The following is a 60,948-nucleotide window of genomic DNA, read 5'->3' as shown; positions in this document are numbered from 1 at the left end:
ACAGAGACCCAATACACCTTCTTTTCAGCAGCCCTTGGAACATATTCCAAAATAGACCACGTCATAGCCCACACAAAGAACCTCAGCAAATACAAAAGTATTGACGTCATCCCATTTATTATATCTGATCACAGTGGATTAAAGGTAACCCTCAACAACAAAGGATACCACAGAGCCTATACACACTCTTGGAGGCTAAACCCCACGCTGCTATCCAACACTTGGGCCACAGATCAAATTAAAGATGAAATCAACGAATTCATAAGCCACAATGACAAAGAAAACACATCACAAAGAAACCTATGGGACACAGCTAAGGCAGTGCTGAGGGGCAAGATCATTTCACTCAGCACCCACATTAAAAGAATGGAAGCAGAGCAGGTGAATACCCTCACGATGAAACTAAAACAACTGGAGAAACAAGAAATGACAGAATCTAAAACGACTAGGAGGGGAGAGATCACAAAGATTAAAGAAGAGATAAATCTGATTGAAAATAGAAAGACCATTCAACAAATAAATAAGACTAAAAGCTGGTTCTTTGAGAAAATAAACAAAATTGACAGACCCCTTGCAAGACTTACAAAAAAAAGAAGAGAAGAGACTCATATTCGTAAAATCAGGGACTCCACCGGAAAAATTACAACAAGTACACACGATATTCAAACAATCATAAGGAGCTATTTCCAAAACCTCTACTCAGCAAAAAACAATAATTTTACAGAAATGGATCAATTCTTAGAGAAGTACAAACTGCCCAAACTGAACCAAGAAGAAATAAATCAACTAAATAAACCAATAACTTACGGTGAGATACAGGAGGTAATCAAGAACCTCCCTACTAAGAAAAGCCCAGGCCCAGATGGATTCACCAACGAATTCTACAAAACCTTTAGTGAGGAGCTAATTCCAATACTCCTCAAACTCTTCCGCGAAATAGAAACGGAGGGAGAAATCCCAAACTCATTCTACGAAGCTAATATCATACTCATTCCCAAACCAGGCAAAGATCCAACAAAAAAAGAGAACTACAGACCAATATCACTAATGAACACAGATGCAAAGCTCCTCAATAAAATATTAGCTAATAGGATCCAGAAACTGATCAAGAATATCATACATCATGACCAAGTAGGCTTCATCCCTCAGTCACAAGGATGGTTCAACATCCGTAAATCAATCAACGTAATTCACCACATAAACAGAACTAAAATCAAGAATCACATTGTTATCTCAGTCGATGCCCAAAAAGCCTTTGACAAAATAGAACATCCATACCTATTAAAAGCTTTGGAGAGAACAGGAATAGATGGAACATTCCTCAAAACAATAAAAGCCATATACAACAGACCAACTGCTAATATCATATTAAATGGAGAGAAACTTAAATCATTCCCTCTAAACTCAGGAACAAGACAAGGATGCCCACTCTCCCCACTTCTGTTCAACATAGTGCTGGAATCCCTAGCCATAGCAATAAGGCAAGAGGAGGACATCAAAGGGATCCACATCAGCAAGGAAGAAATCAAGTTATCCCTATTCGCAGACGACATGATCTTATATCTGATAGACCCAAAAAACTCAGTACCCAAACTCCTACACCTAATAAACCAATTTGGCAAAGTAGCAGGATACAAAATCAACCCACAAAAGTCAGCATCTTTTCTGTACACCAGCAATAGACAAACAGAAAAGGAAATTATGGAAACAATTCCATTTACAGTAGCCAAAAAAAGAATAAAGTACCTAGGGATCAACTTAACCAAGGACGTGACAGAACTATTCAATGAAAACTACAAAAATTTAATAAGGGAAATCAAAGAAGACACAAGGAGATGGAAAGACCTCCCATGCTCATGGGTAGGCAGAATCAATATAGTGAAAATGGCCATATTGCCCAAACTGTTATATAAATTCAATGCAATACCTATCAAAATCCCAGCCACATTCTTCACTGAAATAGAGAAACCAATCCATAAATTCATATGGAACAGCAAAAAACCTAGAATAGCCAAAGCAATTCTAGGCAAAAAAAGCAGTGCAGGAGGTATCACAATACCTGACTTCAAGCTCTACTACAAGGCCATCATAACAAAAACAGCATGGTATTGGTATAAAAACAGATTGGAAGACCAATGGATTAGAACTGAAGACCCAGAAATAAAACCGCACTCTTACAGCCAACTGATATTCGACAAAGGAGCTAAAGACATACAATGGAATAAACATAGCCTCTTCAACTACTGGTGCTGGGAGAACTGGGCAGCCATATGCAGAAAACTCTAAGTAGACCCAAGCCTATCACCATGCACCAAGATAAACTCAAAATGGATCAAGGACCTCAACATCAGACCTGAATCCTTGAAACTACTGAAGGACAGAGTAAGAAAGATACTAGAACTTATAGGCACAGGAAGGAACTTCCTGAATAGAGTCCCAGGGGCACAACAAATAGGAGAAAGACTCGACAAATGGGACTACTACAAATTAAAAAGTTTCTGCACAGCTAAGGACATAGCCACCAAAATAGAAAGACAGCCAACCATATGGGAAAGGATCTTTACCAGCACAGCAACAGACAAAGGCCTGATATCGGTCATCTACAGAGAACTCAAAAACCTAAGCCCCTCCAAGCCCAGTAAACCTATTAGGAAATGGGCAAAAGAGCTAAAGAGAGACTTCACAAGAGAAGAGATAAAAATGGCAAAGAAACATATGAGGAAATGCTCAACATCCCTGCTAGTAAAGGAAATGCAAATAAAAACAACCCTGAGATACCACCTCACCCCAGTTAGAATGGCCTATACTCTGAACTCAGGAAACAACAAATGCTGGAGGGGCTGTGGGGAAAGAGGAACCCTTCTCCATTGTTGGTGGGAGTGCAAATTAGTACAACCACTTTGGAGAACAGTATGGAGGTTTCTCAAAAAGCTCAATATAGACCTACCCTATGACCCAGCCATACCACTCCTAGGCATCTATCCTAAACAGCAAAATCCAAGATATCAAAAAGGCATTTGTACTTCCATGTTTATCGCGGCACAATTCACAATAGCCAAAATATGGAAACAACCCAGATGCCCCTCCACAGACGAATGGATCCAAAATATATGGTACTTACACACAATGGAATACTACATAGCGATTAGGAATGGTGAAATACTGTTATTCGCAGGGAAATGGACAGAACTCGAACAAATAATGTTGAGTGAGACAAGCCTAGAACACAGAAAACAAAGGGGCATGATCTCCCTGATATATGACTGTTAAGAAAGAGACGGAGAGACAGTAGAGACCAAGTCTGTGAATACTGTATATATTCTTGATACATTGTATATTGCATATATGTCAACCTGACCTAGACAAGGGATAGAAAAACAGGTTGTAAGATATCATAAGAAGTGTACACACTGCCCTACTATGTAACTGCACCCTCTTTGCACAACACTTTGTAAAAAAATTTATGTCCAATTAATAAAAAAATAAAAAAAAAAGAAAGCAGAAGCTGACTCCATCTTCACTAAGATCTCCCCTACACCCCCAACCCAGGGAAGTTCCCCTTTGCTGTGATAAGACTGTATAAACTGTTTGACCATCTGAGGTGTGGAAGGTTCAAGGAACATTCAAGATTAAACCTGTGTCCTCCCATGAGTAGGTGTATCTGCCTTCATCATGTGAGCCCCACCAAATCCATGCACCAAGTCTAACTAGAATGATAGGTTGGTTCAAACAGATACTGTGAGACAGACTGTAACTCCATTGGCCACCTGTGTGTTTGACCTAGCATGCTCTGAAGTGTTGTAACCCCATGTAGGATGGAGCAGCCAGATCCCCATGGTTACAAGTGGAACCCTAGCCACACAGGAGGCTGAGATCTGAGGATCAAGTTTCAAAGCCAGCCTGGAGAGGAAATCCCCTGACACTCTTATCCTGCATGTGGCAGGTTTGACTATATGATGTTTGCCTTTATAACCAGGCCTGAAAGGCCGCACATGGTCGCAGTTTCAGCTCCCAAGTCTGGGCTGCAACCCTGGCCGGTCAGTTCGCTTTTTACTTCCCCAATACATCCATCCTTTTATCGTCTTTTTGCTGGAGACTGAGTGGTAGACTCTAGGAGGAACCAGGAATCCCCTCCCTTGTGTGGGGTGTGTGTGTGTGTGTGTGTGTGTGTGTGTGTGTGTGTGTGTGTGTGTGTGTGTGACTCCATTACACTGACAAGGCAGCCAATCAGAAGCCTAAGGTTCTTGGGAAGATGGAAATCACATTTCCAGTGACTCGAAAAAAATTCTCTTTGTTCAAATGAGGCTTCAAGGACAGACACACATATACTAAAAATCAGAAGAAATGAGATGATAACACTTCTATTCAGAAAGAAAAGCAATCTTTGCCCAGAAAAACTCCTTTTATAGCTCGTCTTTCTGTCTCAGTCTCTTGTATCTGTCTCTCTTTTTGTGTATTTCTCTAAATCTACCTCTCAGTGCCTGTCTCTCTTATTTATTTATCTATCTATTTATTTATTCATTCACTCATTCATTTACTAGTCCTGGAGCATGAGGTTTGAACTCAGTGTCTGGGCACTGTCCCTGGGCTTTTCTATTTAAGACTGATGCTCTACCATTTGAACCATAGCTCCACTTCCTAGTTTTTGCTGTACTTAGAGATAAGAGTGTCAGGGGATTTCCTCTCCAGGCTGGCTTTGAAACTTGATCCTCAGATCTCAGCCTCCTGTGTGGCTGTAACCACAGGAACCTGGCTGCCATCCTACACTGGGCCTAAACATGATGGGCAAGGCTCACAGAGCACCAGTTGTTTCAGTAGGGGGTCTTACCCTTGCTCCTGATCTCACCCCTCTGTGGACATGGGGACACCCCTGGAAGAGGAGGCTGTGGCAGGGAGACGACAATGTGTCCCCTTTCGGGGCCTCTCCAATCTCCTCCCTGGACTTCCTGTTGGCCCCAGAAGTGGGAAGGAAGGTGGGGTGAGAGGGCCAAGGGACTTATTAGCCAAGACAGGAAGGTCCCTGCCCTGGGGCCTCAAAGACACAGATGTGGCACAAGAATTGGAGTCCTAGGTGTTGGCTGTGGTGGGGTGGTGCTGTGACGGCTGATAGTCTGTCTGCTCCAGTTCCACCTGGCTTCCTGTAACTCATGTTTCCCTACCTGGTCTGACCACCTGGTGTGACCACAAATGCCAATGACCACTCTCACAAAACAGTTTCCACTCCCATGTGTTTGCAGGCCTGCTTCCTTATAATCACCCTCCCAGCCTTAATGACAGCTGCTATGCTCCCTCCTAGTGAAGGCAGCCTGTCAGTCCATCTGACATTGAACTTTTCTTCCCCTCTTGCCCCTGCATGGTGTGTTTTATCTGGCCAGGACATAGAACACTAGGTTTGATTTGTGTCCTTCCAAGTCCGACCGGGTAAGTAATCTTCCCTTTATAGTCCCATTTTAAGGGGCCAGGGACCCACCTGGGCTTCTGTCTGCCTTTTCCACAGGAGACCCAGGATTGCAGGTCCCAGAGTTCTGGTGCAGCAAGCAAAAATCCTCCCATGCTTGTAAGGACCTGGGTCTCTTGGTTCCTTCCTACAGCAACAGGATGAAGGCTCTGTCTCTCCTCCTCTTCCTTCTCTCTGTCATAGGTCTGTTGGTGTTCAGCAACTCTCTGTGCCCAGTGGAAGAAGCCATCAATCAGAAGATGAAGAATGAAGTCACATCTCTAAGTGAGGACCCCCTGTCCCCTCCCCCCCCCCATCCAGAGAACTAGAGGCCTGTGGTCTCAGACACAGATGTGACCCAGCCCAGCCCCAATTCTAAGCAAATGTCAACTGTAAAGCCACCACGGCCACAACTTCTGCCCATGGCCAGCTCCCAACCATGCCTAGCCCTGCCTTGCACCACAGCTCCAAACTCAACCCCAGCTCCCACGCTCACCCCAAACTTTGTCTTACTCAGAAATATCCAACTTCAGACAAAATGGAACCCATGGCCTGGTGCTGTCCCTCAGTTTTTTCATTCCAGGCTGGTGCTCTATCACTTGAGCCACAGCTCTACTGGTAGCCTTTTGCTGGTTAGTGGGAAATAAAGAGTCTCACAGATTTTCCTGCCCAGGCTGGCCTTGATCTCCTCAGATCTCAGCCTCCTGAGTAGCTAGGATTACAAGCATGAGCCATGGGCACTTGGCTGTGTGGCAAGGTCTCATTCAATAGCTCAGGCCAGTCTTGAATTTTCAATCCTCCTGTCTCCGTCTCCCCAGGGCTGTGATTCCAGGCAAGTGTTGCCATCCTAGCGCTGGGGAACTTTTTGATTGAATTTGGAAGAGCTCCCAGTATGAGGACTGAGGCCGGGCAGCTGGTCTAAAAACCTTTCCTATTGTCCCCCTTGCAGCTTTAGAGGCACTCAAGGACATTGAACTGGATTGTAAGACCATCACATCCAGGGGGACCCTGGCTTCCTGTCCTGCAGGTGAGTACAAAAGTCTGTCATGCAGCCTCTCCACTCTGTCCCAAGATCCTGTTTGTAGCTCTGCACTGGCGCATGCCTCTAATCCTAGCTATTCAAGAGGTTGTGGTCTGAGTATCGTGGTTTGAAGCTAGGCTGGCCAGGAAAGTCTGAGACTCTTATCTCCAATAAACTACTCGGAAAAAGAAAAGCTGGGAATGGCCCCGTGGCTCAAGTGGTAGGGCGCTAGCCTTGAACACAAAGAGACTTTGGGACAGTGCCCAAGCCCAGAGTTTAAGCCCCAGGAACAAAGGGAAAAAAATCTTGTATCTCCTTCCTCCCACTTCCTGCCTCTGGAGCCCCAGCTTGCTGCTTGCTGCAGGAAGTCCCCAGTTCCTAGCATCCATTTCTTCATGATACTGCAGTCCCCAAATGCACCCCCTCCAACCTCCTCACCCCATTCTGCTCTTATTCTTGGGATGGAGCCTCCAGCCACCTTGAGTCTTTCCACATCCCTGTTTGGAGTCCCAGTTTGGTGGGCTCAGCTCCCCTTCTCCTCCCATCCCTGCAGGTCACTCTGTCACCGGGTGCGCAGGTGGCTACGGCTGCGGCTCATGGGATGTGCGCAACGAGAACATGTGCCACTGTCAGTGCGAGGGCATGGACTGGACCACTGCCCGCTGCTGCCGCCTGGGACATAAAGCTTGAGATTGTTTGAGGGGAAAGGAGTGCTGGGATGTGGGTGAGCTTGGAGGCTAGAAATAAACCAAATGATGATGATGATGGTGGTGGTGGTGATTATAAGAGTGAGGGTGATGATGAGGGCGAGGAGCCAGGTGCCTGTGTCCCAGCTACTTAGGAGGCTGAGATCTGAGGACCATAGTTCAAAGCCAGGTGGAGCCAGTAAAGTCCATGAGACTCTTATTTCCAATGAATCCTCGAAAAGCTGCCATTGAGCTGCTGCTCAGTTGGTACAGCACTAGCCTTGGGCAAAAATACTCAAGGACAGGGGCTGGGGATATAGCCTAGAGGTAGAGTGTTTGCCTTGTACACATGAAGCCCTGGGTTTGATTCCTCAGCACCACATATATAGAAAAAAGACAGACTGGCCCTATGGCTCAAGTGGTAGAGTGCTAGGCTTGAGCAAAAAGAAGCCAGGGATAGTGCTCAAGCCCTGAGTTCAAGCCCAGGACTGGCAAGAAAAAAAATACTCAAGGACAGAGCCCAGGCCCTGAGTTCAGGCCCCACAACTGACAGACAGACAGACAGACAGACAGACAGACAGACAGACACACACACACACACACACACACACAAATGATGATGGTGATGGAGATAGTGAGGATGATGATGATACAGATAATGAGGAGGAAGAGGATGGTGCCTGTACAGACTCTTTACTGGGATGAAGAATGAAGGGGAGGGGATATTGATTAAAGAGCTGAACATGCAGGTTCTGGGTCTCTGCCCCAGAATGTCAGCAGGGGAGGGTGAGGAGTTCTAGACTCTTCTGCCCCATGCCCTCTCCTCCCATGACATCTCCCAACTCTTTCTTTGAGCATGGAGCCTCAGTTTCTTCTGAGGAGCCCCCTTTCTGCCCAGGCTCATGGCTGCCTTCAGGAGAATGTGCACACCCCTCTCCCCTGGGTCTCATGTCACCCAAGAAGCTGGCATGTCTTCTCACATATCACAGTGAGGCTACACTGAGCTTTATCTCCAGCCTTGTGGGCCTCCACTTTAATAGTATTTTCTCAAAAGAGGTTCAGAGACTTGAACACATACTTTCAAGCAAGAACTATGCCCTATGGAACCCCTGCCCCCACCCCTGTCAATCAGAGCGAGCCAGCTTCTAATTGGTCCATCTCCCCTGGCACTGTTCCATCTGTAAGCAATCCTATTGATTAAAGGCTGACTTCTAAAATGTGACATTAAGTCAACTGATCTCTCTTGAGGAGATAGGATTTGGCAATCTTTTGGATACAGAATGTTATTCTTATTAGATTGAGGGAGCCATTTTAACATTATTTGGAATTTAATCATGTCCTAGGGCTTGACCTCATGGCCTGGGTGCTGTCCTTTAGCCATGATCCTCAGATCTCAGCCTCCAGAGTATCTAGGAATGCAGATATGAGCCACCAGCGCACCTTATACCTTTTTCGATATGACTGGTGTGTGTGTGTGTGTGTGTGTGTGTGTGTGTGTGTGTGTGTGTGTGTGTATGTCAGAACTGGGACTTGAACTCAGAGCCTCATACTTGCTAGGCTGACACTTAATCACTGAGGCATGCCTCTAGTCCATGCTAGAAAGTTTTACATTAAACATTTATGGGGCTGAGCTGGAGCATCTAACAGCCCAAGACCAACACCCAGCATGGGAAAAGTAAGTACATTAAGTAAAAATGTGGCTCACAGATGTGTTTTGAGATGGGTGCTTTTTGGCCAGGAGTCAGTGGCTTATGCCTGTAATCCTTGATACTTAGGAAGTTGAGGTCTGAGGATTGCAGTTCAAAGCCAGTTCAGGGAAGGGAAGTCCATGAGACTCTTATCTCCAATGAACCATAAAGAGCCAGAAGTAGAGGTGTGGCTTAAGTGGCAGAGCACCAACTTTGAATGAAAAAGCTCAGAAACAGTGCCCAGGCCCTGAGTTCAAATCCCTGCACCAATACACACACTAAAACAGTGCATCTGTTGTATCCAGCATGGCATGATTAGGCTCAGATAAACACAAAAAGAAGTTTAAGACTCTGGAAGATGATTGGCCATGTGAGATATGCAAATATGCAGATGTACATTTGTGGGTGTCATGCATTCAGGAAAAATAAGTGTGTATCCACAAGCAGACTTGTGACTAAGGGGATTTGGAGTTGCATGTTGCACATGGACCTGTGTGTGTATGTTGCACACAGAGGGCACAAACAGTCATCTGCACCCATGCACAGTACATGCATCAATGCACAACACACATGTAGTACACACACTGATGCACACATGCTTGCATCTGCACATTTGCTTATGCATACATGCTCTCACTGCATAGGCCTGTGCACAAAGATGCACACACACAAGTGTAAGTGCACATGCACATGCTTATACATCTGTATGTATATATGCATTTGCTGTGGATGTGCGTGCAGGTATGCAATACATGTGTAGGCAAATATATGCATGTGTGAAACGTAGAGAAGCGATGAACTGTGGACATGCAGGTATCTCTGTCTGGGGTCCTCAGGCCACAGACAGGACCTGGTTGGACCCCAGTCTCGGCAGGGGCATGGAACCCAGTGCTCAGGCCTCCTTGCCACACATTTGTTCCTCTTCTCTTTGGGGCCTTAGAGAAGTTGATTCTTTGAGGCCAGCAAAGCTGTGGGGTAACCTTGGGGCAGAAGCAGTGGTGAACCCAAGGTCTACCTTCAAGCCTGACCACCTATACCCTTAAAATGTGAGGCTCTGAGGTGCCTCTCCACATCTCTATTGAAACAAAGGACAGAAAAGAGGATGAGCCACATTCAGGTACATTGTCTATCTGTCCTCTGTCTGTCTGTCTGTCTGTCTATCTGTGTCTCTCAGCCATACCCCCTCCACCCACAGCTTCCTGAAAAAGACCCTCTTCTAGCTCCAGGTCTAGCATCCTCTTGGCCATTCCCGAGGTACCTCCAGTCCATCTTAAGAGCTTTCTTCATCTTGAAGGTAAGCCTGTCCCCAGGATGGAGTGTTGTAACTCTCCCCCAAAAGAGGAGACAACTCTCCTTTCCACCTCCACTCTCCACCCCCACCTTTAGGTTTCCCCATCTGCTCTGGAACCTTCCAGTGGGTTGGGGACATGTGGGGGCAGACCAGCCAGCCAGGAATTGTGGAGGTTACAGAAATTTATGTGAACCAACAGAACAAGATGCAGACAGAGGCATCCAAAGACAAGACGAGGAGAAGACCAGGCCATGAGAAAGGTCAGAAGCCTCTGGGTGGCCAGGGACAGGCAGAGGAGAGGCTGGGCTGGGAGGAGATGGAGCCAATGGTGGGGGTGATAGAGCTCCTTCCTTTCAAGGTAGGATAAAGCATGTACACTGTGCATGTGAATATCACAAACCCTCATATATGCCAGTGTGTGTGTGTGTGTGTGTGTGTGTGTGTGTGTGTGCGCGCGCGCGCGTGCATGCACACATGCGCGCGCCCGCTCCTAGGGCTTGATCTCAGGGTCTTGGCTGTCCTGGAGCTTTTTCATCAAGGTTGGTGCTTTATTATTTGAGCCACAGCTCCATTTTCAGCTTTTGCTGGCTACTTGGAAACAAGAGTTTCGTGGACTTTCCTACCCAGGCTGGCCTCAAACCATTGATCCTCAGATCTCAGTCTCCTGAGTAGCTAGGATTATAGGGATGAGCCAATGGTGCCCATCCCTGATCTGCTTAATTACAGTTGATTTTCATTCATTACTTCTTTACTTTTTTCTTTCTGGTCCTGGGTTTTGAACTCTGGGTCTGGGTGCTGTCCCTGAGTTTCTTTTGCTCAAGGCTAGGACTCTAGTGCCTGAGCCATAGCACCACTTCCAGCTTTTTTTCTGAGTAGTTTATTGGAGATAAGAGCCTCATGGACTTTCCTGCCTGGGCTGGCTTTAAACCGCAATACTCAGATCTCAGCCTCATGAGTAGCTAGGATGGCAAGTGTGAGCGACTGGTGCCTGGTACTCCTTTATCTTTCACGGCTGCAAATTTGTTGTGTACATGGATGTGTTTGTGAGGGGGGGGGCAGGATTTCCAATCCCTCCCTGCCCTCCACCTCAAGCTCTGAACAGGTCTCTACATCTTCTCTCACTGTCCTTCCCAGGTGCTGATGACCCTAACTATGAGAATATAACCTTTCAAAGCTGGGGCCAGCCAAAGGATGTTCGGCTAGCACCCAAACAAGGTGAGCCTGGTGGATTGTCTGTCCATCTGCCCAGCCTTCCCCAAATTTGAGAAGGGGTCTCCAGCAGGTCAGTGCAGGGACAAGGGGCTGCCAGGGAAGTGGCAGGGAATTGGGTAAAGTGCATGACATGGAGGGTGATGATGGTGGTGGTGGTAGAGATGGAGTATCTGAGAATTTTCTGGTAGTTATACAGGCAAAAAAATTGGCTGCAGGTCTCAGTGACTGGGTTAGAATGACAAGTTGGTTGGAAAGGATGAAGTGACAGGAAGAGGCCTGGTTCACACCTGGAGTCCTAGCTCCTCAGGGGGCTGAGATTTGAGGATTATAGTTCAAAGAAAGCTGAGACAGATAAATCCCTGAAACTTTTTTTTTTTTTTTTGCCAGTCCTGGGCCCTGGACTCAGGACCTGAGCACCGTCCCTGGCTTCTTCCCGCTCAAGGCTAGCACTCTGCCACCTGAGCCATAGCGCCCCTTCTGGCCGTTTTCCATATATGTGGTACTGGGGAATCGAACCGAGAGCTTCATGTGTAGGAGGCAAGCACTCTTGCCACTAGACCATATTCCCAACCCCTCCCTGAAACTTTTATCTCCAATGAAGCACCAAAAAGACACAAGTGGAGCTGTGACTCAAGTGGGCAGAGTGCCAGCCCCCCCCCCAAAAAAAAGAAAAGCCAATGAGAGTGGCTGGATCTGAGTTCAAGTCACACACACACACACACACACACACACACACACACACACACACAGTAGCCCAGGGTGTATTAGCAGCTTGCTAATGGTGACAGTGCTGGTCTGTGGTAAACCAAGGTGGCTGGGTGTTGGATGACACCAATGCTCGCATGGCTGCTCATGGTACTGAGATGGATGAAGTTGCCGTAGCACTACACTGGACCCCAGAGATGATATGATCTGCCTTTCTGTCCCAGTCACAGCCCAGCCTATGTCATTTGGGAACACGGCGCAGGTCCCTGCCTGGCTACACAGAGCCATCATGAGCCTGTACATCTTTATGGCCCTGGTGTTCCTGTTGTGTATTGTGCTCACTGCCTTGGTCTTGGTGAAGAGTGAGTCCTTGGTTTTTTTGTTTGTTTGTTGGTGCTTTTTTGTGTGGGGAGGGGTGCCAATGTTTGTACTTGCTTATCTCCCCACTTCCTTTACTCTTCCCCCTCCCCCCATGGGAACTCTCTTGGGGCAGAGCCAGGAGCTTCCAGACTTTTCCTGCTCTCTCCTAAATAGATTCTAGGATGTCCACAGAGCTGCTAGGCTTGAAAAGGGAGTTTTGGAATGGTGAGTGGAGACCACCCAAAAGAGTCCCCAGGGGTTGTGGTGGGCATCCAGGGTGGACCATGATCACTCAGATGCCCCAACTCCACACCCTTAGTCTCAGACTCCTTGCGGAACTTCCAGGATGAGGAGAGGAGAAACTGGACCACCACCCAGCAGGCTATCAACAGTGCCAAGGGTACTATCATCTCCATGGAGAACAAAGTCTATGCCGAGGTCCAAAAGCTGAGGATGGTGCCCACAGGTGCTCTTGCACACCTGCCCTTCATGTGCGGGGGTGGGGGGAAGGGGTTGTTATTGTTGGCGGTGCTGGGGATCGAACCTGGGGCCTCACAATAGCTAGGCAGGTGTTTGACCACTTGAGCCATATCTTCTGTCCCTTTCTTTGTTGGTTATTTTTATTTTGCCAGTCCTGGGGCTTGATCTCAGAGCCTGGAAACTGTCCCTGAGCTTCTTTTGCTCAAGACTAGTACTCTACCACTTGAGCCACAGCACTACTTGGCTTTTTTTAAAATGTATGTGGTACTGAGGAATCGAACCCAGGGCTTCATGAATGCTAGGCAAGAACTCTACTGCTAAGTCACCTTCCCAGTGCTGTTTTGGTTGTTTTTGGTAGGGTTTCTCTTTGTGCTTGGGCTGTTCCAGGCTGCAGTCCTCTAGGCTGCTTCTCCTGTGGCTGGGATAATAGGCATGCACCACTGTACCCAGCCTTTAGTTGAGATGGAGTCTTGAGAACTTGTTTTTAATTCCTATTCTAGCCTGGAACCAATCTTCCTCAGACTCTGCCTCCCAAGTAGCTAGGATTATGGGCTTGAATCTCTGTATTGGGTTATTTTAAAAAATACTGGTCACTCACACCTGTAATCCTAGTTACTCAGGAGGCTCAGATCACAGTTCAAAGCCAGCCCAGGTAGGAAAGTCCATGAGACTCTTATCTCCAATTAAGCACCCAAAAGCTGTTAGTAGTAGGGCTGGGAATATGGCCTAGTGGCAAGAGTGCTTGACTTGTATACATGAAGCCCTGGGTTCAATTCCCCAGCACCACATATATAGAAAATGGCCAGAAGTGGCGCTGTGGCTCAAGTGGCAGAGTGCTAGCCTTGAGCAAAAAGAAGCCAGGGACAGTGCTCAGGCCCTGAGTCCAAGTCCCAGGACTGGCAAAAAAAAAAAAAAAAAAGCTGTTAGTAGAGCTGTGGCTGAAGTGGTAGAGCACTAGCCTTGAGCAAAAAAGCTCAGGATCAGCATCCATGCTCTGAGTCCCAGCTCCAGGAACGGCACAAAAATTTAATTATTATTACCATTATTTTGGTGTTGGCACTGGAGCTTGAACTCAAGGTCTCTCATTCTCAGTTGGCATTTTTGCTCAATGCTGTTTTTCCACCATTTGAGCCATAGCTCCACTTTGGCTATTCTTTTCCTGGCTAATTTGAGATAAGAGTCTCACAGACTTTCCTGCCTGAGCTGGATTTGAACTGAGATCTTCAGAGTAACTGGGATTACAGGTATGAGACACCAGAGCCTGGCCCAATGATTTATTTATTTAGCCAGTCCTGGGCCTTGAACTCAGGGCCTGGCCACTGTCCCTGAGTTTCTTTAGCTCAAGGTTAGCGCTCTACCACTTGAGCCACAGTGGCACATCCAGCCTTTTCTGTGTATGTGGTGCTGAGGAATCAAACCCAGGGCTTCATGCATGCTAGGCTACCACTAAGCCACATTCCCAGCCTCAGTCATTTTTATGCTCAACACCAGACTGGGTGCTGGACTTTCAGGAAACAGACATCTGTATGGCTGGGAGGAGGTGTGTGGGGAGCCATTGGGTAGAGTTGCTGGTGGGGGGAGGGTGGAAGGCAGTGTATGTTAAGCATTATTGGGAACCTCCAAATAGAGGGATCTTTGCACCCTGGGTTGGTAGCTCAGTAGGGAGGTGGCTTACAATGAAAGTAGGGGCTCTATCTGAAGCTGTCTCACTGTCTCACCATTATCAGATATAACCCAAATCAAGGAACAGATACAGAAAATCCTGGCAGCACTGGAGAAGCTGAGTAAGCCAGGCTCTGGGGGACTGGCTGGGTGGCATGGCTGGAGCCTTGGGCTTGTTCTTGGTTCTAATTGCATGATCTCACATCTCTCCCCTCACCCAGAACCTAATCCTTCATAAAGCAGAGGACACAGCGGCCACTGCATGAGATGGGCGCACCCTTGCCAGCAAAGATGAAAAATGGGGAGGGGGGGGGTCCTCCAGTTGTGCATACAGAATCATGTGTCAGGGGGGAATGAATATTGTAGTGTGTGTGTGTGTGTGTGTGTGTGTGTGTGTGTGTGTTCTAAGACTTGAACTCAAGGACTTATACTCTTCCCTAGCTTTTTGCTCAAGGCTACCACTGGACCACTGAAGCCACAGTTCCACTTTTGGCTTTTTGGTGATTCATTGGAGAAGAGTCTCATGGACTTTCCTTCCCCAGGCTGGCTTTGAACTGCAATCCTCAGATTTCAGCCTCCTGAGTTGCTGGTATGACTATATATATATATATGCAGTCCTGGGGCTTGAACTCAGGGCCTGAACACTGTCCCTGACTTCTTTTTGCTCAAGGCTAGCACTCTACCACTTGAGCCACAGCACCACTTCCAGCCTTTTCTGTTTATATGGTGCTGAGGAATAGAACCCAGGGCTTCATGCATGCTAGGCAAGCTCCCTACTGCTAAGCCACATTCCCAGCCCTCATGAGGGAATATTTTGCAGTGGGTGGGTGTTTTCTTCTGTCCCACAGCAGGTGTTTTGTGCATGCTGTTGTACTCTCCACACTTACACACACACACACACACACACACACACACGTGGTATGTAAGCAAGACTTACATGAGTACAGACATCTCCCAGGCAGTGTCTCTGAATAAAGACCCCAGCGCGTAGGTTGCTGGGTGTGTTGGTGACATGCAATCCATGTGTCCCTGTCAGGCAAGAGTGGCATCCTTATGCTGGTGTGGGGGGGGGGGCATTGTGAGAGTGCATTGCTGTAAATGTGGGCATTGTGGTGCCATACCCATGGCAGCACAGACAGGTGTGTGTCATGCTGAGTGTGCCCACTCATATCACCTTGTGTGTTTACCACACCGGCACACACAGGACCACCAACTGTTTTTGTTTTTGTTTTTTTTTTTTTTGGCCAGTCCTGGGCCTTGGACTCAGGGACCAACTGTTTCTTTTTTGGACTCATGTTTTGTGATTCATGATAAATGCAGAGGAAACAATGTGGCTTTGTGTGTGTTATTGTGATGATGGCGGGGACTTTGATACCTGGGGTCTGTAGGCGTTTTGGAGATGGAATCACGTGTGACTAAGCTCAAGTAAAGGCTCCTGTGTAGGTCTTCCTGTGTCTGTGACTGTGTTTCCCCCCCCCCCCCCCCCGCTGTGATTGAGGGCTGTGCCCCTGGATGCATGCACATGAGCACATGAGGATTCCCATGTGCATGCAGCCCCGGGTGTGTAATGTTGCCTAAGTGTACCTGGGCCCATTTATATAATACATCAATGTATACATCATATAATATAGTATAACATAATCTATAATCTATAATCTAATACAATATAATATGTCTAGTCACTGGTAGCTCACACCTATAAACCTAGCTACTCAGGAGGCTGAGATATGAGAAGTGCAGTTTGAAGCCAGCCTGGGCAGGAAAGTCTGTGAGACTCATCTCTAATCACCAAAAAGCAAAAAAAAGTGGAACTGTGGCTTAAAGTAGTAGAGTGCTAGCCTTGAGCAAAAAGGCTCAGGGAAAGCCGGGCACCTGTGGCTCCTCCTAGCTACTTAGGAGGCTAACATCTTCCTAGCTACTCGGCGGCTGAGATCTGAGTACCGCGGTTTGAAGCCAGCCCTAGCAGGAAAGTCCCTGAGACTCTTATTTCCAATGAACCACCAGAAAACCGGAAAGGAAGCTGTGGCTCAGCGCTAGAGCGCTAGACTTGAGTATAAGAAAACAGAGCCCATGCCCTCATGACGACGACCACCACCAAAAAGCTCAGGGACCGTGCCACAACTGACAACAAATAAATAAATAAGTTAATTAATTAATACAATGCAGTAATATATGTATTTATGAGCCCCAGAGTTTGGACCCACTAATGTCACTGCGCCCCTGAGCCTGCCCAGGATTAAGTCACGTGTGCCCATCGTCATCCGTGTGCTCGTCGTCATATGTGTGCCCCTGAGCCGGCCATCACACGAGCAGCTGTCCCCACCGGGCCACCGTCCTCTATCAACCAAAGCCTCCAGTTGCCCGCAGGGTTGAGCAGGTCTCAGCAGCCGGTGGGGTGGACTCGCGCGCCCTCTTGCGGCCGCTCTCCCGACTGACTATCGCCCGTGCGTCCGACCACGCCCCCGCCACAAAGACCACGCCCACAACACCCGCTCGGGTTGCGCCTGCGCGCGCACCGCTTTTTTACGGCGCCGTAAAGCAGCTGGGCCGAACCAACCCCTTGTTAATTCTCGGTGAGATTTCCCTGCGCGACCCCTTCCCGCATCCGGCCGGGTCTGTTCCCCGCGTGTCTGTGCGGCCTGAGCTGGGGTCTCGGTATCCGCGGCTACCCCAAAACGCCCCGGCTTTGTCTAACCGCCCCCCGAGGGATCTCCTCCCCGCCGCCTGGGAGGGTGCCAAGCCCACCACGTTCGCATCTGGGGCCCGGCGTCCCCCAGCTCCCCGGGGCCCCTTCCCTGCCCATGCACATCATTTTAGGGGGGCCTTTCCATATCCCCGACTCCAGGATCCTACTGATCCTTGGTGGGGGCGGGGACCCCATTCCAGCTCTTCCCCCTCCTCCTCCTCATTCTAGTGACTTCACCCGGAATTAGGCGGAGGTCGGGGGATCTCCAGCACCCCCCCCCCCCACGGCGTCTCCTTGAGACTCGCCCAAGCCTAGGGTGGGCCCCCCTCCGTCCAGTTTCCCACCATCTTCTTGGAGAATTTCGGCGTGGGGAGCCTCCCAGCACCTCCCTGGGGACCCCTCCTTCCATTCTTTCGAATCCAAGTCCATTGAGGTCACCCAGAAGCGAGCTGCCCGCGGTAGTTGGGAGCTGGCCCAAGCCTTCTGGGTCCCCTGCCCCTCCTGGCTTGGCCTGTGTACACCTCTCCTTTACCAAGCCCCCAGCCTCTGAGATCTTTGGTCCTGACCTCTCCCTCCTCTTCCCCAGTCACTCTAGCTTTCCCCCAGGTGTGTATGTGGGTGGCAAATTCTGGGGATCGGGTAATCAGTGCTGGAGATCAAAGCATGGGGGAGAAGGTCATTTGCCCCTTGAAGTTCCTTATCCTTATCTTGAACCCACTTCATGTGCTAGCTTTTTAGTGTTTCGTTGGAGCTAAGAGTCTCACGGACTTTCCTTCTCCAGGCTGGCTTTGAACCGTGACCCGCAGATCTCAGGCTCCTCAGTAGCAAGGATTACGGGTGTGAGCCACAGGAGCTTGGCCCCAAAGTTGCCTGGGTCTCCCAGGTTGGGGTGGCCCTCAGCACCCTCTTCTGGTCCCCCTTATGTCTCCCTTTTCCTAAACTCATCTAGCCAAGATTATAAACCTAACCATCCTTTTTTTGTCTTTGACTGGCTTGGCACCATGGAGACCTTGTGTGTGTGTTTGCTGGTCCTGGGTGCTGTCCCTGAGCTTTTTCAAAACTCAAGGTTAGCGCTCTAGCCACAGATCCACTGCCAGTTTCGGGGTTAATTAATTTGATATAAGAGTCTCATGGACTTTCCTGCCCAGGCTGTCTTTGAACCGCAGAACCTCAGATCTCAACCTCCTGAGTAGCAGGGATTACAGGCGTGATCTCGTTGCCTGGCTTTGGAGCGCCCCCTTTCCTTCCCCTCATCTCTTTCCACGTGGGGAGTCCTGGGGTTTTCCTTGGGGCCTTCCCCACTCCCGGTTCGCCTCTGACACCCCATTGTCTGCGCTCCGGATCTCCCCCGCAGGCCCTGGCATGGAGGCGCGCTTCACGCGCGGGAAGTCGGCGTTGCTGGAGCGTGCGCTGGCGCGGCCGCGCACGGAGGTGAGCCTGAGCGCTTTTGCGCTGCTCTTCTCGGAGCTGGTACAGCACTGCCAGAGCCGCGTGTTCTCCGTGGCCGAGCTGCAGTCCCGCCTGGCTGCGCTGGGCCGCCAGGTGGGCGCGCGCGTGCTGGACGCGCTGGTGGCCCGCGAGAAGGGCGCCCGGCGGGAGACCAAGGTGCTGGGCGCACTGCTGTTCGTCAAGGGCGCCGTGTGGAAGGCGCTGTTTGGCAAGGAGGCCGACAAGCTGGAGCAGGCCAACGACGACGCGCGCACCTTCTACATCATCGAGCGCGAGCCGCTCATCAACACCTACATCTCCGTGCCCAAGGAGAACAGCACGCTCAACTGCGCCAGCTTCACGGCGGGCATCGTGGAGGCGGTGCTCACGCACAGCGGCTTCCCCGCCAAGGTCACAGCGCACTGGCACAAGGGCACCACGCTCATGATCAAGTTTGAGGAGGCCGTCATCGCGCGGGACCGGGCTCTGGAGGGCCGCTGACCCCCACAAGAGATAAAGGATGCAGAGACCCCCTGCCCCCTCCGTGTGGCCGTGTTGTGTCGTGTATGTGGGAGTGGGGGCTGGGGGACCCCACCCCAAGCTGTGGGGGGAGGGGTGGTCCCATCCCAGCCTTTACATGAGGATAGAGGGTGGCTCACATCAGTTATCCTAGCTACTCAGGAGGCTGAGATCTGAGGACCATGGTTCAAAGCCAGCCTGGGCAGGAAAGTCTGTGAGACCCTTGTCTACAACGAATCACCAGAAAATCAGAAGTGGAGCTTTTGCTCAAAGTGGTAGAATGGTTAGCCTTGAGTGAAAAAGTTGAGGGATAGTGCTCAAACCCTGAGTTCAAGTCCCATGACCAACAGCAACAATAACAAAAAGGCTGGAGGGTGGGCCAAGGCAGGCCCGACTGGAGAAGCTGGTACTGGGCTAGCTGTTGGAGCCAAGACTGCAGGCTGGGGAAATGGGGGTTGAGTAGGGGAGAGGTGGGGCCCAGGATTGCGCTAAGATGGACCAGAGGCTGTCAGGTGGTCATTGGAACATTGGGATGGCTGGGGGTGTTGGTCCCCAGCCTCGAGCCCTGCAGCACACTCTGGGGACCATTGGCAGCAGCCTCAGTGCCACCTGGGAGCCAGGTGCACGTGCAGCATCTCAGCCTGCCAGAGAACCGATGAACCTGAGTTCTTTGGTCTCCAGGATCCACCTGGACAAACCCCAGACTCCCATTCGGTAGCATTGGAGTGTGTCCTTTGCACATTCTGGGGACCCCCTTTGAGAAGGCTGGCTGAAGGGATCCACCTCATAAAGGGGGAGTGCCCAGAACCCCTAGGGCATGTCACATAACAATGTACCAGGATGGGGAACACATTGTTGAGAGGGAACAGACCACATACCAGCCCACCTCCACCTGTGCTCCTCACTGGTGTTCCCTCCCAGAAGAAGCCCTTCCAGAGGTTCTGGGAGAATATCCTGCCCCCCCCCCCCCAAGTGGGGCTGGCATCCCTCCCACTGCTTAGGAAGATGATGGGAGATGGCATGGCTGCTCAGGACCGGCTGCTAGCTGCCAGGGGCCCAGCTACTGTTGGTGGTGGAGTCCAAGGGCAGGAAACTACCCTGGGGTGGGGATGGGGGAAGGAGATGGTGTAATGGGATCAGTTCATACCTCCCCTACTCCTCAGAAGCAGTCTGCAGCTGTTAGCTGGGCAGGCAATGGACTCCAGGACCCCTCTGGGCCCAGGTGGCAGCTTGTTTGTGGCAGAGGGGGCACAGGTGTAGGGATTGGGTGCTGGAGGTAGGAGAGGTTCAGGGGTCAGTGCAGGGAGAGGAAGCTTGGAGGCCAGGGAGGGAGGAGTTGGGGTCCCCAGAAGGTGGCTTTTTTGGAGGGGGTGGAAGGGGAGTAGGAGTATTTGGGCCTGTGGGCTGCTGCCATGGAGGTGGGCGGATGGCAGGGGTGGGGGGCAGGAGGAGGGGAGGGCCTGGGACAGCAGGCCAGCTGTGAGAAGAATAGGGGTCTTCAGGCCCGGGACACATTTGTGAGAACAAAGCTGTCCTGCAGCTCACACTATTGGGGGGGAGGGGCAGATGACAAATGGGCATGGCTTTATTTTTTAACACAAGGGATTGAACTTGATTGAACTTGGACTAGCTGGGCAAGTGCTCTACTGTTTAAGCCACACCTCTCGCCCCTTTGGATTTATTTTCAGATAGGGTCTTGTGATTATTGTCCAGGGTAGCTGCAGACTATCATCCTCCTAGCTTCGGTATGAACCACCTTGCCTGGACTTAAAAAAAAAAAAAAATGGTGGCAGTACTGCAGAGCTAAACTCTACCACTTGAGCCATGCTTTCAGTTTCAGGTTTTTTTTTGTTGTTGTTGTTGTTTTTCTGGTTCATTGGAGATAAAGAGTCCCACAGATTTGTCTGCCTGCCCTGGCTTCGAACTGAAGATTCTCAGGTCTAAGCCTCCTGAGTAGCTAGGATTATAGGCATGAGCCACTGGCAGCTGGGCTGATTTATTTGTTGAGCCAAAGGTCTTGTTAACTTTTTACCCTGGCATGCCTTGGATTGCCATCCGCCTATCTCTGCCTCCTTCCCGTGTAACTGGGATTGCAGGAGTGAGCCACCAAACCTGGCTAGCAAATGCTCTTATTTTGTTTAGGGGAGAAATGTACCATAGTGAGGAAGTATGGGAGAAAGAGGGTGAGGAGGTCTTTGGGATGGGCCTCACTGACCACAGAGATAGAGCAAGCCAAGGTGAGCAGCATGTGCAAGTGGCGCATGCTCAAGGAATGGCACGGAGGTGAGGTAGGGAGATGGGCTGGCAGAAGTGGGGTTGAAGGTAATTCTGCAGTCACACATAGGGGTTGTATAAGACTTTTTGGCTTTTCCTCTAAGCCAGAAGGAACCTTCTGGAAGGCTTGGTGGGCAATGAAGAGGGAGGCCAATCAGCCCAGGTGGATGAGAATTGCAAAGAAAGCAGGCCAATGGCAGGAGGTAGAGAAGTGAGCGGATTCGGAGTGTCGTCTGACAGCAGAGCCCAGGCTGCTCCTAGGAACTTAGTGTCCCTGAGGGGGAGAAGAGGCAAGAATGGTTTGAGGAACAGTAGAGGAGGCCAACCAGGGCCTCCTGCCATCCTGACCCACCCCCATGCTTCCCCCCACCGCCTCAGGTGTGTGGGCTGACTCGGGGCCCACCCAGCCTTGTCTCTGAAAGGATAGGTCACGGCCATCCTAGAGGACCATGAGGAGATAATCACAGACAGGAGAAGAAGGTTCATAAGGAGGTTTATTAGTGGGGCCATAGTTCCCACGGGAGAGGGAGCTACCTGGCCTCTGCACCTTATCCAGGTGGCTGCTTCTCTTTCTGGGGGTAAAGGGGAAGTAGTTAGGTAGTGAGTAGGAGTGGCTCATTAGGTGTGGGTGGATCTGGGGGCTAGTGGGAGGAGCTGAGGACCTGAGGCTAGAGAAATGCTACAGTCTCCACCTCTCAGGGCCTGAATAGGATCAGCACCTCCAGACAAACTGGCCACAGGTGGCCAGAGCCTCGGCCAGCCAGCACCCACTGAGCCCTTGGAGATGGGGGAGCCGCATAGGTGGTGAGAGCAAGGAACAGGCTGTGGGGGGAGGGGGGAAGGGGAGGGCAGGGGTGAAGAGGTGTTCCTGCCTTGACAGGGAGCCCCCAGGACCCTGCTCTGGGTTTAGCTGTATCCAAGACCAAGAAGGGGCAGACAGGGTGGTCAGGGTGTGGGTGTGGGAGTGGGTCCCCCGGAGGTGGAGGGGGTGGGCGGTCCACATGTGGCCAGCTGCTCGCACACCCAGGCATCCAGCTGGCTGCGGCAGAACACGTCATTCCAGTGCCCAGAAGCCCGCATCATCACGCAGTGCTCATCTAGGCCTGAGTTGTTGGGCTCCCCCCGAAGCCAGTTGCTGGAATAAAAGTCTTGTGTCAAAGGACCGCACAGAAGGAGCCTCTTCTCTGTGCCCTGGGCTTAGCCACCCCACTGGCCCTTTATTTTGTGTGGGGAGGTACTGGGGCTTGAACTAAGGGCCTGTTCTTTAGCTCTTTTGCTCAAGGCTAGTGCTCTACCACTTGAGCTCTATCCCCCACTTCTGGCTTTGTGCTGGTTAATTGGAGGTAAGAGTCTCATGGATTTTTTTTTTTTTTTTTTCTGTGCAAGCTGATCTCAAACCGTGATCCTCTGGGTCTCAGCCTCCTGCAGAGCTAGGATTTACAGGCATGCACCGCCTGGCTCTGTTCCTTCTTGGATCTCCCCGATGTCTAAACCAAAGCCCAGGATACCCCTTGGAAGCTTTCTGAGCCCCCTGCCTGTACCTCTGGGGCTTCCTAAGCCTCAGACCCTCTGCATGGGCTCCTCCAAGGAGCCCCTCCCTCCATGGCACCTCTGCCTCCCCTGCCCTCCAGGCACGACCACCCCCTCACCTATAGCTCACAGGGCTCCTGTCCATCCAGACAAAGTCGCCCTCCACATCCAGGTCCTGAAGGCCAATCCAGGAGTCCTTGCTAGTATGTTTGCTCAGGAAGTCCTGCAGGGGGTGTGGGGGGCAGGTCAGGGCAGAGTCCCTCCTGTCCTCCCCCTGCCCTGCTGCCCAGGCCTCCCCAGCGCCCAGGCCACCTGCTCCTCCTGGCTGTGGATGCTGACTAGCCGCCCTTCCAGGTCGCTGCAGGCGAATCGGGCCTGGAGCCACCGTTTGGTGCCCTCGCCAAAATAGTAGCACTTCTGTTGGAAATTGAGCCACTGCTCGGGGCATGTGCTGCATGCAGAGCCTGGGGGTGCATGTGGGAAGAGGTTCTGAGGGGCACTGGGGTGGGAATGGGGGATAGGGTGGGCACTGGTGTCCTTTCTGGAGGCCCTCATGGGGCTGGGTTGAAAGCAGACAATCCCACCCCACCAACAATTCACTTACCTTGGCCTTGAACTTGGTCACCTCTGATCAGCTCCTAGTGAGCCCATCTCAACCCCCAGCACCATTGCATCCCCAGAATTGGCAGTTACCAACTACCAACCATCAACCCCCACATGGCCACCAACACCTCCACCACGAGCAGAGCCAAAAATGCCAAGCAGGCCTCAGCTGCTTCACTCTCTCTTAGTAGCACTTCCTCCCCCACCTGCCCTCCAAAACAAAAGAACTCCAGGACCCCCAGGCATTGGTGGTACGTGCCTGTCATCCTAGCTACCCAGGAAGCTGAGATCTGAGGATCGTGGTTTGAGGCCAACCCTGGGCAGGAAAGTCTGTGTGAGACTCTTATCTCCAATGAAACACCAAAAGCCAGGAAGTGGAGCAATGGCTCAAAGTGCTAGAGTGCTAGCCTTGAACATAAAAGCTCAGGGACAGTGCTCAGGCCCTGAGTTCAAGCTCCAAGTCTCTCTCTCTCTCTCTCTCCCTCTCTCTCTCTCTCTCTCTCTCTCTCACACACACAGACACACACACACACACACACTAATAATGAGCTCCAGCTTCTCAGCCTACTGTGGAGGCCATGGCTGAGGGATCCTCCCCTCCCCCCACCCACTGGCTAAAGGAGCAATTGGAATGAGAAAAGGCATTCTTTATGGGAGTAGGCTTAAACTCAGGGCCTAGCACTCTTCAGCTGGTGCTCTGGCACTTGAGTCACACTGCCAGCCCTACTTTTTGCCAGAGATAGAGGCTTTTCTGCTCAGTAGGATTAGAGGCATGAGCCACCATCCCCTTCTGTCTTGTCATAAACATAGACACACTTGTATCATCCACATATGCCTCCTCCGTCCCGCCCCCCCCCCCAATCCACTGCTACACTGCCGGGTACACACACTTGTGTGAGTACACACAAGCCCACGTGGGCTGGCACACCCTGCCCTGCCCCCTCCCCCATACTCACCCTTTGCCATCCTGATCTCCACCCACAGCTTCCTCACAGCTTCCTGGAGGTTCTCCAGCAAATTGGAGACTGTGCGCCTCTCATTCAAGCCTGGGGTGGGGCAGGGAGGGGCACAGGGTCAGTGCTCAGAGTCCTCCTGTCAGGTCCTCCTCCCCACTCCACCCCTCCCCCCAGCCTCTCCCAGGCCTCACTCAAGGATTTGGCTTGGGTCAGATCCTCTTGCATTCTCTGCAGATTCCAGGCCAGGTGGGAGTCTGACCCATGTGAGGAGGAAAAGCTGATCTTAAAGATGGGGACTCCTGGGCACTGGAGGGTGCCCCCATCTAGGCCCCCAGCCTCCCTCTCAGTCAGTTCCTCTCAGTCTCACCTTGTGACTTCATCTGCTTCTGTTCAGCTTGGAGTTCTTGCATGTTCTGTGCCATGTGGATAGCTGTTTGCAGGAAACCAACCATACAGAGGGGCTTTCAGTACCCCTAAGTCCTTTGCTCTCTTCTACTTCACCCTTTGCTCTCTTCTGCTGCTGCTTAGGCTGATGGAGGTGTGGGGATGCAGGACACCCGAGTCCCTCTCCGCTTCCCCTTCAGACCCCAACCAGGTTGGCTCACCTTGCAGTTTCTGGGCAATCTGATCACTCTGATATTTTTGCAAGTCCTTGGAAACTAGAGAGACTGGAGCAAAGGGAGAGAGCCACAAAGAGAGGTCCTTGAATCCCACATAGCCCATACCCCCAGGGGCTTTTGTCACAATATCATATGTGTGTGTGGGAGCAGTACTGGGGCTTGAACTCAGGGCCTCATGCTCTCACATGACTTTCTTGTTCACTGCTAGTGCTCTATCACCTGACCCATGCCTCCATTCCAGCATTTTGCTGGCCTAGTTGGAGATAGAGTCTTGCGGACTTTTCTGCTCCGGTTGGCTTTGAATTGTGATCCTCCAGATTTCAGACTCCTGAGTAGCTGGAATTATAGGTGGGTGCCGCCAGTGGCCTGGCTTTTTTCATACTTGGGGCGGGGGTGGTAGGGAGAGGAAAGGACCCTTAAATTCAGGGGCTAGATGGCAGCATGAGGGTTTCTTTCCTTAGTTAGGACTGGGTGTCAAAAGCAGTAGGCATTTATCTGAGGTCTTAATTGGCCTCAGCTGACCACTGACTCAGACCAGTAAAGTCATGTCCCTATTCCAGAGGAAGAAACTGAGGCCCAAGCCATCTCATTCACTACAGTCATCTTTTTCTTTCTTTCTTTCTTTTTTTTTTTTTTTTTTTGCTGGTATTGGGTATTTGCTGATATCAGGGCCTGGGTACTGTCCCTGAGCTTCTTTGGCTCAAGGCTAGCACTCATTTTTGGAGGAGTTTATTGGCAATAAGATGCTCACACTTTCCTGCCTAAGCTGGTTTCCAACCACAACCAACAGATCTCAGCCTCCTAAATAGCTAGGATTCCAGGCGTGAGCCACTGGTGTCTGGCTATGCCAGTCCTCTTGTCTATATGAATTAACATGCAATCGGCCTGGCTGGCACATTTATAGATGGGGAACACAGACCTGGAGCGTGGTGGGGTTTGGGCTGGACAGAGAGCAGCCTTATTGTGACCAGTGACAGAAAGGGGACACAAATTGCATGTCCCCACAGCCATCTACCCCCTCCACCCCCATCTTGGCTTCTCTGTACCATTCTGGGCTGCAGCGTCTTCTACCTGCTTCAGAGAATGGGCCGCAACATCTTCTACCTGCTTCAGATTCCGCACTGTGTCCCAGTCTGCGAGAGGGAGGGGAAGAGAGAGGCCAGGAAAGGGTCAAATGTCCCCCATCCTCAAGCTGGGCAGGGTTGGGGGAGGGGAACTACAGGGAAGGAGCCCCTCCCCTGCTAGAATCAAGGTGGGAGGCAAGATGGAAGCATGGAGCTTGAGACAGGGGGACAGAAGTGCACGGTGGATATAAGGGTGCCCGGAGGGGGGAGTGCTGGGAAAGGGGGGGTGTCCTCACGCCACAGAAAGAGCAGGGTCATCACCCCTGCCCACAGCACGACCATCAGTGGCACGAACAAGGCAAACTGTGTCCTCAGCCTGCAGCAACGCTTTTTGGAAGGCTCAAACAAGTCTGTTGGGGAGATGTGGGGTGGGGGTGGGAAGGATGGATGGAGGGCCTCCAGCTTTGCCGGGGTTCCTCTTTACTCAAAAATCCCAACATCCTGGAAGCCTGCTAGGGTTCCCGTTGAAGCTGCGGGGGAGGGTTCTCAGTGGACCCCCAGCCCCTCCGATCCACCTCTTCTATTGTTCCATGCCCCTCATGGCTTCAGTGCTACTGCCGCCATGCGTCACTTCCGTCCATCTGTCCGGGTGACTGTACAACTCCGAGCCTCTGCTGCCTGCCCAGCATGGTGTCTGCCCACAACCCTCTCTGGTAATGAGTCTGACTTGGGTCCAGGTCATTTCCAGAGACACAGACACAGGGGCCAGGAGCTTAGAGCTACCATGTCTTCTTCAATGCTAGGTCTCCCCCCACCCCAACCAGATTCATCTCCAGAAGTCCAGCTCCTCCTTTTCCAGTCTCTTCTGATCTCAACCCCCTCAATCCCTCTACCTGGATCCCCAAGCTCTAGCCCCCTTCCCAAGGCTCCCCTTTGGTGCCCCCATGGGGGTTTCCATCCCTGCCCCTCACCCTGGGTTTGAGGTTCCATCCTGCTGAGTTGTACTTGTCCAGGTTCCTAATCTACTCAGCCACCCATTTTATGGGGTTCCCAGCTGCCCATCAGGGCTGTGTTTTGTGGGGAGGGAGTGGCAGCCCCTCAGCTTCCCTCTCCTTCTTGGCTGAGGATCAGGAGGGCATCAGGGCTCTCTCCACCCCACCTTGTGGGTTATTTCTTAAAAATTCCTGAGATCTGGGGAACAAAGTTCAAAGCCAGATGGGGCAGGAAAGTCCATGAGACTCATATCTCCCCAGTTAGCCAGGAAAAAGTCGAAAGTGGAGCTGTAGCTCAAGTGGTAGAGTGCTAGCCTTGGGCACAAAGGCTTAGGGATAGAGCCCAAGCTTGGAGTTCAAGTCCCAGAACTGGCATATAAAAAAGAAAGAACGAGGGGCTGGGGATTTAGCTCAGGTCCTCAGCTCGGGGGGGGGGGGGGAAACTATTAAAAAAATTAAAAAGAACGAAAGGAACAATTCAGCCTGGTACCAGTGGCTCATGCCTGTCATCCTAGCTACTCAGGAGGCTGAGATCTGAGGATCATGATTTGAAGCCAGACAAGGCAGGAAGTCTGTGAGACTCTTATCTCCAGTTATCCATAAAAAAGCTGAAAATAGAGCTGTGGCCCAAGTGGTAGAGTGCTGGCCTTAAGCACAAAAGCTTAGGGACAGCACCCAGACCCTGAGTTCAAGCCCCAGGATGTGCACGCATGCATGCACACTCAGACACACACACACACACACACACACACACACACACACAGACACACACACACACACACCTTCCTGGCTAGGGAGGAACCAGAAGGACCTTTTTCTCCTGAGTGAAATTAGAAGGCAAGGGTCTTTGTTTTTGCCATGGCTAGTCTCTGAGAATCTCCCCACCTGAGTACTGATTCTCCTCCATTGTGATCCTTCTTGTTTGGGTCCTTCCAATCAATTGGGGCGTCACACCTCCAGCTGCAGTCTGGGTTTTAAACCAGGGCCAGGGTTAGGAGCCAAACTCCAGCTGCAAGAACAGGACAGCCTCTAAACACTGCCAGCCAGGACAGACAAATCAGAGACACTCTGATCTCCAGTTTACCAGTGAAAGAGCTAGATGGAGGCATGGATCAAGTGGTAGAGCACTAGCCTTGGGTGAAAAAGGCAAGGGAGTGCTCAAGGCTGTGAGTTCAAGTCCCAGCACTGGCACACACATGCATGCACATACATCTACCACACACAGACATGGAGAGGGCCTGACACAAGGGATCATACCCCAGCTACAAAGAATGTGGATATTGAGATCTGAGTTTGACACTAGCTGGGCAAAAAACAGTCATCAAAACCCCATTTCAACAAGTAAGCTGGTGGCATGGCCATCTCGGCTTAAGGTTGTTTCTCTCAAGGACTCTCCAGTGTCTCTTACAGACAGACACACAGACACACAGTCACACTCACGTGAGTCTGAAGTTTCCTCCTGGTGAGTTAGGGACAATCAGAGAGGTGAGCAGGGGCCAGATTTTAGCCACAGGAGAGATTTCTTTCTTCACTGTTGATTTTATTTTCACAGACTGAATTATGGGCTTGCCACAGGCTTTTCTGATGCTCCCCAGAACCTGGGAAAGTCCAGGCTATAATTGCCTTCTTTGCTCAGGTGATCAAACTAACTTGAGACCCAGCCATGGGGACCCCCACAAAGGCGGAAGGAAGGAAGGAAATGACAGAACAAAGACGGAATCAAAGTTAACAGTGTGCTAACTTTTTCAGGTTAAATATGGTATTGTTTAATTTAGAAGCAACATAGGGCTAGCTTAGCGAGTGTCTTACAGGTATGGGAACATTTATATTTTAGAACACCCTGGAAGGTTCCTGCTTTGGCGATCAAAGTATGGACCAAGGATTTGTCGCACAAAGAGGTGAAGGAATGTACCCAAGGCCACACACCAAATAGGGTTGGGATTTGAACCCAGGCACTATGGGTGAGACAGCTAACCATGCTTTGTACTATATTTTGTCTACTGTGCTCTTCCTTCTAATTTATCCCTGAGCTGGGCACCAGTGGCTCAGGCCTGTCAACCTGGCTACTCAGGAGGCTGAGGTCTGAGGACCACAGTTCATAATCAACCCATGCAGGAAAGTTGTGTGAGACGCTTATCTCCAATAAACCACCCAAAAAGCCAGAAATGGTGCTGTGGCTCAAGTGGTAGAGCACCAGCCTTGAGTGGAAAAGCTCAGGGATAGCAGTGCACAGGCCCTGAGTTCAAGCCCCAGGACTGGCACATACATTATATACTGCCTCTGATTCTTTGTTGGGGTATGTGTGTCTCCCAGCTAGGACTGCACTGACCACAGCCATCCACTGGGGCTGTATGTTTTTCTGCACTATGGCTGAATGACCTGGATGGAATGAGTCCCCGATGGTGCACTCCTGGTGAGGACAGCAGGGAAGTCACACTGCCCCTTCCACAAGCTTCCATGCTTGCCAATTGAGTAAATGCTGTCATGGTCCTCAGCTGGGGTCCTCAGCCTTCTCTGGGCTAATGAAGTAGGTGGGAGGCCAGGACACAGCGGGGATAAATGGCTGAGATGGGGACTGTAAGGAGGGGGCAGGGGGCCTCAGGGGTGGGGCAGAAGAATGCAGTGCGCGCTCTCTCTCTCTCTCTCTCTTTCTCTCTCTCTCTCTCTTTTGCCAGTCTTGGGGCTTGAACTTGAAGAGTTAAAGTAAACCCCATTTTCAGGCAGCCCCTGTTTTGTTGTCTGTTTAAACTATGAGTAACCCAGGCCACCAATTATCCCGGCTAGCAGGACAAGCTTATTAGGGCCCAGCCAGTCAGGAAACTCCCTGCTTAACTCTAACCGCCTGGGAATGCTTAACTCTAACCGCTCCGGAATGCCTCGAGCCCTGAGCCAATCAGATTTGCACCCGTATCCTAATCTTGCTTGAACACCTGATGGCTGTAACTTTGCTTTTTTGCCTTTATAAGCCCTGTAAAATCTCAGCTCAGGGCCTTCCTCCTAACCTCCGCTGTGTCGGTGGGTAGGACGAGGCCCAAGTTGCAGCTCACCTGAATAAAGCCTTGCTTTTGCATTTCGGAACGTCTGGCTCTTGGTGGTCTTCTTGGTGGTCTTCTCGCAACTTGGGCCTAACAAACTCAGGCCCTAGTCGCTGTCCCTGAGCTCTTTTACTCAAGGCTAGCACTCTAGCACTGTGAGCCACACCTTTACTTCCCATTTTCTGGTGGTCCATAGGTCTCACAGGGACTTTTTCTGCCTGGGCTGGCTTTGAACCGAGATCCTCAGATCTCAGCCTCTTGAGTAGGTAGCATCACAGGCATGAGTACCAGTGCCCAGCTAAGTTTTTTTTTTTTAATAATTCATTTATTAATTAAACAAAAATTTTTTGACAAGGTGTTGTGCAAAAGGGGTACAGTTACATAGTAGGGAAGTGTGTACATTTCTTGTGATATCTTACACCCTGTTTTTCTTTCCCTTCCCTAGGTCAGATAGACATATATACAATACACAATGTACCAAGAACATATACGGTAGCCACGTGGCCTATGCCAAAGGAAATTCGCCTAGGGCCTTAAATGTATTGTCGACAATAGACAATATGTCGACAATAGTCTTATATGAACGCACATACATAGCTTTTGAGCTACTGTGATCCACTGAGATGTCAATTTTTGACCTTTATATTTGAGTAGTTGTTTGGTTTTAGTTACATAATGTAGGGTCGCTGACCCAAACCTGTGGGAAATACCATTTGACAAGAAGATTTTGGTTTCACAGACCTGGTCTCTACTGTCTCCCCCTCCCCCCACCTTAACAGTCATATATCAGGGAGATCATGCCCCTTTGTTTTCTGTGTTCTAGGCTTGTCTCGCTCAACATTATTTGCTCAAGTTCTGACCATTTCCTGGTGAATACTAATATTTCACCATTTCTAATTGCTATGTAGTATTCCATTGTGTATAGGTACCATATTTTTTGGATCCATTCATCTGTAGAGGGGCATCTGGGTTGTTTCCATATTTTGGCTATTGTGAATTGTGCAGCGATAAACATGGAAGTGCAGATATCTTTTTGATATCTTGGGACCTGTTGTTCATGATAGATGCCTAGGAGTGGTATGGCTGGGTCATAGGGTAGGTCTATGTTGAGCTTTTTGAGGAACCTCCATACTGTTCTCCAAAGTGGTTGCACTAATTTGCACTCCCACCAACAATGGAGAAGGGTTCCTCTTTCCCCGCACCCCCTCTAGCATTTGTTGTTGCCTGAGTTCAGAGTATAGGCCATTCTAACTGGAGTGAGGTGGTATCTCAGGGTTTTTTGTTTTTGTTTTTGTTTTGTTTTTTTGCCAGTCCTGGGCTTTGGACTCAGGGCCTGAGCACTGTCCCTGGCTTCTTTTTGCTCAAGGCTAGCACTCTGCCACTTGAGCCGCAGCACCACTTCTGGCCATTTTCTGTATACGTGGTGCTGGGGAACCGAACCGAGGGCTTCATGTATGAGGCAAGCGCTCTTGCCACTAGGCCATATCCCCAGACCCTCAGGGTTGTTTTTATTTGCATTTCCTTTACTGCCAGGGATGTTGAACATTTCCTCATATGTTTCTTTGCCATTTTTATCTCTTCTCTTGTGAAGTCTCTCTTTAGCTCCTTTGCCCATTTCCTAATTGGTTTACTGGGCTTGGAGGGGCTTAGTTTTTTGAGTTCTCTGTAGATGACAGATATTAGGCCTTTGTCTGTTGCTGTGCTGGTAAAGATCCTTTCCCATATGGTTGGCTGTCTTTCTAGTTTGGTGGCTATGTCCTTAGCTGTGCAGAAACTTTTTAATTTGTAGTAGTCCCATTTGTTGAGTCTTTCCCCTATTTGTTGTGCCCCTGGGACTCTATTCAGGAAGTTCCTTCCTGTCCAGCTAAGGTTTTTAAGTGAGGGAACTCCTCTGCCCTGGGAGTCTTGGGCTCCTGAGGGGGGCTGTGTTGGGGTTCAGGTAGGCATGGGGGCAGGGAGGAGGCTGTCTCAGGGCTAAGGCGGATGGGAGGAGTCTTGAGAAGGGACTGTTATGTGGCCCAGGTGTGAAGATGAACTAGGGCGGTGGCCTAGAGCACAGGTGGGGGTGAGAGGTAAGAGATGGCCACGTTACTGATAGATGAAATGTGGGTAGGGGTCAGGAAGTTGGGTGCCCAGGCCTCCCCTGGGGTTTCTGAGTGTATGGTCAGCCATCCTGGAGACAGACACAGAAAGGAAGAGCAGGATTTTTTTTTTTCTTTTTCTTTTTTGTTGTTTTGTTCTGGGGCTTGAACTCAGAGCTTAGGTGCTGTCCCCAAGCCCCTTTTTGCTCAAGGCTAATGCTCTACCACTTGAGCCACAGGGGCTTGAACTTAGGACCTGGGGGCTCTCCCTGAGCTTTTCTTTTCTTCTCTTCTCTTTTTGTCCAAGGCTAGCTTTCTACAAGTTGAGCCATAGCTCCACTTCCACCTTGTTTGGTGGTTAACAGAGACAAGAGCCTCATGGACTTTGCAGCCCCAGGCTGGCTTTGAACCAGAATCTTCAGATCTCAACCTCCCGAGTAGCTGGGATTACAGGTGTGAGCCACCAGCACCAGGTCCAGAAAGGAGGAGGCATTTTAAAGGCACGGGATGGGGCCAGGAAGGAGGTTGCTGTTTTTGAGCTTCTCAGAGCTGGACAAGATCCGATGTCCCAGCCTACAGTCACTTCCAGGGGTGAGGGAGGGGGCACTAACCCCTTCCCAACCTGCCCCGCCTTCTCTCAGTGTAGAGCATGCTTTGTTTGGAGCCCCTGGGGATCCAGTCACACTGCCCTCTTCTCCAGTGTGCCCTCAACCCACATCTCTTCTACCATCGGGGACAACAGGAAATGGCAGATGTGGCCCTAAGTCTGAGGGTATCGGTTCTCCTTTCAGGTTGGGGGAACCCAGAGTCAGGAGGGGAAGGGTGAGGGGCCTGGCAGGGCCTGGCTTACATTCTTTTTTTTTTTTTTTTTTTTTTTTTGCCCAGTCCTGGGGCTTGGACTCAGGGCCTGAGCACTGTCCCTGGCTTCTTTTTGCTCAAGGCTAGCACTCTGCCACTTGAGCCACAGCACCACTTCTGGCCGTTTTCTGTATATGTGGTGCTGGGGAATTGAACCCAGGGCCTCATGTATACGAGGCAAGCACTCTTGCCACTAGGCCATATCCCCAGCTCCTGGCTTACATTCTAGATTCAGACTCAGCAGGAGCCAGCTGGAATCCCACCTGGGTCCCAGCCCTCAAAATCCACTTCAGCACTACCCCCAAGGGTGCTCCTCCTGCCAGCCCTCTTCAGGCTCTGGGTCGGGCAGGTGGGGCAGGAGCTCAGCACCTGGGACCGAGTCCTGCCGTGGAAAGGCAACAAAGAATTGAATCCTGTCCTGCCCCAACCCCAACCCATCGCAGTCTTGAGCTCTCCCCCTAATCTGTTCCAATTTTGGTGTTTGAAAATGTGTGCATGGTGGGAGTGGGGGCTGGGAGTGGCTGACACATACCAAATCCAGGGGGCTTCCAGGAGGAGGAATGGTTGAAGCTGGATAGAGCAACTTGCCTGCTGGGACATGACTCCTTATCAGGGGACTGTCCTATACACTGTGGGATTTTGAGTACTGTTCTCCCGTCCCCTTCCCTGTTAAGATCTATTCCCGGCTGGGTACTCAATGGTTCACACTTGTAATCCTAAGTATTCAGGAGGCTGAGATCTGAGGATCGTGGTTCAAAGCCCGCCAGAGCAGGAAGGTCCATGAGACTCTTACTTCCAATTAACCAGCAAAAATCTGGAAGCTGAGCTGTAGCTCACGTGGTCAAGCACTAGCCTTGAGCACAAAAGCCCAGGGACAGCACCCAGGCCCTGAGTTCAAGTCCCAGGTTGTGCACCCCCAGACAGACACACATCCATTACAGACAAGTAGAATTCACAGGTGCAGAGAAAGAAATGGAGGTCTATTTGTGTTCTATTTTGTTTAGATTGTGGTAAAACACAAAATAAAAATTAGTCATCACCCCTACATGTAAGCATGTAATTCAATACATTGAGCCCATTGACATGGCTGCAGCCATCCCCACCCTCCATTTCCAGAAACTTCTAAGTCCCTCACACTGAAGTTCTGACCCCATTCAATATTAACTCCCATTCCTTCTCTAGACTTTGGCACCCATCATCCGACTTCCAGTCTGGGTGGATCTACTTCCTATTGTGGGTCTGATAATTAGGCACTTCCTGTGAGTGGAATCCTACGTTTATTTCACTTAAATAATACCCCCAGGGTCCATTTGTGGTGTGGCATGAAGAGAAAGATATACACCCCATAAATGCATAGGCCATTTTTAGGTGATGGGAGGTGGTTTTAGGGTTAGGGGAAGGGCTCATTTAGACGGGATGCTGCAGAAAGCTGCATTGGCTGGGTGGTGAGAGAGAAAAACAAGGCTATATGTGTTTCCATTCTGTTAGGGGTTCATAACCCACCCCACCCCACACACCCCTCTGCTCATACCATGCTAGCTAGGGGATTGTCTATACCAAAGGCCAATAGCCCTGTGGTCTGCCCCAAGCAATCTGTGGCTCTCAGGCCTCAGTTTCTCCTTCAGAAGAGGGTGGTGGAATGTCCTCCCAGGATACTCAGGTGTTCTGGTCAGCTTCTCCCTGGAGGGTTCCCCAAAACTCACAACCCTTCGGGGACTCAGCACAAGGAAGAAGTGAAAATTCTGAAGAATTAAGTTGGGGCTCACATGAGGACAGCTGTGTTTCAACAGGGTGAGGAGTGTGGGGCTTCCCCAACACACACACACACACACACACACACACACACACACACACACACACACACACCAGGCAGCTGCTATAAAAGCACAAATAGAGAAGGTTGAGCTTGGTGGTGTATGCCTATAATCCCAGTTACTCAGGTGGTGGCGGTAGGAAGATCACGGTTCCTCCTGCATTCAACTTTCCATGGCTCCGGTCTCCAGGTTCAAAGCTCCAACTCCCTTCAGCTTGCAGTGCTAGTTTGTGCCAAACCCTCTTTGACCATTGAGGCTGGCTCAGGCAGCTCCTCTTGGTCCTACGGGTTTGTGGGTTCTCTTTACACAGCCCAGAGCTATGCCCCCTTCCCAAATAGGCCAGAAGGGTGTGTTCCTGAACTTGTAGCTACTCATACTCCCCCATACTTCCCTCACCCTAGTTTTACCCCTTTAAAGAGCAGGTCAACAGGAAGAGGGAAGATATCAGATTTGCCTTCCTGGAGCCTAAGCCTGGTTTTGTTTGCATATTGGGGCAAGGTGTGGAGATGCCGGGTGAAGGACTCTGTGTGTGTGTGTGTGTGTGTGTGTGTGTGTGTGTGTGTGTGTGTGTGTATGTGTGTGTGTGCACGTGCTAGTCCTGGGGCTTGAACTCAGGGCCTAGGCATTGCCCCCAAGCTCCTTTTGCTCAAGGCTGGTACTCTACCATTTGAGTCATAGCTCCACTTTTGACTTTCTGGTGGTTAATTGGAGCTAAGAGTCTCTCAGACTTTTTCTGCCCACCCTGGCTTTAAACCTTGATCCTTAGATCTCAGCCTCCTGAGGGTAGCTAGGATGACAGGCATGACCACCAATGCTTAGCCAAGAATGACTGGTATTTTGGGAAGAGTCTCAACAGTGGTATGCAGAAGTGGGCTTTTCCATCCCCTACCCTCTGCAGGGCTCTCCAAGGTGGTAGCCCAGGCTCTCTTCCTACTCCCTTTCTGTCTCTCTCAGGCTCCAGGGCACCCCCAGGGACAAGGTGGCCAGGAGCCCCACGGGGACTCCTCAGGTCAGCTTAGAGCTGGACTGGAAGACTCTGGGATTGTTTTTCTCAGAATGCCTGAGGTTATGTGATATTGCATGGTGACTTTCCCCAGCACTGGGACCCCAGATATCCTGGACTATAAACTCCAGGAAGACCCAGGAAAGCCAGAGTCTGGGTTTCTATTCTCTCTTGCAGACCATGAGTCATCCCTGTATGTCAGGATCCCAGACCCCACCCTGAGAGACCCAGGAAGCCAGGATCTCACTCTCAAGGGACCCAGGCCCTTGGCCCCTTGAGGACTTTGTAGCTTTTCTACTCCAGCCCTGCTGTTCAGCTCCAGGGCACCCAGAGTCAGCCAGGACAGTGTAGATGCTGCCCCTGCTGGACACACCTGGTCACTGCTCCACTGGGGGGTGGTTGCTGAAGATATGGGAAGGTGGTGGGTCCCAGGGGCACTCCTTTACTTGAAGAATGACTTTTATCTTCTCTGGGCTTCAGTTTCCTCATGTGTAAGCACAAATATCCCAGCCACAGCTCTACTTCTGGCTTTTTCTGTTGATTTGGTACTGAGGAATTGAACCTAGGGCTTCATGCATGCTAGGCAAGCATTCTACCACTAAGCCACATTCCCAGCCCCCAGCCCCCATTATTTATTTATTCATTTCTGGTGTATGATGTTGAGACTGGAATCCAGAGCCTTGTGCGTGCTAAGCAAGTACTCTACCTCTGAGCTGTACCAAACCCCTAAGCACCTTCTTTTTCCTTCCCTTCTCTTCCCTTCCCTTCTTCCCTTCCTCTTCCTTTCTTTCCCCCCCCTTTCTCTGCCTCTCTCCTTCCTTCCTTCCTTCTTCCCTTCCTTCCTTCCTTCCCTCTCCCCCCTCTCTCTTCCTCCTCCTTTTTGAGCTAGGGTCTTTGTGTGTTAAACAGACACTTGAAACTCCTGGGTTCGACTGATCCTGCCTCAGCCTCCAGTGTGAACACATTTGCCTTGATTGTGTATTAATTGTCTGTCCCCTGCCAAGACATGAGCTCCAGGAGGGTGTGGTGTTCTTCATGACTACCACTATGTCCCCAGCCCATGGCCCAGAGCCTGGTCACAGTAAATACTTTTTTGGGGTGTGTGCCTATAGTGGGGCTTGAACTCAGGGCCTGGGTGCTGTCTCTGAGCTTTATCACTCAAGGTTGGTGCTCTATCACTTGAACCACAGTTGTACTTTCAGCTTTTTGGTGGTTAATTGGCAATAAGACTCTTGTGTACTTTCCTGCCCAGGCTGGCTTCGAACCACAATCCTCAGTTCTCAGCCTCTTGAGTTGCTAGGATTACAGAAGTGAGCACCAGTTTGATGTTGTTATTTTCTTTCTTTTTTTGAAGGATAAAAACTGAAACATATATTTTGCTTACTTAAGTTGATCAAAGATGTCTTGTAGGGATATCTAGCTCAACCTAGATTGTTCTGACACTTGAAAAGAAATGTTGCAAGAGAAATGCTTATCTTGCTGCAGAAAATAATACACAATTCCATTTGTTAGGAATACTACCATTTTATTCAGATGTTAACATAGAAGAAAACTACCCTTAAAGGTAAAAATGAGATGTTCAAAAGCAAGTCAGAAGGCTGGGTGTTGTGGCTCATGCCTGTATTCCTAGCTACTCAGGAGGCTGAGATCTGAGGATTGCAGTTCAAGGCCAGTCCAGGAGGAAAGTCAGTAAGACTCCAATTAACTGTAATTACCTGGGGGGGAGGGGTGTGAAACCACGCCCCATGTTGTCATCACTGCCACAACCCACTGCAGAGTGTAAAAGGGGATCCCGCCCCATGTTGAGGTGACCAGAACCACTCCCCCCTCCCCAGACTGCAGGAAGGAGGGTGGGGGGAATAAGAGGGCCGGATTTCCAGGAGAAGGAAAAGAGGTACAGAGAAAGCAAGGTGCCAGGAGGTGCCTCATGGAGTTGAGCAGTGTTCCCCTCAGCCCAGGCCTGTGGACAGGAGAGCCGGAGCCCTGGGCCTGTGGATGGAGGAGGCCCAAACCCCAGGCCTGTGGTGCAGAAAGACCTGACCCGGGCCTGTGGATGGAGGAGGCCCGAGCCCAGACAAATGGCCCAAGGAGGCCTAAGTCTGGGCCTGCAGAGAATGGAGGCTGGAGCGGCCTAGCTCTGGGCCGGAAGGGAGGAGAGGCCTGTAGAGCCGAGGCCTGCTGAGAGCCAGAGGCCTGAGGAGAGCGGACAGAGAGGAGCAGAGCAGAGCAGAGCAGAGCCGAGAAGAGCCTGAGGTCTGCTGAGGAGTCTGGAGCCTGAGGCCTGTGGGAAAGTCCGAAGCCTGGTGCCTGTCGAAGCCAGAGTGGACACAGAGAGCAGAGCGGAGGCCCACAGAGAGCCACATGGAAAGTGGAGTCCCTCAAAGAGGGGAGAGGCCTATGAAGAACAGAGGACTGTGGATAGGAGAAGCCTGTGGAAAGGAAGAAAGGAAAGAAACTCACACTCTGGAGGCTGCAACTGCCCCTAGCTCTGGGGTAGCCCGGGGCAAAGCAATTGCAAACTGACTAATAAAACTCATTTGTCACCTTCAACAGTGCTCAGTGATTTTTCTCACTCCCTAGAATACAACATTAACCACCAGAAAACCAGAGGGGCACTGTGGCTGAAGTGGTAGAGTGCTAGCCTTGAGCTGAATTGCTTAAGGACAGCGCCCAGGCCCAGAGTTCAAGCCCCACAACCAACAGAAAAAAAAATCAAGGCATCAAATACATGGAGTTCAGTTACATAATATCTAAATAATTTTATGTAAAGAACAAAGGCTTGGGGAGGAGGGAAGGTGGGAGAAAAAATTTGAGAGGAGGGGCTGGGAATGTGGCTTAGTGGTAGAGTGCTTATCTAGCTTGCATAAAGCCCTGGGTTCGATTCCTCAGTACCACATACACAGAAAAAGCCTGAAGTGAGCTCTGTGGCTCAAGTGGTAGAGTGCTAACCTTGAGCAAAAGGAAACCAGGGACAGTGCTCAGGCCCTGAGTTCAAGTTCATCATCTTGCAAAAAAAATGAGGGAGGAGTTAACAAGTTTGACACTACCCACTGCTTTACGTATGTAACTATAACCCGTCTGTACATCACCTAGACAAAAAAGAACAAAGGCTTTATTTTTTTTAACATGAAAAGCAAACCTTAAAATTTTCATAACTGGGGCTGGGGATATGGCCTAGTGGCAAGAGTGCTTGCCTTGTATACATGAGGCCCTGGGTTCGATTCCCCAGCATCACATATACAGAAAACAGCCAGAAGTGGCGCTGTGGCAGAGTGCTAGCCTTGAGCAAAAAGAAGCCAGGGACAGTGCTCAGGCCCTGAGTTCAAGGCCCAGGACTGGCCAAAAAAAAAAAAATTCTTAACTACTAATATTCAAAGTACATAGACTAAATATTGGAAGTGCTCATATATTTTCATGCAAAATTGTGCTCTAATATGTTCCTTAGTCTAGTGAAAGACACTTGACAAATGGTACTTATTTAGTGATGCCATTATTTTGACGTCTATTTGAAAGACACAAAAACTGAGGCCCAGAGAGGCAAAACCAGGTGCCCAAGCTTGCACAGTCAGAAGCCAACACAGGCTTCAAACTCTGGGCTTTCTCTCTATGTCCATCCATTCCAGTCACCTGGAGTACAAGAGAGGGGTATGTCCGGGACGTCATAATGGACAGGGTAGAAGTCCAATGGGAAAGGGGCTAAAGGAGAATGTGTCCTGCCTCCACCTTGGAGAGCCCCAAGGACTTCCCCATATACCTTAGCCTTTGTGGGAAGAAGTCTTTGGGGCTCTGAGGGGCTTTCCTGAAGTTGAGAGGAGGGAGCTAGGAGACTGGAAAGGCAGGCCACCCTATCTTATGGGCATTTCCTTGAAAAGTGGGGTGACATAAGGTCATCACATTCAGGAAACTGACTTGGCCCTGAGGTCTCTGTGGTTTGCCAACTCAGCCCCTGTGGTCACTCTGAGGGCTGTTTTGGGGGACATATGTGAGATGGCCTTTCTGGCTTCCAATTCCCCTCCCCAAGCTCCTTTGGCCTCTCCAAGGCAGACTCTGTTTTGTGTCCCGACCTTACAATCTCCCATGCCAGAAATGGAGGGAAGTTTGCTGTTCCAGAATCTTTCATCTTCTCCCTCACCACAGTGAAATGCCACCTGTATCCATCTTCATCATCTCCTGCTCTCCATGTTGAACTGGAAGTGAGTCCCAGATTGGCAAAATCATCTCCGGTGTGAGCTGGTAGCCAGTGTGAGCTGGTAGCTGGTGCTTGTGCCTGTAATCCTAGCTACTCAGGAGGCTGAGATTCGAGGATCATGGTTCTAAGCCAGCCTAGGCAGGAAAGTCTGTGAGACTCTTATCTCTAATGAACCATCAAAATCAAAGCCAGAACTAGAGCTGTGGCTCAAGTGGTAAAGCACTAGCTTTGATCCCAAAAGCTCAGGGACTGTCTAGGTCCTGAGTTCAAGCCTTAGGACTAGGACATATACAAAAAAGCTGGAAGTGGAGGTGTGGCTCAAGTGGTAGAGCACCAGTGTTGAGTGAAAAAGCCAAGCAAGAATATAGACAAAAACAAAAAACAAAACACACCATTTCCTTGAAATATACATAAAACAAAAACAATATATAAAAACAAGACAATGTCCTACCATGTTAAGTATTGGAGAATTGCAACCCAAGATCCTATTCTGTCTGACAGGAAACTTTGGTGCACACCGAGCATAGACACTATCATCTGGGAAAATGGTATTACAGATCAGAAAATTCAACAACACAAAAACATTATGCCAAAAATACTCAGAGATAATAGACCAGATGCCCTGTGCCATTCAAGGTGTGTGGAATTTTTAAAAAGACAAGTCAAATGAATTTATGGATTAGCAGTAAAGCTGTGGGTTAGGAGAGGGGTTTAAGAGATAGTAGGAAAATTCTGTACGTTCATTGGTACACAAGCCTTCCTGCTCCATGCTGTAGTGAGCAGTCATTTGGGGGGGGGTGGCTTCCAACAGCCTTTAATTTTGGACTCAGGTCTGCACAGAACTAAAAGATGCTGGCTTATCACTTTCTATTGTAGCTGTGTCCTGGAAAGTTTCAAAGAGCCCCCAGGTCCCTAGGACAGAGTCAGAAAATTTGGGGAAGTTCAGGGTGAAGTGGTGAATTTCAGTCTCTAGTGATGAAAACCAGGCTGTCTACAACCTAAATCTCCATGTGAGTTGTGCCATATGTCCTGATTTCCAAAGTCCAGCCTGACTGCCTTCTTGTTGGATCTCCCAAACTCTGTCCCCCACTCCCAATTCCTGATGCCACCTTGCTGACCTCCCATCATTCCTCAGAAGCCTGTCTTTCCTGGGATATGTTTCCTGGCTGCCCTTCCTAATAGCTCCAGGAACTATATGTTTTGAGCTGAAGGGAGCAATCAGGGCAGTTTCTCCTCTCCCTGTCTCAAGGGCTTGGTTGGGATGCATGTCATCTCAGCAGTGGGGCTGAATGAGGGAGATCCCCAGAGTAAGGACTGGTTATGACGCTTCCTTATGTGCCCAGAACTCCCCAAGTCAACCCCTGCACCACTGGCGAGGGAAGAAATAGAGTAGACTGGGAAACTGTCTGGTGGAGGGTCACCCACTGGGTTTGGGGAGCATCATGGGGCTATCTGTAGGTGGCCTCACTTATAGGGAGCTGTCTAGGGACTCTGGGATAAAGCTTCAAACAGATCACCAGAGCTGAGAGTCTAGGTTCATTTCTTAAGCATTTATTAGTGCCTCCTCTGGCTGTGATGACAGCTTCCAGCCTTGGGGATGGGGAATGAAGGGAAACCAAAGAGCTCGATCATTGTTCTCTAGGAAGAGAGGTGGGGGTCAGATGACCAAGAGCTGGGATTTTGGAATTGGTGGAAGTTAGGTTAAGTAGGAATTTAGGGAAGGTTTTGAGTTGGAGCAACGATTGCTAATGCAGGAGTCAGGACTTGACAGGGCTTAGTTGGGCTCAGTGGTTTTCCACGGGGATTGAAAAAAGATCTTTGAAAGTGAATCTGTGGCTCAAGTGGTAGAACACTAGCTTTGCGTGAAAAAGGTTACGGAGGGCACCCAGGCCCTGAGTTCAAGCCCCAGGTTGACATCCATGTGCACACGTGTGCACACACACATATACACAGATCTTTGGTAGTGAGTTCCAGGAGTGTGCAAGCCAACCAAATCTGCCAAATACATGAGTCTATCCGTGGCAGTGGGCATGGTTTTGGCAAGGATTGTGGTGCTACATGGTGGGCGTGGCTCTGGACAGAGGGTGAGTCCCAGCACAATGGGCAGGATGCTGGGTAGTGGGTGTGGCTCTGGGCAGCGAAGCAGCTCTGGGTGGTGGCTCTGGGACCCTGGGCAGGGTCAGCAGTTGACTCTCTTCTTGCAGATCCACCCATCCTTCTCGCTGTCACATGGTGCATCGTTCCACAGCCCTGAGTGCAGCATCATGACACAGTCCTCGCGACTTTGAGAGTCGTTGGGCTCTCCTGTGTTCCAGTAGCTGTGATAATTGTGGGGGAGGGGAGGGGAGTGAGAGGAAGAAGGCATGGTGGTGAGGGAGGGCATGTTATTGCTGGGTATGGACCAAGAGATCCTGCCTCCCTCCTTTCCTCCCTCCCTCCCTCTCTCCCTTCCTCCCTTCTTTCCCAGAGTCTAGCCTTTTCATTGCTTGGGTCTGTCCTAGACACTTGAGCTTGGACCTCTATGTATCTTTCTAAGACTTGTTTCCTGGGGTCTACCCTTCATACCCCTAAACATCTAGCCTGAGCTAGGAGGTCCCTGAGTTACACTCAAAAGTGGATGCGCTGGGGACTAATCTGCCCCCCTCCCTATGTCTCTCTACCCACCTGAAGGTGAGTGAGACTCCATCCAACCACTTATAGCCCTGAATCTTGCCCCGGTGGCGCACGGCCCTGAGGCCCAGCCAGTATCCCTGGCCACGAGTGTGCTTATTCAGGAAGTCCTGGAAAGGCACAAAGATCTGAGCTGGCAAGGATCCACTGACACCGCCTCCCACCCAGGCCACTCTTTTCTGCCACCCCTCCTTTGCCACACTCCTCTTCTGCACACACCTGTTCTTCCAAGTCCCTGATGGTCACCAGGTGTGCTCCCTGGCTTGCACAGTGGCTTTGGGCCACCTCCCATGCAGCCTTTGGCTCTGAGAAATAGTAACAAGAACCCTGGAAAGGTAGCCATGACGAGGGGCACTGATTGCAGGAGCCTGTGGGCGAGGAAGATGAACAGCTGGATTGTTCCCCAAGAAGGGACAGAGAGGGCACTGGATCTCAGGATGCAGGGTGTAGAGCCATAGTAACCAGGCTGTGGATTGGTGGGCAGAAGACCTCCTTGCCCTCCACCTCCTCCCCAAATCTCCACTTGCCCCTCTTCCCTCCCTCGCTCACAGTTCTGGAGTTTGGCAGCCTCCAGTGCCCGGAACAGCTCGGTGCGGATGTCCTCGCGGTCCCTGCCTGCTTTAGCCAAGCCCTGGGCCACTGCAGGATCAAAGAAATCCAGGTGTGTGTGTGTGTGTGTGTGTGTGTGTGTGTGTGTGTGTGTGTGTGTTTTGTTTTGTTTTTAAAATTTTTTTTGCTTAGGATCAAAGTCAAGACCCATGTCTGTGAGCATTTCACAGTGGGTGTCAGGGTCAATAATGGCATGGGGACAAGGAGACTGACGGTGGGTGAGACTCCATCCATCCACTTGTGGCCCTGCCTTGGGGTTAGGAGTTGTAGTTAAGGTCAGAGGCAAGAGATGAGGGTCAGGATAAAGGTAAGTACAAATCAGGGTGTGAGGGGCTTGGGGTTCAAAAAGGTTGGGTGGGAGTGTGGTCACAGTCACAGCTGGCTCTCACCGAGCTCCTGTAGTTCATTCACATTGCCCACTAGACTTAACATCTTCGCGTGCAACACTCGGAGCTTAGAGAGGGCAGTGTGCAGCTCCACCTGAGTCCATGAGCCTAGGAAGGGCACAGTGGGTTTGCGGGGATGGGGCTAGACTTCTGAGACAGCCCACCGGAGTCCCCACCAGACTTTTCTAATCAGCCTGTCCTGAGGGCTACCCTTTCACTTCACCAGCCTCCATCAGGCAAGCCCCTGTGAGGTTTCTGGGGTTTGAACTCAGGGCAGAATCTCTACCGCTAAACTGTGACTCCTTCCAGTTGAGCCAAGCCCTTAAGACACACTCCCTACTACCTAGCCACACTCTTAACATAGAGAGCCATGCTCCCACCACTTAGGACCCACCACTTAAGCCCCGCCCTACCAATGAGCCACACCCCCACAAGTTGAGCCATACATCCCAGGAATTGAGCCATGCCCTCACTACCTAAGCCACACCCCCATCCATTGAGCCAAGCCCTCATCCCTTGAGCTACACCCATCACTTGAGCAACACCCCTATCACTTGAGCTACACCCACAGTAGCTGAACCACGCCCCCACCACTTGAGCCGCGCCCCCAGCAGCCAACGCCCTCTCACAGCAGTTCTTGCAGGTTCCGACTTCCTCCTTCAAGGCACCCAGCATCACACCCTGCTCTGAGGCTGGAACAAACAGCACCCTGACTGTCAAGTCACCTGGGGCGACTCAGGGAACACCTTACCCCCACTTCTGCCCTGTCTCAGAATCCCAGGTCCCCCATCCCCACTCCTATCCCCCTCCCCCCCCTCAGGACCCAGGTGACACCACACTGCACACACCGTTCATCCTCAGCAGGTCCTGGTGGCCGAGCAGCACCGTGTGTTCTGTGGAGGCTACAGAGAGAGGCTGCTAAGGGCACAGCCAGGGGACCTGGGGACACCACCTCACCCAGGGGGTGTGAGGGTCAGTGTGCAGCACACACAATGTATGTGACAAACACCAGGATATGCACCCATACAGGAGCACACTCGTGTGCACACAAACCTGGTACTTGCTGTACTCACACTCACTCACCCTCACATCCAGATCTGGGCACTATGGAGGGGGCAAGTTTACAGGCCCCCCAAGAGGGAAGAGACACAACTTGTCCTCATTCTGAAGTCACTGACACCGGGCACCTGTGGCTTACACCTGTCAGCCACTCAGGAAGCTGAGATCTAAGGACCCAGGTTCAAAGCTAGCCCAAGCAGGAAAGTTCATGAGACTCTCTTCAGTGAAGCACACACACAAAAAAACTCAAGTGGAGCTGTGGCTCAGGCAGTAGCGTGCCAAACCTGGAGCAACAAAAGCTCAGGGACAGCACCCAGACCCTGAGGTCAAGCCCTAGTACACAACAACAACAACAACAACAACAACAACAAACAGAAGTCACTCACCCTTTGACATCAGGACACTCAGGATGAAGGCCCACAGGACTGTGGCCATCAGGAGAGCCAAGGCCAGGAAGAAAAGTCTTTGTCTGAAGTTTTCCCAGCATCCCCAGCGCCCTAGTAGAACATAGACCATCTCCAGGCTCCTCCAGGACTGAGGTTCAGAGAAGTTAAGCAACTCACTCATCTCACAGCCCTTTACTGGTGCTTAGTTTGAGTCTTCTGGCTGTGCTATTTTTCCTGCACCAATATCCTGGGTCTTCCTGCATCTTCCCTTCCCCTCCCTCATCAAAACCAAGACACTAGGAAAGAGGGACTGAAGGGGGGGGGTTAATGAAACAATCTTATTGATTGTACCTCTGGGGACCTCCTTGGGCCCACTGCACCACTTACTATATCTGATAGTGTCCATGATGTTTCAATTGCCTGGCTTTGGGTAGGAATAAATGTAGCTCCTGGCTGCACCCCAGCCACTACCTCCTTCCCCTTCCTTCCCATTTCCTCTTTCAATTCCTGAGGACAGGAACTCTTTCATTGGTCAATCCTAGTGGACTGGACTGGGCTATGACTGGATGGCTGAGTGGAGTTGTAAATAGGATATGGTTTCTAGAAACAGTTATCTGTTTTCTCCTCCTCAGTGAGACAGGGGAGTAATGGCAGGGCCCCCTCCAAGGGACACCATGATAAAACAATGAGGTCATGTATGTCAAACTTTGCACTGTCTCAGACTCATTTTTTAAAAAAAACAACAACAACAACAACAACACAAAATGAACTGGGTGCAGACACCTGTAGTCCCAGGAACTGAGAAGTTTGAGCCAGGAGTTCAGAGGTAGGTTGAGCCCAGGAGTTGAGGGTCAGCTTGGGCAATACAGCAAGACTGGATGTCAAAAACTAAAAATAAAAGAAGGTGTGGGAGGTGTGACTCAGGTGATAGAGCACCAGACAATGAGCCAAATTGTCAGATATTGAGTTTGAGTTCCCATCTCAGACAAAAAGAAAACAACAACAACAACCAGGAAATACAACATCAGAAAAACAAACAAACCCTAAAACCTAAACTTTCATCCATTCTGCCAAAAAGTATTGAACACCTATCATATGCCAGAAATTACTCGAGATTTAGAGCAAATCAATGAGCAAAATAAATTTACTTTGTAGCTGGGTGCTGGTGGTTCACATCGGTAATCCTATTCAGGAGACTGAGATCTGAGGATCATGGTTCAAAGCCAACCCAGGCAGAAAAGTCCATGATTCTAATCTCCAATTAACCACTAGAAAACCAGAAGTGGTGCTGTGGCTCAAAGTGGTAGAGTGCTAGCTTTGAGCAAAAGAGCTCAGGAATAATACCAAGGCCATGAGTTCAAGCCCCACAACTGACATAAACAAACAAATAAATAAACAGATAAGTAAATGATAAAAATTACTTTGTAGATTTTGCATTATGAGGATTAAACTTCAGCTTGGTAACTGAGTAATCTACAACTTAAGCCAAGTCCCAGGCCTTTTGCTTTTAGTTTTTTCTTTTTCTTTTTTGCCAGTCCAGTGGCTTGAACTCAGGGCCTGGGCACTGTCCCTGAGCTTCTTTTGCTTAAGGCTAGCACTCTACCACTTGAGCCACAGCGCCACTTCTGGCTTTTTCTGTTTATGTGGTACTGAGGAATCAAACCCAGGACTTCACACATGTCAGGAAAGCACTCTACCGCTAAGCTACATTCCCAATCCCTTTTGTTTTTGTTTTTAAATAATTTCTTGTGCTTTTTGCTCAGGATGGCCTTCTATTGAAGAAGAATATATATATTTTTTGATGGTCCTGGGGCTTGAACTCAGGGCCTGGGTGCTGTCCCTGCGCTTCTTTGCTCAAGGCTATACCACTTGAGCCACAGCTCCACTTCTGGCTTTTTTGGTAGTTAATTGAAGATAAGAATCTCACAGACTTTCTTGCCTGAGCCAGCTTTGAACCGTGATTGCCTCTTGAGTAGCTAGGATTACAGGCATGAGCCACTGGCACCCAGCTTGAATGGATGGATATCCTTCTACCTCCGGCTTCCAACTATAGGTATGAACTACCACACCAGGAATTTTCCTGGTGATAGTAGGCCTTGACCTCAGAGGCTCACACTTACTCAGCTTGCTTGCTCACAACTGGTAATCTTTGAGCCATGCATCCAGCCCTACTTTTTTAAAAAAATTTATTTATTAATTGAACACAATTTTTTTTGACAAGGTGTTGTGCAAAAAGGGTACAGTTACATAGTAGGGCAGTGTGTACATTTCTTGTGATATCTTACACCCTGTTTTTCTTTCCCTTCTCTAGGTCAGGTAGACATATATACAATATACAATGTATCAAGAACATATACAGTAGTCACGTGGCCACGCCCAAGAAAGTTCACCTAGGGCTTTAAATTTAATGTCGACATTAGACAATATGTCGACAGTAGTCTTATATGAACGTACATACACAGGTTTTGAGCTATTGTATTCCACTGAGAGGTCAATTTTTGACCTTTATATGTTGAGTAGTTGTTTGGTTTTAGTTACATACTGTTGGGTCGCTGCCCCAATCCTGTGGGAAATACCATTTGACAAGCAGTTTTTGGTTTCATGTCTAGACCTGGTCTCTACTGTCTCTCCGGCTCCCTTTCTTAGCAGTCATATATCAGGGAGATCATGCCCCTTTGTTTTCTGTGTTCTAGGCTTGTCTTGCTCAACATTATTTGTTCAAGTTCTGACCATTTCCCTGCAAATAACAATATTTCACCATTCCTAATCGCTATGTAGTATTCCATTGTGTATAGGTACCATATTTTTTGGATCCATTCATCTGTGGAGGGGCATCTGGGTTGCTTCCATATTTTGGCTATTGTGAATTGTGCAGCGATAAACATGGAAGTACAAATGTCTTTTTTATATCTTGGGACTTGCTGTTTAGGATAGATGCCTAGGAGTGGTATGGCTGGGTCATAGGGTAGGTCTATATTGAGCTTTTTGAGAAACCTCCATACTGTTCTCCAAAGTGGTTGTACTAATTTGCACTCCCACCAACAATGGAGAAGGGTTCCTCTTTCCCCGCACCCCCTCCAGCATTTGTTGTTGCTTGAGTTCAGAGTATAGGCCATTCTAACTGGGGTGAGGTGGTATCTCAGGGTTGCCAGCCCTACTTTTTGCTGGTGATTTTAGAGACAGAGTCTCATACTTTTCTGCATTTTTCTGACCTCAGACTACATCCCATTGAGTCTCAGCCTCTTGAGTAGCTAGTATTGTAGGTGTGAACCAGAACCACCTGCTTATGGCTTGAGGTGGGTTTTTTGGTGGGGTTTTTTTTTTTTTTTTTGGTTGTGGGGCTTGAACTCAGAGCCTGCTTACTGTCCATGAGCTCTTTGGCTCAAGGCTAGTGTTCTACCACTTTGAACCACAGTGCCACTTCCAGCTTTCTGGTGATTCATTGGAGAGTCTCATGGAATTTCCTGCCCAGCCTGGCGTCGAACCATGATCCTCAGATCTCAGCCTCCTGAGTAGCTAGGATTACAGGTGTGAGGCACCAGTGCCTGGCTTGTTTTTGAGATAAGGTCTTGCTGACTTTTACTCAAACAGGTCTTGAATCTTGATCTTCCCATCTCTACCTCCTGAGTAGCTGAGATTATAGACATGTACTACCATGCCTGGCCCAGTAAAATACATGAATTTATTCCTCTGTGGTGCTAACATTTTTAAGGAAATTGATCAGAGGAGACAGATCCTTACATATCAAAGATATAATTTAAAAAGCAAGTTATTTGTGTTTGTGCCTGTATTGGTGCTTGAACTCAGGCCCTCACAATCTCACTTGTTTTTTTCACTCAAAGCTGGTGTTCTACCATGTGAGCCACAGCTCCACTTCTTGCTTTTTTGGTGATTAATTAAAGAGTCTCACAGACTTTCCTGCCAAGCTGGCTTTGAATTGTGATCTTTAGATCTCAGCCTCCTGAGTAGCTGAGATTATAGGTGTGAGCCACCAGTGCCTGGCTGGTCCCACTTTGTTAAGGTTCTCAATTCAGCTTGACTTGTAATTCATCTTTAGAGCTTCAAGTTTTTTTTCTTCAGTATTTCTATCTCTTTATAATATGCTTTCATATTCTTCATTGTCTTTCTTATTACGTGTAGCAATTTATTTGTTATTCTCTTGAAATGTATCCAAGCGCTCATTTTGTGTCCTCTTTAATCAACTATTCACCATGATTTTAATTCTCACTTTTAACAGACATAAAAGTTCAATTGGTGAAGAAAATATAAACATTAGGCACACACTTTCCATATGTCTGGTCAAAATTTAGGTTGTATTCATCTAGCCATAGTGACATACTCATTGACATCCAAAACCCTATTCTTAGCCAGTTGCCAATGGCTCACACCTGTAATCCTAGCTACTTAGGAGGTTAAGGTCTTAGGACAATGGTTCAATGCCAGCCTGGGCAGCAAAGTCTGTGAGACTCTTATCTCCAATTAATCACCAAAAAATCAGAAGTGGCGCTATGGCTCAAAGTGGTAGAGCATTAGCCTTGAGCAGAGAGTTCAGAGAGTGCCAGGCCCACGATTGACAAAAAAACAAAACCAGAAACCTGTGCTTTTTGTCAGTTCACAATAGGCATGGCTCTTTCCCTCATGGGATACTAATAGCTTATTTTCAATCTTTACCATTCTACCTCAGATCTTATTTTTAATCATATTCCTTTGGCTCCCAGAATGTAACATCTAATTTTCAGGGGAAGAGGGGACATATAAAGCAATTATACACTCAACTTTCTAAGTGCATCATCATACAAGCATTTGACTATTCTAGTGGCTGACTCTCTCTCACTTCATTTCCTCCTTGGTCCTCTTATGCATCCCCATAAGACTCTTATCGCTAGTTAGCCACCAAAAAGCAGGAAGTGAAGCTGTGGCTCAAGTGGTAGAGTGCTAGCCTTGAGCAAAAAGCTCAGGGATAGCTCTTAAGCCCTGGATTCAAGCCCCAGGACAGGCACAAAAAAGGTTAGAGCAATTCCAATTTGAAGGCATAACATCATGGTGTGAGCAACCAGTAAAAATGAATTAGAACATGCAGACAACAATAAATTAAAAATAATAAGTACGATTAGAACATAGAAGAGCCACACTAAAAGACCAAACATATGGATAATGGGCATAGAAGAAGAGGTGTGAGCTGAACCAGCAGAAAAACTATATACAATAAAATAAGTAACAGAAAATTCTCCCAACTCTTAAGAAAGAGGTAGACCTACAGATACAGCAGGCTCTTAGAGTACCAAAAAGACAAGAACAGAAAGACCACAATTCGAAGTCAGTCTAGGAAAGACTTATCTCCAATTAACCAGCACAAAAAGCTGAATGTGGAGCTGTGGTTTAAGTGATAGAGTACTAGCCATGAGTAAAAAAGCTAAGGATCTGGGCATTGGTAGCTCATGCTTGTCATCCTAGCTACTTAGGAGGCTGAGATCTGAAGATTGTGGTTTGAAGCCAGCCCAGGCAGGAAAATACATGAGATTCTTATTTCCACCTGAAAAGCCAAACATGGAGCTGTGGCTCAAGTCATAGAGTACTAGGCCCTAAGTGCAAGCCCAGGACTGGCATACACACACTGACAGAAAAAAGGAGGACATGTGGCAGGGGAGGGGGAGGACAGGGCATCCCTAAGCAAAGACAAAGGGAAGGGAAGTGGGTATCTGTTTTCTATACCTAGAGCTAAAGTTGCCTTGAGGAAGCATGGTAGACTGTCCAACTTAGCCAGCAAACCAAAAGACTGCCCACCCCTTTCCCTTGTCCAGAACTTTCCATGTGGCTAGTGGAAGTGGGAGGATCCAGGTTTAAGGCTGGTCACAAACCACTGACCTCCCTCCCTGCCTAACACAGCTAAGGGAAACCTATTTCTTGGAGCCATGATGAGTAGAGAATGTTTTTTAAAAACTATGATCAGGCTGGGTGCCAGTGGCTCATGTCTGTAATCCTAGCTACTCAGGAAGCTGAGATCTAAGGGATCACATTTTTTTGTTTGTTTGGGTTTTTTTTTCTTTGTTTCTCCAGTCCTGGGGCTTGAACTCAGGGCCTGGGCACTGCCCCTGAGTTTCTTTTGCTCAAGGCTAACACTCTACCATGTGAGCCACAGCACCACTTCCGACTTTTTCTACTTACGTGGTACTGAGAAACTGAACCAAGGGCTTCATGCATGCTAGGCACGTGTTCTACCACTAAGCCACATCCCCAGCCTGAGTACTGCAGTTTGAAGCCAGCACAGGCAGGAAAATTCATGAGACTCTTATTTCCAATAGACTACTCAAAAAATCCAGAAGTAGCACTGTGTCTTAAGTGGTAGAGTGCTAGCTTTGAGCAAAATAAGTTTAGGGTCAGGGCAAAGGCCCAAAATTCAAGCCCTATGACTGGCAAAAAGAAACCAAAAAAATCCCAACCCCTTCCCCACCCCCCCAAACCTGAAGTGGTGCTGTGGCTCAAAGTGATAGAGCCATTAGCTTTGAGTAAAAAGAGCTCAAGGACAGCACCCAGGCCCTGAATTCAAGCCCTATGACTGACCAGGGCTGGGATTGTGGGGGGAGGGGGAACAGGGGAAAGAATCAGAGGCTTAGGAGGGCCAGAAAACCCAGTTCAATGAACAGGGCAAGCTACTCTTTGGGTGTTGTAATTGGTTTCAGCTTTGACTTTCTCTTTTTTTGTGCCAGTCCTGGGGCTTGAACTCAGGGCCTGGACACTGTCCCTGATCTTTGGTACTCAAGGCTAGTATTCTGTCACTTGAGACACAGCTCTACTCCCGACTTATTGGGTGGTTAACTGGTGGTAAAAGTCTTCAGGGTTTTCCTGCCTGGGATGACTTCAAACCATGATCCTCAACTCTTAGCCTCCTGAGTAGCTGGGATTTTAGGCATGAGCCACCAGTGTCCAGCTCAGCTTTGACTTTTCTTATGAAAAAAAAAAAAAACTAAGAAAAACAACCCAGCATGCAAAAGATAAGACCAAAAGAGAGGAAAAGGAAATCTGCCTGCCTTTCCTTCTGCTTTATAGAGTTTTGACATCGTGACATATTTCAGATCTTCTTTAAAGAAAATACATCCTAACAAACAGTAGTGTCCCCACCCCTCTATCTGTGGCTTGATTTTTCTATTTCCTTCCCTCCCCCTCTGTCCAAACTTCCCTTCCAAAGAGGTTTATGATGCAAAAAGTAATATACATTTGTGTGTATGTGTGTGTATAGATAGATACACATGCGTGTGTATACATGTGTACTCACAGACAATGCATTAGATCGCTTTGCACATTTGGAAGTTTTCTAATCATATCCCAAGGGCTGATGTCCTTCCTGGTCTTATTTTGGTTTCCTTCACCTGATAGCTAAGAGATCTAGCTAGCTAACACTCATTTCTCACTAAAAACAAAACAAGAAAACAAAAAAAAATGATAAGCAGGAGATTTACATGCTTAGACACAAAGACGCCAGGAAAGCTTTTTTTTTTTTTTTTTTTTTTTTTTTGGCCAGTCCTGGGCCTTGGACTCAGGGCCTGAGCACTGTCCCTGGCTTCTTCCCGCTCAAGGCTAGCACTCTGCCACTTGAGCCACAGCGCCGCTTCTGGCCGTTTTCTGTATATGTGGTGCTGGGGAATCGAACCTAGGGCCTTGTGTATCCGAGGCAGGCACTCTTGCCACTAGGCTATATCCCCAGCCCAGGAAAGCTTTTTTTGATAAGCAATCACTTCCAGGGATGTCTTACTTAGAAATGAAATAGGCAAAGTCTTTCTTTGGTAAAATGAAGAGCCAAGCGCTGGTGCCTTGTACCTATAAGTCCTAGCTACTCAGGAGGCTGCGGTCTGAGGATTACGGTTCAAAGCCAGCCTAGGCAGAAAAGTCCATGAGACTCTTTTTTTTTTTTTCCCCTGCCAGTCCTGGGGCTTGGGCTCAAGGCCTGAGCACTGTCCCTGGCTTCTTTTTGCTCAAGGCCAGCACTCTACCACTTGAGCCACAGTGCCACTGCTGGCCATTTTCTATATATGTGGTGCTGGGGAATCGAACCCAGGGCTTCATGTATACGAGGCAAGCACTCTTGCCACTAGGCCATATTCCCAGCCCCCATGAGACTCTTATCTCCAATTAACCACTAGAAAATAAGAAGTGGAGCTGTAGCTCAAAGTGGTACAGCACCAGCCTTGAGCAAAAAAAAAAAATTAAGGGACAGAACCCAAGCCGGCCTGAGTTCAAGCCCCAGTACACACACACACACACACACACACACACACACACACACACACACACACTCACCTTGCTTATACTTATTGATTCATTCTAAAGGCTACAGCTCAGACAGACAAATGTAAGTGATGCATCATACAGCAAGTGAGAGAGTAAGGAGGTTGCATGTGGTGCCCCTGGCTTGTCTAGATGGGCTACCTTCTGGCACCCTATGCATTCATCACCCTCTGAACCCTAACTCCTAACGGGGCTGTTCTTTTGGGAGTTGTTGTTGGCAGAACAATTTTTAAAGTATAATTTTGCTGTTATGATTAAGGAGTTACATAGAGAGTAGTTATAATTCCACAGGTCCAGGTAAGGTAATGAGTACAATTTTTCTTGGACAGTGTCACCCCTTCCTTCACTTCCCCTAGGTTTCCCACAAGCTTCACAGTTCATTTTCCAGGTAGTGTCTGAATACAATGACTGCATTTGTTCACTTTTCTTCCATTTCTGCTCCCTCCTCCCCATGTCAGAATATTTTTGACTTTGTCTCTCTCTTTCTCTCTCTTTCTTTTGTCTGTCATGGGGCTTGAACTCAGGGCCTGAGTGCTGTCCCTGTGTTCTTTCACTTAAGGCTAACATTCTACCACTGTAAGCCAGAGTGTCACTTCAGGTTTTCTGGTGGTTCATTGGAGATAGGAGTCTTATGAGCTTTCCTGCCGGAGCTTTGCACCATGATCCCAGATCTCAGCCTCCTGAGTAGCTAGGATTGCAGACCTGAGCTACCAGTGCCTGGCTCCAATAGTTACTGACTGGGAATCTATTACTTGGTACTTGTAGCTTTGGGGATGCACTAGGAACAATCAGAAAAGGTCCCGTGGCACAGGTGTATGAGGAGGTGGATGGAAGTTAACTGGGTGGAAGGAAGGACTAGATTTAGTTTGATGCCACATGGGCTGGGTTGGTACTTCCACATGAAATGCAAACCCTTTGGCCCCAGCAAAGAGAATGGAGCTGGTTTCATGGAACACACCCAGCACATGCATGTATCCTACACCTGCCACTTCCATTAACCTGCAAAGATGCCCTACCACAACCACTAGGCCAAGAGGAACCTGGAACCTGGAAAACAGAGGAGAAAAGAGCTCAGTGGTCCAGCTCCAAAGGGGCCCAGGAGTCCTACAGAGAAGAGTCCAGAACAATGAGTTTAGAGTCCAGAAGATCTCAACACAAACAGCTCGGGATAAAGAATAGGCATCAAGTATAGATGTTTCTACCACCAGCAGGCAGGGTGGAAGGATGGAGCTGCAAGGGATTGTGGGATTGTGGGGCAGGAAGTTGCAGGTTTTTTTGCAGATCCAGAAGTTGTTGGCCTTACAGTTGTCATCATTCCACCCACTGCCGTCAAACTCCACACATGCCAGGGTCCTTCGCTCCCAGCGCTCTCCTGGCCAGAGGGAGAGGCAGGGAGCGTACCCCACCGGGCGAGCCAAGGTAGAGTTGTGAACCGCCCGCACCCAGCCCCCCTTCGGCGGAAGGACACTCAGACCATCCAGGGGGATGTCACACATTCTCCGCTTTATTAAGGGGGGAACCACATTTATAAAGGCCAGATGGTGGCAGGAAAGGGAGGGGTGTAGCGTACCTAGCTAGGGGCTATGAGTGCCGGCCTGGGGCTGTCCCTCAAGAGTGGAGGGCGGAGGGACCTCCCTAAGGACGGCCTACATCTATATCACGCCCCACAGGACCGCCTCCGGGTTCACCACCGGCGGCCATCTTGGCTACACGTGGTCCCAAGGCTGGGAGGCGAGGCTGGTGAGAGCCGCCTTTCCGGTTCCAGACCTGAAATGCAGGTGGGGCTAACAGCCACGCTGCTCCAGGGTTGGGAAAATAGGCGGGGCGAGCTAGAACCGCTTCTTAATGGTGCAAGGCATCTAGGTGGGCGTGCTCCCTCTCCCCCCAGTCTTCTTCCCCTAGGTTGTTGGGCTCCTGAGGGCGGGTTCCAGTACTTGATGAAGCTGCAGACAGCAAGACCCTTAGATGGAGCGTGTGTGTGTGTGTGTGCACACTCATGCATGCATGCACATCCTGGTACTGGGGCTTAAGTCAGGTCCTGAGCACTGTCCCTGAGTTTTCGTGCTCAAGGATGGCGCTCTACCCCTTGAGCCACAGTTCCACTTCCAACTTCTTTTTCTGGCTAATTGGAGATGAAGAGTCTCATGGATTTTCCTCCCCATGGCTGACTTTGATTTAGGATCCTTTGATTTCAACCTCCTGAACAGCTAGGGTGATAGGTGTGAACCATTGGTGCCCAGCTAACATGTCACCTTGGGGAGATTACCTATTAATATGCTACATTTCAGATCCTTCCCCCAGCTCCTCCTGCAGCTTTGATGATGACAATCTAGGTGCCTGCCATCCCGTCTTCACCTGGGCATAGAGATATTGCTTTTTTTTTTTTTTTTTTTTTTGCTAGTCCTGGGGCTTGAACTCAGGGCCTAAGCACTGTCCCTGAGCTCTTTTTGTTCAAGGTCAGTGCTCTACCACTTTGAGCGACAGCACCACTGTGGTGGAGGGCAAGGGCTTCCTTTTTTCTCTCTGTAAATGTCACAGACTGTCAAAGGTGCCTGGGGGTTGGAATGGGGGACCCTACCTCCAAACATAGCTCAAGTCAGAGTACTGGAATCCCACCCAACTCTGTCAGACATTCGCACAAGACTTACGCATGCAACAGGGGTGAGCCATCCACCCAGTGCCACATGGCTTCCTTGTTCAGGTCTGACATCCCCATCCTGTGTGTCCTTTATTCTTGGAAATCAGTTGCAAAAAATTCTGGGAAGGGAGAGAGTGTGCTACCATTCAGTAGTCTGACCTTCATAGTGTTGGAAAACATAAATCTTCATAAGTGTTCTGGAGGTCTGAATCCCCTCTCTTCTTTCTCTATCCCATGTGTAGATGTGTCCTAACTTGTACCTGGAACATGTATCACATACCAACACCAACACCAACAACACGGTAGGAATAAACTGCCTATGCACACACAGGTTTTCTGATCCTTGGGTTTAGTGGGGATTCAACATGGCCTCAACTGTCACTGATGTGCAGCTCTACATTGAATGAAACTCCCCTTGGTAGCTTGGCCTCAGCCAGGCTGGCAATATCAAAATTTATATCAGGGTAATTGGTAAAAGGTATGTGTTACTTTTCTTTCTTTTGTGCTTGTACTGGAGCTTGAACTCTGGACCTGGGTGCTGACACTGAGCTGCTTTTGCTCAAGGCTAGTGCTCTACCATATGAGCCACAGCTCCACTTCTGCCTTTTCCTGAGTACTTTATTGGAGATTAGAGTCTCATGGACTTGCCTGCCCAGGCTGGCTTCGAACTGTGATGCTCAAACCTTAGCCTCCTGAGTAGCTAGGATGACAGGAGTGAGCCACCAGTGCCTGGCTCACAACATTTTTTCCCCCCTCAGAGAGCAAGTTGTTAAAATTGGCCAGCAAAGCAATGGAATTTTTTTTTTTGGTGCAAGTCGTAGGACTTGAAATTAGGGCCTGGGTGCTGTCCCTGAGCTTTTTCACTCAATTCGAGTGCTCTACCACAAGAGCCACAGTGCCACTTCTGGCTTCCTGCTGGTTCATTGAAGATAAGCGTCTCATGGACTTTTCTGTCTCAGCTGGCAGATCTCAGCCTGCTGAGTAGTTAGGATGACAGATGTGAGCCCCCGATGCTCAGCTGGCAATCACCACCCCCCCTCCCGACACACACACTTAAAAAGAAAAGATTTCTCCCAGAGCATTCATTCATATTAAAACATGAGTGTGTTCCCCCTGAAACACACTTGGGACTTTTCTCCCCCATTCACTTCTTCTTCTCTTTCTAGTTGCAGTAGGCCTCAGCCTTTCATCTAGAATGCCATATCTGAACAACCAGACAGTGTGACCTGATGCAGGGCTCCAAAGGAGGATGGAGTCCCCCACCAGGTTTACCTATTCCTGTGACTTTTGATGACAACCAGCTGGGCCCCCATTTCCTGGCAGGCAATGACAGAATTGGCCCAGTTTCGGGTGGACTTGGAGAAGAAGTAACAGTTTCCTTGGAAGGATGTCCACTCCCAGGGGCAGGGCCGGCACAAGTGGTCTGGGGGAGGAAGGGTGGACTCCTGCATGGACAGCCTTGTTCTATCTCTGCCCTCTCTTGATGCCATTCCCCTCTCCACATCCTGACCCTCCTGTTAGCTAGGGAGAATCTCAGAGTCTGGGCCCAAGATTGTGACAAGTAAGGTCTTGCAAATCCAGAGTGGAAGGCAGAAGATCAGTTGTGCACCTACTACATGTGTGAGCCCTGGGCATACTACCTGTTATGAAGTGTTTCTACTTGCAGATGAGGGAAATTGAACCTCAACAAGGATGGGGGGGGCGGTTATGTAAGGGAAGAGAGACCTTCTCAAACCTTGAAGTTCCACTAGCACCCCAAGTGTCTGGTTGCTCATCTTCTGGTAGATCGCCTCTTGCTTGGACTGTCCTTCATTGCTGCAGACCTTGAAGACTGTGTACCACCACCACCACCACAAAGACAAAAGCAAACAACAACAAAACCCCCCACTGTGTTCATAAAGCACCTACTGTGTGTTAGCACGCACACACACACACACACACACACACACTCATCGTTTCTGAGTTGGTTTTGCGTGATCACATTTGAGGATAAAGAAATCTGGACTCCAAACTAGGCTGAAACCACAGGGTATGGATGGTCCCCTTCCCTTCCACCCTCCCTCCCTCCTCAGCTCTTCCCTCCCTCTCTTGCTCCTCCCGCTTCCCTCCCCCTTCTTTCCTCTCTCCTCATCCCCAGAAGCCTCTAGAAGCCTCTGATGGATTTGATCACAGCTCCAGGTCCACCTCCCTCTTGGCCCTGCCAGGCCACACATCCCCACCCCTCAGTCCTCTCCTTACTGTGGACAAGAATGGCCAGCAGGAGCCCAAAGAAGAAGAGGAAGAAGAGGAGCTTCAGCACAAGAGGGGTGTGGCCGCGACCCAGATACCCTGTGGGACACAGAAAGCCAGGGACTGTCTTATCCCTGCCAGGGACAGCATTCTTCCCCCCAGCCAGGAGCCTGTGGCTCACGACTGTCATCCTAGCTACTCAGGAGGCTGAGCTCTGAGGACCATGGTTCAAAGCCAGTCCAGGCAGGAAAGATCGTGAGACTTTTGTTGTTGTTGTTGGGTTTTGTTTTTTTGCCAGTCCTGGGCCTTGGACTCAGGGCCTGAGCACTGTCCCTGGCTTCCCTTTGCTCAAGGCTAGCACTCTGCCACTTGAGCCACAACGCCACTTCTGGCCATTTTCTATATATGTGGTGCTGGGGAATCGAACCCAGGGCTTCGTGAATACAAGTCAAGCACTCTTGCCACTAGGCCATATTCCCAGCCCCAAGACCATGAGACTTTTCATCTTCAATTAACCACTCAAAAACTGGAAGTGGAGCTGTGGCTCAAGTGGTAGAGCACCAGTCTTGGGCACAGAAAGCTCAGGGACAGCATCTAGGCCCTGAGTTCAAGCCCTAATACTAGCGCCTCTCTCTCTCTTTCTTTCTCTCTCTCTCATACACACACACACACACACACACACACACACACACACACACACCCCAAAACAAAAATCACCTCAGGAAGCAAGATCTCAACTTTTGCTCTTCTAACACTCAAAGGTCCAGTATTTGAGCACTCAGTTCCAAGCACCCAGATTTCCAGAGATCAGATTGTCACCCTCCCCCAAGAGTAAGTATCTGCCAAGGAGCTGCCCGCTTGTGCTCAGGCAGAGGTGTTCAAGGAATATCAGGCACCACTGGTGATCAGCTTCTCCTCATCTGAATGTGGAAAGTATCAATCAGGGCAAGACTCACATATGAGCTGTTCCTCCAGTCCCTTCACCCCACACCCAAGTCCCAGGCTAGCCTCACTCAGGAGGCCTAGCTGAGGCTCCTTCATTGTGTTGGAGTCATGGGAGGTCGCTGCTGTCCCTTGGTGCCCCGGGCTGCTGAAAATCACAGCCTTTATTCCCAACTCCCTGAATCTCTTCTCACTGAGGAAGAGAAAGAAGAAAGTTGGTATCAGAACCAGAAGAGGCTGGGAGGTGGGGGCAGGCAAAGCTTGGACCCACCTCTGTAGGGGTCTTAAGGTCCTGGTGTTCCAGAGACAGATGAGCAGGTGCGGCCTCTTCAGCAGAGAGAAGAGGTGAGAGTCCAGTAGCCATGCCCCACCCCCATCTTCCAATGTTCCCAGAAACACCTCTTCTGAACCCAGGCTTCCATCTTGATTTGCCATTTTTCTGAATTCTAGAAATTTCTGCTGACTTGAGAGTGGGGATGGATTCAGAATCGCTCATATTTATTTCACACTTAGGATGATCAGAAACCTTTTCTCTGCGATTTTAAATTAAAAATTGTGTGTGTGCTGGTACTTGGGCTTGAACACAGGGCCCGCATGCTCTCTTTGAGCTTTTGTGCTCAAGGCTAGTGGCTCTACACTTGAGTCACAGCTCCATTTCTGACTTTTTGGTGATTATTGGAGATAAGAATCTCACAGAATTTCCTGCCTGGGCTGGCTTTGAACTGTGGTCCTCAGATTACAGGTGTGAGCCACCAGCACTCTGACTAATGGTGTTTTGATTTTCATTTCCCTGATGGCTAAGTCTGTTCTTCCTTCCTTCTTTCCCTCCCTCCCTCCCTCCCTCCCTCCCTCCCTCCCTCCCTCCCTCCCTCCCTCCCTCCCTCCCTCCCTCCCTCCCTCCCTCCTCCTCCTCCTCCTCCTCCTCCTCCTCCTCCTCCTCCTCCTCCTCCTTCTTCTTTTTTGCCAGTCCTAGGACTTGGACTTGGCCTGGGCACTCTCTCTAGGCTCCTTTTGCTCAAGACTAGCACCCTACCACAGAGCCATAATACTACTTCTAGCTTTTTTGTGTGTGATTAATTGGAGAGAAGAGACTCATGGACTTTCTGCCCCAGCTGGCTTTGAACCGAAATCCTCAGATCTCAGAGTAGCTAGGATTACAGATGAGAGCCACTGGTGCTTGACTTTGTCATATGTTGGGATCTGGACGATCCCTTTCTCCCCCCACGGGGAGAATGGTAACCACAAACTCTATGAAAGAGCACTCAGCCTGGCCCTCCGCCAGCGGAAGGCCAAAGGCGTGCTCACATGGGCAAGCGCTAAGTTGAGGAAGGGTTGCTGAAGCCTCCCCTCCCCCCAGTCCCCTCACATGTTACCAAGGGCGGAGGCGAAAAGGAAGGCATCAGGGACACGCTGCGGTGGTGGGAAGCGTCTCAAAGACTTTAATATGGAAGGGCACTTATATAGAAGTAATGGCGGGAAAGAAAGGGGGCTGGCCAAAGGGCCAGTCATAGGCTAGGGATCACATTCATCAAGTGACCTCACGAAACTTCCC

General features: G+C 49.6%; 6 protein-coding genes across 9 annotated transcripts in view; 3 read left to right on the top strand and 3 right to left on the bottom strand.

The window, feature by feature from the left end:
• Positions 1 to 5,598: 5,598 nt before the first annotated feature.
• Retn (resistin) lies at positions 5,599 to 7,148 on the top strand. The gene is made up of 3 exons (XM_048342118.1): positions 5,599 to 5,722; positions 6,387 to 6,464; positions 7,012 to 7,148. The coding sequence occupies exons 1-3, from the start codon at positions 5,599 to 5,601 to the stop codon at positions 7,146 to 7,148; spliced, it is 339 nt and encodes a 112-aa protein (XP_048198075.1).
• Trappc5 (trafficking protein particle complex subunit 5) lies at positions 6,129 to 19,199 on the top strand. Of its 2 annotated transcripts, none has more exons than XM_048342117.1 (2): positions 6,129 to 6,161; positions 18,583 to 19,199. In XM_048342117.1, the coding sequence occupies exon 2, from the start codon at positions 18,591 to 18,593 to the stop codon at positions 19,155 to 19,157; it is 567 nt and encodes a 188-aa protein (XP_048198074.1). In that variant the 5' UTR covers positions 6,129 to 6,161; positions 18,583 to 18,590; the 3' UTR covers positions 19,158 to 19,199. The 2 variants fall into 2 exon arrangements, with proteins under 2 accessions (XP_048198074.1, XP_048198073.1); XM_048342116.1 differs by lacking the exon at positions 6,129 to 6,161 and adding an exon at positions 17,047 to 17,115.
• Positions 7,177 to 14,959, top strand: Mcemp1 (mast cell expressed membrane protein 1). Its single transcript, XM_048340650.1, has 7 exons — positions 7,177 to 7,276; positions 10,219 to 10,383; positions 11,258 to 11,338; positions 12,265 to 12,402; positions 12,575 to 12,625; positions 12,720 to 12,866; positions 14,764 to 14,959. The coding sequence occupies exons 1-7, from the start codon at positions 7,177 to 7,179 to the stop codon at positions 14,778 to 14,780; spliced, it is 699 nt and encodes a 232-aa protein (XP_048196607.1). The 3' UTR covers positions 14,781 to 14,959.
• Positions 19,200 to 22,344: 3,145 nt separating the features above from the next.
• On the bottom strand, positions 22,345 to 28,792 carry Fcer2 (Fc epsilon receptor II). 3 transcript variants are annotated; one of them, XM_048340872.1, is made up of 11 exons: positions 28,655 to 28,792; positions 28,100 to 28,223; positions 26,519 to 26,632; positions 26,205 to 26,291; positions 25,144 to 25,206; positions 24,906 to 24,968; positions 24,730 to 24,792; positions 24,539 to 24,628; positions 23,292 to 23,443; positions 23,099 to 23,202; positions 22,345 to 22,584 (listed from the first exon to the last, which is right to left on the bottom strand). In XM_048340872.1, exons 2-11 carry the CDS (start codon positions 28,119 to 28,121, stop codon positions 22,395 to 22,397), a joined length of 948 nt encoding a protein of 315 aa, XP_048196829.1. In that variant the 5' UTR covers positions 28,122 to 28,223; positions 28,655 to 28,792; the 3' UTR covers positions 22,345 to 22,394. The 3 variants fall into 3 exon arrangements, with proteins under 3 accessions (XP_048196829.1, XP_048196830.1, XP_048196831.1); XM_048340873.1 differs by lacking the exon at positions 28,100 to 28,223; XM_048340874.1 differs by lacking the exons at positions 28,100 to 28,223; positions 28,655 to 28,792 and adding an exon at positions 27,194 to 27,205.
• A 13,581-nt stretch (positions 28,793 to 42,373) lies between these two features.
• On the bottom strand, positions 42,374 to 45,710 carry Clec4g (C-type lectin domain family 4 member G). Its single transcript, XM_048340871.1, has 9 exons — positions 45,656 to 45,710; positions 45,305 to 45,415; positions 44,708 to 44,761; positions 44,489 to 44,551; positions 43,863 to 43,967; positions 43,414 to 43,503; positions 43,084 to 43,232; positions 42,859 to 42,974; positions 42,374 to 42,512 (listed from the first exon to the last, which is right to left on the bottom strand). The coding sequence occupies exons 1-9, from the start codon at positions 45,708 to 45,710 to the stop codon at positions 42,374 to 42,376; spliced, it is 882 nt and encodes a 293-aa protein (XP_048196828.1).
• An 8,948-nt stretch (positions 45,711 to 54,658) lies between these two features.
• The window catches only part of LOC125347666 (CD209 antigen-like protein 2), a 7,533-nt gene continuing 1,243 nt past the window's right edge, over positions 54,659 to 60,948 (bottom strand). The window contains 9 exon segments of the mRNA XM_048340648.1: positions 54,659 to 54,691; positions 54,790 to 54,930; positions 55,475 to 55,510; positions 55,512 to 55,530; positions 56,236 to 56,305; positions 56,308 to 56,344; positions 56,506 to 56,542; positions 57,498 to 57,648; positions 58,464 to 58,553. Coding sequence (XP_048196605.1) covers positions 54,659 to 54,691; positions 54,790 to 54,930; positions 55,475 to 55,510; positions 55,512 to 55,530; positions 56,236 to 56,305; positions 56,308 to 56,344; positions 56,506 to 56,542; positions 57,498 to 57,648; positions 58,464 to 58,553 — 614 coding nt within the window.

Source organism: Perognathus longimembris, chromosome 3 (assembly GCF_023159225.1).
Source record: "Perognathus longimembris pacificus isolate PPM17 chromosome 3, ASM2315922v1, whole genome shotgun sequence".
NCBI classification, from domain to species: domain Eukaryota; kingdom Metazoa; phylum Chordata; class Mammalia; order Rodentia; family Heteromyidae; genus Perognathus; species Perognathus longimembris.
This window is presented reverse-complemented; position numbering and strand designations above follow the sequence as displayed.

What these genes read in the sequence shown, in the direction of transcription:
- Mcemp1 (XM_048340650.1), top strand. Translation starts at nt 7,177, where the DNA reads ATGTGGGTGAGCTTGGAGGCTAGAAATAAACCAAATGATGATGATGAT. An exon ending in TGATGAGGGCGAGGAGCCAG is followed by an intron (nt 7,277 to 10,218) that starts GTGCCTGTGTCC and finishes CCCCACCTTTAG; the next exon opens with GTTTCCCCATCTGCTCTGGA. An exon ending in TGCCTTGGTCTTGGTGAAGA is followed by an intron (nt 12,403 to 12,574) that starts GTGAGTCCTTGG and finishes TCTCCTAAATAG; the next exon opens with ATTCTAGGATGTCCACAGAG.
- Retn (XM_048342118.1), top strand. Translation starts at nt 5,599, where the DNA reads ATGAAGGCTCTGTCTCTCCTCCTCTTCCTTCTCTCTGTCATAGGTCTG. An exon ending in GAATGAAGTCACATCTCTAA is followed by an intron (nt 5,723 to 6,386) that starts GTGAGGACCCCC and finishes TCCCCCTTGCAG; the next exon opens with CTTTAGAGGCACTCAAGGAC. An exon ending in CCTGGCTTCCTGTCCTGCAG is followed by an intron (nt 6,465 to 7,011) that starts GTGAGTACAAAA and finishes CCATCCCTGCAG; the next exon opens with GTCACTCTGTCACCGGGTGC.
- Fcer2 (XM_048340872.1), bottom strand. Translation starts at nt 28,121, where the DNA reads ATGGAGGAGAATCAGTACTCAG. An exon ending in AGACGCTGCAGCCCAGAATG is followed by an intron (nt 25,207 to 26,204) that starts GTACAGAGAAGC and finishes CCTTTGCTCCAG; the next exon opens with TCTCTCTAGTTTCCAAGGAC. An exon ending in TCCACAGCCAGGAGGAGCAG is followed by an intron (nt 23,203 to 23,291) that starts GTGGCCTGGGCG and finishes CACCCCCTGCAG; the next exon opens with GACTTCCTGAGCAAACATAC.
- Clec4g (XM_048340871.1), bottom strand. Translation starts at nt 45,710, where the DNA reads ATGGACACTATCAGATATAGTAAGTGGTGCAGTGGGCCCAAGGAGGTC. An exon ending in GAGTGTCCTGATGTCAAAGG is followed by an intron (nt 44,762 to 45,304) that starts GTGAGTGACTTC and finishes CTCTCTCTGTAG; the next exon opens with CCTCCACAGAACACACGGTG. An exon ending in TCAGGGACTTGGAAGAACAG is followed by an intron (nt 42,975 to 43,083) that starts GTGTGTGCAGAA and finishes GTGCCTTTCCAG; the next exon opens with GACTTCCTGAATAAGCACAC.
- Trappc5 (XM_048342117.1), top strand. Translation starts at nt 18,591, where the DNA reads ATGGAGGCGCGCTTCACGCGCGGGAAGTCGGCGTTGCTGGAGCGTGCG.